Source organism: Rattus norvegicus, chromosome 1 (assembly GCF_036323735.1).
Source record: "Rattus norvegicus strain BN/NHsdMcwi chromosome 1, GRCr8, whole genome shotgun sequence".
Classification (NCBI taxonomy): domain Eukaryota; kingdom Metazoa; phylum Chordata; class Mammalia; order Rodentia; family Muridae; genus Rattus; species Rattus norvegicus.
In genome coordinates, this window is record NC_086019.1 from 125,526,984 (window position 1) to 125,599,072 (window position 72,089).

The 72,089-nt window shown below is 38.3% G+C and overlaps 1 pseudogene; it reads right to left on the reverse strand.

Moving 5' to 3' along the window:
- On the reverse strand, positions 14,064-42,549 carry Vom2r-ps62 (vomeronasal 2 receptor, pseudogene 62; annotated as a pseudogene).

Consider the following 72,089-nt stretch of genomic DNA (forward strand, 5'->3'; position numbering starts at 1 on the left):
TGAGTAATATTCCATTGTGTAGATGTACCACATTTTCTGTATCCATTCCTCTGTTGAAGGGCATCTGGGTTCTTTCCAGCTTCTGGCTATTATAAATAAGGCTGCGATGAACATAGTGGAGCACGTGTCTTATTTATATGTTGGGGCATCTTTTGGGTATATGCCCAAGAGAGGTATAGCTGGATCCTCAGGCAGTTCAATGTCCAATTTTCTGAAGAACCTCCAGACTGATTTCCAGAATGGTTGTACCAGTCTGCAATCCCACCAAAAATGGAGGAGTGTTCCTCTTTCTCCGAATCCTCGCCAGCATCTGCTGTCACCTGAGTTTTTGATCTTAGCCATTCTCACTGGTGTGAGGTGAAATCTCAGGGTTGTTTTGATTTGCATTTCCCTTATGACTAAAGATGTTGAACATTTCTTTAGGTGTTTCTCAGCCATTCGGCATTCCTCAGCTGTGAATTCTTTGTTTAGCTCTGAACCCCATTTTTAGTAGGGTTATTTGTCTCCCTGAGGTCTCACTTCTTGAGTTCTTTGTATATTTTGGATATAAGGCCTCTATCTGTTGTAGGATTGGTAAAGATCTTTTCCCAATCTGTTGGTTGCCATTTTGTCCTAAGCACAGTGTCCTTTGCCTTACAGAAACTTTGCAGTTTTATGAGATCCATTTTTGTCGATTCTTGATCTTAGCGCATAAGCCATTGGTGTTTTGTTCAGGAAAATCTTTCCAGTGCCCATGTGTTCCAGATGCTTCCCTAGTTTTTCTTCTATTAGTCTGAGTGTGTCTGGTTTGATGTGGAGGTCCTTGATCCACTTGGACTTAAGCTTTGTACAGGGTGATAAGCATGGCTCGATCTGCATTCTTCTACATTTTGACCTCCAGTTGAACCAGCACCATTTGCTGAAAATGCTATCTTTTTTCCATTGGATGGTTTTGGCTCCTTTGTCAAAAATCAAGTGACCATAGGTGTGTGGGTTCATTTCTGGGTCTTCAATTCTATTCCATTGGTCTATCTGTCTGTCTCTGTACCAATACCATGCAGTTTTTTAAATCACTATTGCTCTGTAATACTGCTTGAGTTCAGGGATATTGATTCCCCCTGAAGTCCTTTTATTGTTGAGGATAGTTTTAGCTATCCTGGGTTTTTTGTTATTCCAGATGAATTTGCAAATTGTTCTGTCTAACTCTTTGAAGAATTGGATTGGTATTTTGATGGGGATTGCATTGAATCTGTAGATCGCTTTTGGTAAAATGGCCATTTTTACTATATTAATCCTACCAATCCATGAGCATGGGAGATCTTTCCATCTTCTGAGGTCTTCTTCAATTTCTTTCCTCAGTGTCTTGAAGTTCTTATTGTACAGATCTTTTACTTGCTTGGTTAAAGTCACACCGAGGTACTTTATATTATTTGGGTCTATTATGAAGGGTGTCATTTCCCTAATTTCTTTCTCGGCTTGTTTCTCTTTTGTGTAGAGGAAGGCTACTGATTTATTTGAGTTAATTTTATACCCAGCCACTTTGCTGAAGTTGTTTATCAGTTTTAGTAGTTCTCTGGTGGAACTTTTGGGATCACTTAAATATACTATCATATCATCTGCAAATAGTGATATTTTGACTTCTTTTTTTCTGATCTGTATCCCCTTGACCTCCTTTTGTTGTCTGATTGCTCTGGCTAGAAGTTCAAGAACTATATTGAATAAGTAGGGAGAGAGTGGGCAGCCTTGTCTAGTCCCTGATTTTAGTGGGATTGCTTCAAGTTTCTCTCCATTTAGTTTAATGTTAGCAACTGGTTTGCTGTATATGGCTTTTACTATGTTTAGGTATGGGCCTTGAATTCCTATTCTTTCCAGGACTTTTATCATGAAGGGGTGTTGAATTTTGTCAAATGCTTTCTCATCATCTAATGAAATGATCATGTGGTTTTGTTCTTTCAGTTTGTTTATATAATGGATTACATTGATGGTTTTCCGTGTATTAAACCATCCCTGCATGCCTGGGATGAAGCCTACTTGATCATGGTGGATGATTGTTTTGATGTGCTCTTGAATTCGGTTTGCCAGAATTTTATTGAGTATTTTTGCGTCGATATTCATAAGGGAAATTGGTCTGAAGTTCTCTTTCTTTGTTTGGTCTTTGCGTGGTTTAGTTATAAGAGTAATTGTGGCTTCATAGAAGGAATTCGGTAGTGCTCCATCTGTTTCAATTTTGTGGAATAGTTTGGATAATATTGGTATGAGGTCTTCTATGAAGGTCTGATAGAATTCTGCACTAAACCCGTCTGGACCTGGGCTGTTTTTTGTTGGGAGACCTTTAATGACTGCTTCTATTTCCTTAGGAGTTATGGGGTTGTTTAACTGGTTTATCTGTTCCTGATTTAACTGTACCTGGTATCTGTCTAGGAAATTGTCCATTTCCTGCAGATTTTCAAGTTTTGTTGAATATAAGCTTTTATAGTAAGATCTGATGATTTTTTGAATTTCCTCTGAATCTGTAGCTATGTCTCCCTTTTCATTTCTGATTTTGTTAATTTGGACACACTCTCTGTGTCCTCTTGTTAGTCTGGCTAAGGGTTTATCTATCTTGTTGATTTTCTCAAAGAACCAACTTTTGGTTCTGTTGATTCTTTCTATGGTCCTTTTTGTTTCTACTTGGTTGATTTCAGCTCTGAGTTTCATTATTTCCTGCCTTCTACTCCTCCTGGGTGTATTTGCTTCTTTTTGTTCTAGAGCTTTTAGGTGTGCTGTCAAGCTGGTGACATATGCTCTTTCCTGTTTCTTTCTGCAGGCACTCAGCGCCATGAATTTTCCTCTTAGCACAGCTTTCATTGTGTCCCATAAGTTTGGGTATGTCGTACCTTCATTTTCATTAAATTCTAAAAAGTCTTTAATTTCTTTATTTCTTCCTTTACCAGGTTATCATTGAGTAGAGCATTGTTTAAGTTCCACGTATATGTGGGCATTCTTCCCTTATTGTTATTGAAGACCAGTTTTAGGCCGTGGTGGTCCGATAGCACACATGGGATCATTTCTATCTTTCTGTACCTGTTGAGGCCCGTTTTTTGACCAATTATATGGTCAATTTTGGAGAAAGTACCATGAGGAGCTGAGAAGAAGGTATATCCTTTTGCTTTAGGATAGAATGTTCCATAAATATCTGTTAAGTCCATTTGGCTCATGACTTCTCTTAGTCTGTCTACGTCTCTGTTTAATTTCTGTTTCCATGATCTGTCCATTGATGAGAGTGGGGTGTTGAAATCTCCTACTATTATTGTGTGAGGTGCAATGTGTGTTTTGAGCTTTAGCAAGGTTTCTTTTATGTATGTAGGTGCCCTTGTATTTGGGGCATAGATATTTAGGATTGAGAGTTCATCTTGGTGGATTTTTCCTTTGATGAATATGAAGTGTCCTTCCTTATCTTTTTTGATGAGTTTTAGTTGAAAATTTATTTTATCTGATATTAGAATGGCTACTCCAGCTTGCTTCTTCTGATCGTTTGCTTGGAAAGTTGTTTTCCAGCCTTTCACTCTGAGGTAGTGTCTGTCTTTGTCTCTGAGGTGTGTTTCCTGTAGGCAGCAGAATGCAGGGTTTAATTTTATATTTTTAAACCTTAAATTCGTGTAATTTTCCTTTCAGATAACATTTGAAATGTAAATACATAAAATATCCAAGAAAAATAAATAAAAGAAACAGGAAATGTATCATCACCTCTATAGAAGTATTTTTAATCCTAGTGTAAATAGTTTTGCTAACTTTTTCTATGGCACATTAACTCCACTGTTAATATGTGAAAACTCTTAAGTTTTAAATCCTGGTATTATGTGTCATTTTTTATTTCATATTTTACCCACCTTAAATAACTTCTTTAGATGACCACAACACAAACTTCCCCCACCCACCATCTCATCTGGAAAGAACCTGTATTTACCATGAGACATAAGTGGTTGATTACTGACATCAGTCATTAATAGCAAGTTCTTCATATAAAAGAAGAGGCAAAAGCACTTTTACCTTGAAACCTGTTTTGTCAATTTACCTTTCTCAGCATGAAGCCTGGCAGCCCTGGGAACTTCTCAGTATGTTTGCATTTCTTTACCTGAGCTTGTTGGCAAAGTAAACTTGCCTGTTGGTTTAACTTCTCTGCAGGAGTCCTAACAGCTCAAAGAAAAACAGAATTTTACTTATGAAAAGGCTCCCCAGGGAGCTGCTCTTTGAGCTTGCAGAGAAGATCTGGCTGAATTTACTTTGCTTCTGCTAAACTGGCTAGCATCAACTCTATCATAGCAACCATAGAAGAATAAATTAGAGAATGGCTTCCATTATCAATTAAAACAACAAAGATTTACCTCCTACCTGTAAAGCCAACCTTTGCCTCAACCTTGGTAATCTCCATGGGTTTGTTGAAGGTGATCTACTTTCTAGCAAGCCAGCTGTATTAGGACAGTTGGAAACATGACAAAACATGTAAACTCCATGGACAAAATTCCAACCGCTAGACTTTTTCGGCTTTGAATTTCTAGATTAGAAATAATGTTGTCTAGACTATCATAATAGTAGATGAAGCATATTCTAGGTCTATGTATGGAAGTTTTAGGAGAAGCGTTATCCATAGGCAAGCCAAAATCAAAACCCATAGCAAATATCTGTATTCCAGTAAGTAATCTCACAACACTGACCTTTCCAAGACGTTAAGTGGTCTAAAGTACTTGACTTGAGATCTGATCACCAACTAGCATCCCAAGGAATGTCCTATTTTAGAATTATTTTTTGGTGTTGGCTATTTCAGGATTTGACTTTAAACAACAGTCATTCTTGGTTGAACTTTGGTGAATCAAAGTTCTTGTTTTTTTCTTTTAACTTCTTGTATAAATTCTGCCCATAGCATCATGACCTGCTTGTTTTCAGAAGCATGGACCCATATAATTGACAATGCTACAGATAGGAACAGAAAGACTACTGACCCAAATAAAAATCTCCAAAGTAATGAAAATTGGCATTTATTTAAAGGAAGCCTTTCACTTTGTGTACATTTCTGCCTCAAGGCAGGATTTGAGAAGTCAGCATTCAAGTTGAGGAAGACAGAGTTTTATATGCAAAGTAGTGCGTTTCCAGATGGTGTATTTCATAGGTGTATTACAGGAGGAGAACATTAGCATAACAACTTAATCTGAAGTACCACCTCCTGAAGTGAAGACATGTTTGCAAGATGGGAAAAACACCAGGTGCTCATAGCAAGTTATCCATAAAATACATTTAGATGAAAAGATAGGGTTGCAGAGTAGACATTACCTTTTCAAACAGACACAATTGCCATTCCTGGAACAGGTAATACAGAATCATTTGTAGTTAAAGATATAGGTGACACATAGTGCAATTCTTGATAAACACATGTTTAATCCAAAACAGGAATCAACTGAGTTTGTCCTCATGATAAGTTAACTTTTAAGCTTAAGATGGAGACAGACTGGGTCTTCAAGGGCAATGAAAATGATGGCCAGGAAGTCCACAAATGAGGCATCATATATACTTAACTACTGAAATCCCCACTAACTGAGATAATGTTTTATAAGTATTTATTTTATCCCAGTGTTTTACATTTAGAGAGACTTTTCAGATGTTCAAATCCATTAGGAAAGACAAAAGACAGCATCAATTTAAATTTTGATTAAATGAATGTATTATTTTTTATTATTTTATTTATTTGATTCCAGCTGTTGCTCCCTTCTAGCCCCCCCCCCCCCACAGTTCCTCACTCCATTCCTCTTCCCCCTTGCTTCAGACATGGTGCTCCACACAATATGCCTCTCCCTTCACTGGGGCCTCAAGTCTCTCCAGTATTAGGCTCATCTGCTCCCATATATATGTATGTATGTATGTATATATATATATATATATATATATATATATATATATACATATGTTCGGTGACTCAGTCTCTGGGATTTTCCTATGGAGTTTTCTTCCCCTTCAGATCATTCATTCCTTTCCCTAATTACTCCATGATTGATTTCACTGCATTGGTTGGGTGTGAGTATCTGCATCTGTTAAAGTCAGCTTACAGTGTATCTCAGAGGACAGCTATGCTAGGCCCCTGTCTTTAAACATATCATAGCATCAGTAATAATGTCAGGCCTTAATACCTGCCCTGCCTCCATGAGATGTATTCCACATTGGGTTGGTCACTGGACTGCCTTCCCTTCAGTCTCTTCTTCATTTTTGTCTCTGCAGTTCTATTAGACAGAAACAATACTGAGTCAGAAATTTTGACTGTGTGTTGGTAAACCAGTCCCTCCACTTTGGCCTCTGTCTATTTACTAGAGATGGACTCTTCGAGTTCCCTCTCCTACTGTTGGGCATTTTGGGTAAGGTTACTTAAAGGCCATTGGGTCCTGAGTATCTTTCACCTTCCAGGAATCAGGAAATTTCTAAAACCTCCCACCAATTCCAGAAGCTACAAATTTATATTTATTCTCCTGATCCTTTTTCTCTTCTGTCCCCTCCCACCACCACTGATCCTGTTCCTCTTTTCCTTTCCCTTTTTCCACTCCCACCGAGACCCTCTGCCTTTTATGGTTATTTTGTTTGCCTTTATAAGTGGGATTGAAACATCTTCACTTAGGCTTTCCTACTTGTTAAACTTGTTACCGTCTGTGGGTTATATCCTAGATATTGCACATGTTTTGGCTAAAATCCACTTATCAGCAAGTACCTATATCCTTTCGTGTCTGGCTTACCTTACTCAGGACTCTGTTTTCGAGTTTCATTCATTTGTCTTCAAAATTTATGATGTCCTTGTTACTTTTTAAAATTATTTATCAATCATTTTATTTGTTTACATTTCAAATGAAATCCGCCTTCCTGGTTACCCCTTCACACATTCCCCATCCCATCTCCTTTTTCTCTCTCCAGTTTGTCTATGAGAATGCTCCTCCATGCACTCACTACATATATAGCAGAGAATGCCCTTATCTGACCCCAATTTCCTTATTTTTAATAGCTGAACAGTAGTCCATTCAGTAAATGTTCGCATTCCTGTACATATTCTTCACTTCAGGGTCATCTGGGTTGTTTCTAGCTTCTGGCTATTACAAAAAAAGGCTGCTATGAATATAGGGCAGCACTTGTCTTTGTGATATGGTGAAGCATATTTTGGGAATATGGACAGAAGTGGTCTGAAGGGGTTTTCAGGTAGGTATATTTCCAATTCTCTGAGGAACATCCAGATTGATTTACAGATTGGGGGTTATACCAGTTTGCAATCTCGCCAGCAATAAAGGAGTGTTCCTCTTTCTCCACATCCTTGCCAGCATGTGCTGTCACTTGAGATTTTGATCTTAGGCATTCTGATTGGTGTGAGGTGGAGTCTCAGGGTCGTTTTGATTTGCATTTCTCCAATGACTAAGGATCTTGAACATTTCTTTAAGTTCTTCTTGGCTATTTGAGATTCTCTCTTGGCTATATGGAAATTCTCTGTTTAGCTCTGTACTCCTTTTTAATCTTTTTTCTTTGTTGGAGGATAACTTCTTGAATTCTTCATATATTTTGGATAGTAGCCTTCTGTCAGATTGTGGGGTGAGTGAAGATTTCTTCCCAATCTCTAGGTTTCCAATTTATCATATTGACAGTGTGTTTTGCCTTATAAAAGCTTTTCAGTTTCATGAGGTCCCATTTATAAATTTCTGATCTTAAACCATGAGCCACCGGTGTTCTGTTCAGAAAATTTCCCCCTTTGCCAATGTGTTTAAGGCTCTTTCTCACTTTCTCTTCTGTTTGATTTAGTGTATCTGGTTTTATGTTGAGGTCCTTGATCCACTTCGACTTGAGCTTTGTACAAGGTGATAAATATGGACCTATTATCATTTTTCTATATACATACTGCCAGTTGGACTAGCACCATTTATTGAAAATGGTTTCTTTTTTCCATTGTATGTTTTTGGCTTTTTTGTTAAAGATCGAGTGTTCATAGGTTTGTGGGTTTATTTCTGTATCACTTTTCTATTCTATTGATGGAACTCTCTCTCTTGTACCAATATTATATGGTCATTATCGGTATTGCTTTGTAGTACAGTTTTAGGTCAGGGATAGTTATTCTCCCAAACAACTTTGTATTGTTGGGAATTTTTGGTTACCCTGGGTTTATTTTTTTTCCATATGTAATGGAGAATTGCTCTTTCCATGTCTATGAAGAAAATTCCATATCGCCAACATTTGTGTTGGAGTACTGACAGGGATTGCATTAAATCTGTAGATTGCTTTTGGTAAGATGTCTATTTTCACTAAGTTAGTCCTGCCAATCCATGATTATGGGAGATCTTTCCATCTTTGGTGTCTCCTTCCATTTCTTTCTTCAGGAATTTGAAGTTTTATATTACAGATGTTTACTTGCTTGCAAAAAGTTATACCAAGATATTTTATATGATTTGTGCCTGTTGTGAAGGCAGTTGTTTTGCTAATTTCTTTCTCAGTTGGTTTGTCATTTATATAGAAGAGAGCTACTGATTTCTTTGAGTTAATTTTGTAATTTTGTATCCATGCACTTTCTTTAAGGTATTTTTTCAGCTGTAAGTGTTCTCTGGTAGAGTTTTTGTATACTATCATATTAACTGAAAATAGTAATACCTGGACTTCTTTCTTTCAAATTTGATTCCCTTTGAGCTCCTTGTCTATTGCTCTAGCTAGAACTTCAAGTAATATATAGAATAAATAGGGAGAAAGTGGGTACCCTTGTCTTTTTCTTAATTTTAGTGAGGTTACTTCAATTTTTTTCATTGATGTGATGTTGGCTGTTTGTTTGCTGTATATTGCCTTTATTATATTTAGGTATGTGCCTTGAATTCTGAATCTATTCAAGACTTAAAACATAAAGGGGCATTTTCAAAGGCCTTTTCATGATCTAGCAAAATGGTCATATAAATTTTCCCTTTATATATTGAATTATGTTGATAGATTTTCATTAGTATATCATTCACACATTAAAGTAATTTGACTTTATATCCCCTTGATTTCCTTTAGTTCTTTTACTGCTTAATCTAAAAAGTATTTTTTATTTAGTGACACCATTATAGACAATTTTTTAACGAAAATACAAATTTCAGTATCAGGTCTGACTTGTCTGAATATGCAAAGTGTATGGTGACATAAACATTCTTGTTATGCTTTTTGTGGAATATTTAATGTATTTACATTTCAAATGTTATCCCCTTTCTTGTTTTTGCCTCCATAACCTTTCTATGCATCCCATCTCCCCCTTTTTCTATGAGGATGTTACCCATCCCAAACCAACCATACATTCCTGCCTCCCTGCCCTGATATTCCCCTACATTTTGGGTTCCAGTCTGGGTAGGACCAAGTGCTTCTCCTCCCATTGGTGCCCAACAAGGCCATTATCTGCTACATATGCAGCTGGAGCCATGGATCTATCTATGTATTCTCTTTGGGTAACTGGTAGCTCTGGATGGTTGGTGTTGTTTTACTTATGGGCTTGCAATCCCCTTCAACTCCTTCAATCCTTTCTCTAACTCTTCCAATGGGGACCCCATTCTCAGTTCAATGTTTGGATGCAAGCTTTTTTTGCTTTGTCATGAAAGCATAGCATTTCAGGAGACAGCTATATCAGGCTCCTGTCCACATAGATTTCTTGGCTTCAGCAATATTGCCTGAGTTTGTTGGCTGTAGGTATATGGACTAGATTCTAAGGTAGAGAAAGCACTGAATGGCCATTCCTTCAGTTTTTGCTCCAAACTTTGTCTCTATATCTCCTATGAATATTTTTGTTCCCCCTTTTAAGCAGGACTGAAGCATCTGCACTTTGTTTGTCCTTCTTGAGACTCATGTTGTTTGTGTATCATATGTTAGGTAATTCATGCCTTTGGGCTTATGTCCCGTTATCAGTGAGTGCAAACATTTTTTTGCAATTGGGTTAACTCACTCAGAATGATATTTTCTATTTCCATCTCTTTGACAATGAATTTCATGAAGTTATTGTTTTTCATAGCTGAGTAGTATGCCATTTTTCTATTTCCATCTATTTGACAATGAATTTCATGAAGTTATTGTTTTTCATAGCTGAGTAGTATGCCATTGTGTCGATGTACTACATTTTCTGTATCCATTCCTCCATTGAAGGAAATCTGGGTTCTTTCCAGGATAAGTAAAGTTGCTATAAACATAGTGGACCATGTGCCCCTGTTATATGTTGAAGTATAATTTGGGTATATGCCAAGGAGTGGTATAGCAGTGTCCTCATATGGGACTATGTCCAATTTTCTGAGTAATCTCCAGACTGATTTCCAGAGTGATTTCATCGCCTTGCAATCCCACCAACAATGCAGGAGTGTTCCTCAATCTCCACATCCTCACCAGTATCTTTTGTGATAAGTTTTTGATCTTAGACATTCTGACTAGTGTGAGGTGAAATCTCAGGGGTGTTTTGATTTGCAATTCCCTGATGACTAAGGATGTTGAATATTTCTTTAGGTACCTCTCAACCATTTGTTATCCCTCAGATGAGAATTCTTTGTTTTGCTATATATTCCATTTTTAAGTACTATTATTTAACTCTCTGGAGTATAACTTCTTAAGTTCTTTGCACATATTAGATATTAGCCATTTTTCCTATTAGTTTTAGGGTATCTGGTTTTATATGGAGGTACTTATTCCACTTGGGGTCAAGCTTTGTACAGGGTCATATAAATGGATCAATTTGCATTCTTCTACATGCTGACCTCCAGTTGAACTAGCACCATTTGTTGAAAACACTATCTTTTTTCCACTGGATGGTTTTAGCTCCTTTGTCAAAGATCAAGTGACCATAGGTGTGTGGGTTCATTTCTGGGTCTTTAATTCTATTCCACATGCTTATCTCTGTAACAATACCACACAGTTTTTATCACTATTGCTCTGTTATACTGCTTGAGATCAGGGATGGTGCTTCCTCTAGCAGTTCTTTTATTGTTGGCGATACTTTTCACTATCTTTAATTTTTTCCAAATGAATTTGCAAATTGCTCCTTACTCTATGAAGAATTGAGTTCCAAAGCCAGCTGGGGAACATCAGAGTCATGAGGTTCACAGCAATGAGTACAAGTTAGTCCTAGACTCTGAGATAAAGGAAGATAATAGATATTTGAAATTTAACATATATAAATCTCCATATATATGGAGAAAGAAATAGATAATATATATTCTGGGCCCTTAGCCTAGTTTGTTGTTTCATGTAAACACCATTGTACCCTGAAAGCTTCAGTTCTTTCTGTAAAGAAATGCAAATGGCCATTGCACTTTAATGATTGTTACTCTTTTCTCAATAAAAAGTGTGTAGAGACAAGCAAAATTACAGATTCAAGAAAAATTAACAGAGAATCTGCAACAGTTTATGGCTTTAAAATCTTTTGGTTTTATAATTAGTTCATTTTTTATTGTGATTATTTTTGTTGGTGTGAATAAATCTTGTATCTTAAATTAAAAATTCTTAACTGAGAAATACTGAATGGCAGAGAAGCACCTAAAGACATGTTCAATATCCTCAGGTATCAGGGAAATTCTAATCAAAAGAACCCTGAGATTCCACCTCACACCAGTCAGCATGGCTAAGTTCAGTATTCAGGTGACTGAAGATGCTGATGAGGATGTGGAGAAATAGGAACACTCCTCCATTTCTGGTGGGACTGCAAGCTGGTACAACCACTATGGAAATCAGTCTAGCAGTTCCTCAGCTATTAAAAACAATAACTACATGAATTTCTTTGGGAAATGCATGGAAGTAGAAAATATCCTGAGTGAGGTAACAAAAGAGCACACATGGAATTCACTCACAAATAAGTGTATATTAAACATAAAGCTCAGAATACCAAAGATACAATTTACAGACCACATGAAGCTCAAGGTGAAGACCAAAGTGTCTATGAAGTGTCTATGTTTCAGTCCTTCTTAGAAGGGGAAACAAAATATTCACAGGAGAAAATACGGGGACAAAGTGTTGAACAGAGTCTGAAGGAAAGGCCATCTGGAGACTGTGCCACCTGGAGATCCATTCCATAAACAGACAACAAACACAGACACTGTTGGGGATGCCATGAAGTGCTTCCTGAGAGGAACCTGATGTAGCTGTATCCTGAGAGCATGAGCCAGAGCTTGACAAATACAGAGGCAGATGGCTGCAGCTAACCATTGGGCTGAGTATGAGGTCCCCAATGGATGAGTTAGAGAAAGAACTGAAGGAGCTGAAGGGGTTTACACACCCATAGGAAGAATGACAATATCAACCATCAAATCTGCCATACCCAGAAATCCAAGGACTAAATCACCAACCAAAGAGTACACATGGATGGACCAATGTTTCCAGCTGCACATGTAACAGAGAATGTCCTTGTCAGGCATCAATCAATGGAGAGGCCCTTAGTCCTGTGAAGGCTCAATACCCCAATGTAGGGGAATGCCAGGGCAGGGAGGAGGGAGAGATATGTGGGGGAGCACCCTCATAGAAGCAGGGGGATGGAGTATGGAATAGGGGGTTTCCAGAAGAAACTGGGAAATGGGATAACCTTTGAAATATAAATAAATAAAATATCCAATAAAAATAAATGTTATCTAAAAAATACAGGAAAACACAATCAAACACGTGAAGGAATTGAACCAAGTGAACCAAGATCTAAAGGTAGGAGAAGAAACAATAAAGAAAACCCAAATGGCGGCTGCTGTTGAAGTGGAAAATCTAGGAAAGGGGTCAGGATCACAAACAGAATACAAAAAAGCGAAGAGAAAATTTCAGGTATAGAAGATAACTTAGAAGTTATTGACACAATGGTCAAGGAAACTTCAAAAACATAAAATAACCAATCACTTCTTGGCATCAGCAATACTGTCTGGGTTTGATGACTCCCCAGAATGGATCCCCAGGTGGAACAGTCTCTGATTGGTCTTACATTGAGTCTCTGCTCCAAAATTTGTCTCTGTATTTCCTCCTAGGAATATTTTGGTTCTAAGAAGGACTGAAGCATATAGACATTGGTCATCTTTCTTCTTGAGCATCATGTGAACTGTGGATACTAACTTGGGTAATCTGAGCCTTTGGGCTAATATCCACTATCTAGATAGAACTAGAAAATATCATCCTGAGTGAGTTAACCAAAACACAAAAACACCCACACATTGTATGCACTCACTGATAAGTGGATGTCAAGAAGTGCAAGCTTACAGGAGCCTGATACAGCTATCTCCTAAGAGGCTCTGCTAGAGCATGACAAATCCAGAGGTGGATGTTCTCAGCCAACCATAGAACCGAGCATTAGGTTCCCATTGGATGAATTAAAGAAAGAATTGAGGAGCTGAATGGGTTCACAATCTCATAACAAATACAATACCAACCAACCAGAGCTCCCAGCCACAAAACCACCATCCAAAGCTCCAGCTGCATATGTAGTAGTGGATGGCCTTGTTTGGCACCAATGGGAAGAGAATCCCTTGTTCCTGCTGGATCCCCCAATATGTGGTAAAATCAGGGCCAGTTGTTGTGAAGGGTTGGTTGGTAGGGTTGGTGGGCAACACTCTTTTAGAAGTAGGGTGAGGGAGATGGGATAAGGCACTTATGGACAGGAAACCAGGAAAGGAGTGACATTTGAAACGTAAATTAAAAAATCAAACAAATAAAAGAAAAATGCCCCACATAGGCTTAGATGTTTACAAGAAATATAACCCTTTCTGTTCTAGATTAATATAAGAGGTTTGTTAATAATTGATATCTATATCTATCGTCCATGTGGCTTTATTTTTCTGGAATGCAATATTACAAAATCTTTATTGGTAATTGACATCAAATGAAACAATTTATAAATCTAAGAACCAATTTTCAGGTACCAGACAATTAAATAATAAAAAGTAACCAGCATTCAAAATATAAAAATACCTAATTATACAGTGAGACCCAATCAAGTAAGCTCAAGGTTCATATGTTAGAACTATATTATTCAGCTTATCTTCTATATTTTTTCTTGGTAGAGACCATATATTTTGACACAATATTTGGTGAGTATTGATATGGATATGATTGATATACTACATAAGCAGTTACATTTCAATAATGTTTTCAGTCCTTGCAAGTCTTTTCCTGAACTTGTGAAATGAATTTTTCTGTGGTCTTAACAAAGTAATGTAGCACTTTGGGGCAAAGATACAAAGAAGCAGTCCTGCACTTGAGGCCAAGATGCAGAAGATCTCCACAGCAACCATAGCCTTGCCCTTGGAACTGTGGTAGACAGGGAGGATGGTGATCCAGACACTGCAGAATACCAGCATGCTGAATGTCAAGAGCTTTGGCTCATTAGATGTATCAGGCAGATTCTTTGCTAGGAAAGCTACAGTGAAATTTGCTAGAGCAACACAGCCCATGTATCCCAGGACACAGTAGAAGGCAATCACTGAACCTTTGTTGCAACAAATGATGATATGCCCATGTACCATGTGTACATCAGCATCAACAAAGGGAAGTGAAGTTCTCAGCCAAATGCCACAGAGTTATCAGTTGGACTGTGGTGCATATAGGGATGATGTAGTTAGGTGCCCTTGACACAAGCAACCCCCTCAGCCTTCTTCCTGGAACAGTGACCTTGAATGCCAGTACTACAGTACTTGTCTTGGACAAGACAATTGAGGCAGCCATGGTAAACACAATGGCAAATGTGGTTTGCTGCAGGATGCAGCTGGTCACACTTGGCTGACCAATGTAAAGCAAGGAACAGATAAAACAAAATATGAGTGAGATGAATAGGACATAGCTAAGAGTTTGGTTATTGGCCTTGACTACAGGAGTGTCTCGGTGTTTCAAGAAGACACAGAGCACAACAGATGTAAGAACAGAGCCAAGCCAACCAGAGCCATTCCCAAGGGATCCACATAATCAAGAAATGTCACAGCTTTTTTGAGACACTGTGTTTGATCTGTGTTGGCATACTCATCCTCTGGACAGTTTACACATTGATCCACGTCTAGTATAGGAAGGGAAGTATATTAGATTTAAATTTTCATATTAATCATAGGATACACTAAATTAATGGAATATCATTACAAAATTAGATATACATATTGAAATTTAAATGTGCAAGCTGTAAGACGTTATCTCAATGTTCAGTACCTATCATTTTATGTTAGTTTTTTTTAATATTTACCTTGTATACTCAAGCTGTGTATAATACTTTTCAAAAACAAATCATAGTGTCACATAATACTCCTGTCTCCCCAGTAATATATATTGGTTTGATTATTCATTGAAATACACCCCTTTCCTTCATAATTTTGTATATTATTCAGAGAAAGAACGAACTCAGAAGAAGCTGTGTCTTTGTATCTCATGTTCTATTTATCAACAAAAGTTTTGGTCCTACATATGGTCTCAAGTGGCTCCTTAGATATGTAAACTCCAACAGTCCACATCTAGGAAAACAACCTATAGCAAATAGTTTGCTTAATCATGTTCTAAATACTTGTCCTTACAAACACAGCTATGAATATTCCTCACCATTCATTATCGAACCTATATCTATAAAAGACACACATGCCACTAGAGAGAACCATAGTTGTTAAATAAGAGTTCAGAGATTTTTGAGTATAGTCTATGGATACATCAAAAAAATTCTTCACCAAATTTAGAAAACCACAATTGAAGGGTTATAAAGAGAGTAAGAGTTAGATAGTAAGAATTTTATGCAAGGCTGTATTTCCTAGAAAGATTGCACGTAACACCCATACATTCTCATTAAATTGGCTGCTTAAACATGAACTGAATGGCCTTCTGGTCTGTGCCTATACTGGGGCAGATCAGCAAGCATGCCCCTTTCAAAAACACAGTCTACAGTTATCCCAGGAGATCTGCTTCTGTAAGAGCATCAATTAAGATACCTGCCCAAATAATTTCAGTAGTTGGAAAGCTTGAGGAATGCAGTAGATTCAGGACAATCCATTCCATTCACTTGTTATATATCTCCCTTCCAATCTATACCTGAGCTGAGGAAAATCAATGTATCTCCCCATTCCTCTGCCAACACTACACTTTCTGCATGTCACCCAGGAGATCTGCTGTATCTGAAGCAACATATGGATCACCTGCCAAAATAAGTACAGCCCCAAGCTGCTCACAAGACACAGGATCCCTACCTTATGCTGAAGCTTAATCTCCTTTCCAGTGTGTACCTCCATTGTGGCAGACCTTCCTGTCTCCTTACCCCACAGTCTGCAGGTCTCCCAAGAGATCTGCAGCTAGGGCCAAAGATCTACCAGATCAGTTATAACCCAGGGAAATAGGGGGCAAGCTCCAGACAGAGACACCCAGGGAACTAACACAAAAGATAGTCAAAGAGTGAGAGGTAAGCACAAAACAAACAACAGAAGCCAATATACTTTGAAACCAGCAGATCCCAGCTCTCCCACCAGAGCAAGTGCTGGATACCTCAACACACCTGAAAATCAGGTTGCTGACCTAAAATCCTATTTCCTGAGGATAACAGAGACATTTGAGAAAGATATAAGTAACTCAGTGAAAGATATATAGGAAAACACAGGCAAACAGGTTAAGGAATTGAACAAAGTGGGACAAACCTAAAAATGGAAGTACAAACAATATAGAAATCACAAATAGAGGTCAACCCTGAAATAGAAAAGATAGGAAGGGATCAGAAGTTACAGATACAAGCATCACCAACAGAATAAAGGGGATAGAAGAGAGAATCTCAGGTGTAGAAGATACCTTAGAAGATATTGACACAACAGCCAAATGAAATACAAAAGCAAAACTCTTAACCCAAAACATCTAGGAAATCCAGTACTCCATCAAAAGTCCAAACTTAAGAATAATAGATTAGAAACGAGTGATGATTACCATCTTAAAAGGTCATAAAATGAAAAAGGAAAAAAATAGAAGGCCACTTCCCTATCCTAAAGAAAGGATTGGCTATAAAGTACAAGAAACCTACAAAACACTAAATAGATTTGATCAAAAAATACAATTTTCCCATCACATAATAATAAAAACACTAAATGCACAGAACGAAGATTTAATATTAACATCTGTAAGGCAAAACAGACAAGAAACACATAAAGGCAGACCTATCAAAATTACACAATACTTGACACAGAGACTATAAAAGCCTGAAATTCTTGGAAGGGTATCATGTAGACCCAAAGAGAACAAAAATGCCAGTCTAGGCTACTATATTTAGCAAAACTTTTAATCAGCAAAATTGGAGAAACTAAAGCATTCAATGACAAAACCAAGTTTAAACAATATATATGACCTTCTGTTCTCCATCTGCATGCAGAGCTGGGGCTGAGCCACAGCTCTCGACCCAAAACCTGCCAGCAGAGAGCCAGTCTAGCAGGAGTACTCTTTTTCCTTAGCCCACAGCCCACAGGTAGGCTCCCATTTCTTTCCACTGAAAATCCAAAGAGAAACCCATTGGGAGTGTAAAGGGCTCAGGAGCCACAGCGTGGTCTAGGACTGGGCACTTCTGTTCTTCATCTGACCTCAGAGCAGGGGCTTTCCCACAGCCCTTGGACACAAAACCTGCCTGCAAAGTACTGGTCTGCCAGAAGCCCTCTCACTACTATGATGACAGGCTCACTGGCCCACAGGCCCACAGAAGGGACAAGTTCTAGTCAGAAATAACAAGACCAAATAATATCAGAGATAACCAGATGGAGAGAGGCAAGCACAAAACTAAGCAAGAGAAACCTTGATTATTTGGCATCATCAGAGCCCATTTCTCCCACCACAACAAACACTTGATATCCCAACACACTGAAAAAGCAGGATTTGGATTTAAAGTCACATCTCATGATGGTGATAGAGCACTTTAAGAAGAACATGAATAACTCCCTTAAAAATTACAGGACACTGCAGGTAAACAAGTAGAAGTCCTTAAAGAGAAAACACAAAAATCCCTTAAAGAATTACAGGAAAACACAAACAAACAGGTGAAGGAATTGAACAAAAACACCGAAGGATCTAAAATAAAAACAGAAACAAACAAACAAACAAACAAAAAAGAAATCACTTTAGGGATAGAATCCTGGAGATAAAACCTAGTGATAAGAAATCATAGTAGCAAGTATTTTCAATAGAATAAGAGATTGAAGAAGTCATTTCAGGGGCAGAAGATACCATAGAAAATATCAAACCAATAGTCAAAGAACATGCACAACACAAAAAGCTCCTAACTCTAATCATCTAGAAAATCCAGGACAAAATGAGAAGACCAAACCTAAGAATAAAAGGTATAGAAGATAATAAAGATTCCCATATTAAATGGTCACTGAATATTTTCAACAAAATTATAGAAAAATTCCCTAACCTAAAGGAAGAGATGCCCATGATCATACAAGGAGCCTACAGAACTCCAAACAGATTGAACCAGGAAAGAAAATCCTCCTGTCACACAATAATCAAAATACCAAATGCACAATAACAAAAAGAGAATATTAAAAGCAGTAAGGGAAAAAGGTCAAGTAAAATATGAAGTAAGACCTATCAGAAACACACCAGACTTCTCAATAGAGACTATGAAATCCAGAAGTTCCTGGGCTGATGTCATACAGACCCTAAGAGAGCACAAATGCCAGTCTTGGCTACTATATCCAGCAAAACCCTCAATGACCATAGATGGAGAAACCAAGATATTTCATGACAAAAGCAAATATACAGAGTATTTTTCCACAAATACAGACATACAAAAAAAATAATAGATGGAAACCTTCAACACGAGGAGGGAAACCACACATTAGAAAAAGCAAGAAGGTAATCTTCCTGAAATATATACAAAAGAAGATAGCAAAAGTAATTCCACTTCTAACAACAAAAATAACAGGAATCAATCACTATTCTTTAACATCTCGTAACATCAATGGACATGATTCTCCAATAAAAAGACATAGACTAACAGACTGGATATGTAAAGAGGATCCAGCATTTTTCTGCATACAGAAAACAAACCTCAGTGACTAAGACAGAAACTACCTCAGAGTAAAAATCTGGAAGATAATTTTCCATGCAACTGGTCCCAAGAAACATGCTGTAGTAGCCATTCTAATATCGAATAAAATTGAATTTCAGCAAAAAGTTATCAAAAAGATAAGGAAGGTCACTTCATACACATCAACGAAGGAATCAACCAACATGAACTCTAAATGGTGATCATCTATTCTCCAAATGCAAAGGCACCCACATTCATAAAAGAAACTTTATTATAGTTAAAAGCATACATTGCACCACACTCAAGAGTAGGAGACTACAACACACCACTCTCTTCAATGGTCAGATCATCAAAACAGAAACTAAACAGAGACCCAGAGAAACTAATGGAAGTTATGAACAAAATATATTTAACAGACATCTATAGAACATTTCATCCTAAAACAAGATAGCTTGTTCTCAGCACCTTCTCCAAAACTGACCAAACACACCTCAGTTAATGCATGGAGTTTGTCATAATCCCATGCATCCTATCAGATCACCATGGACTAAGACTGGTCTTAAATAACAACAAACAGAACAGAAAACCCACACACACATGGAAGCTGAACAATGCTTTTCTCTGTTACAACTTGGTCAAGGAGGAAATGAAGAAATAAACAACGTTTTAGAACCTAATGAAAATGAATGCAAAATATATCAAAACTTATGGAAGACAATGAAAGCAGTGTTAAGAGGAAAACTTGTAGATCTGAGTGCCTCCAAAAAGAAACTGAAGAAAGCATACACTAGCAACTTGACAGCACACCTAAAAGCTCTAGGGAAAAAGAAGGAAATTAACTCAAGAGGTGTAGTAGGCAGGAAAAATCAAACTCAGAGATGAAATCATCCAAGTAAAACAAAAAAGAGCTATACAAAGAATCAACAAAACCAGGAGATTGTTCTTTGAGAAAATAACAGTTAGATAAATCCTTAGGCAGACTAACCAGAAGGCAGAGAGACAGGGTTCAAATTAAGAAAATCAGAAATGAAAAGGGGACATAACAATAGAAACTGAAGAAATTAAAAATGATTCCACTTCACAAGCAAATACTCAAAAATGGATAATATGCAGAAAATGGACAATTTTCTAGACAGATATCAGGTACCAAAGTTAAATCAGGTTCAGATAAACTATCTAAACATTCCAATAACCCCTAATGAAATAGAAGCAGTCATTAAAAGTTACACAACCAGAGGGATTTAGTGCATAATTCTATCACTCATTCATAGAAGTGCTAATACCAACACTCTTCAAAGTATTCCACAAAATATAACCAAAAGGAACACCACCCAATTAGTTCTTTAAAACTACAATTATGCTCATATCTACACCACACAGGACTCTACAAAGAAAGACAAACTCACACCAATTTCCCTCATAAATTTCAATGCAAAAATACTCAAAAAAATCTGGCAAACCAAATCCAAGAACAATCAAAAGGACTATTCATCATAATCAAGTAGGCTTCATCCCAGGGATGCAAAGGTGGTTCAATATATGGAAGTCTATCAACAAAATCCACTATATAAACAAATTAAAAAATGATCATTGCATTAGATTCTGAGAAATCACTTGACAAAATTCAACACCCCTTCATAAAAAAAGTCTTGGAAAGATCAGGAATTCAAGGCCCATACATAATATAGTAAAAGTAGCCAACATCAAATTAAATGGATAGAAACTTGAAGCAATGCCACTAAACTAAGGAACTGCCCACTCTCTCCCTACCTATTCAATATAGTACTTAAAGTCCTACACAGAAGAAGTAGACAACAAAAAGAGGTCAAAGCAATGAAAACTAGAAAGGAAGATATCAAAATATTACTATTTGCAGTTCGTATGATAGTATACATAAGTTATCCAAAAAATTATACCAGAGAACTTCTACAGCTTATGAACAAATTCTGCAAAGTGGCTGTATATAAAGTTAACTCAAACAAATCAGTAGCCTTCAACACTCAGAGGATAAACAGGTAGAGAAAGAAATTAGTGAAATAATACCCTTCACAATATCCACAAGTAATGTAAAATACTTTGGTGTTAATTCAACCAAGAAAGTGAATGAACTGTATGACAAGAACTTCAAATCTCTGAAGAAAGAAATTGAAGAAGATCTCAGAAGATCCAAATGTCTCCCATACTCATGGACTGGCAGTATTAATATAGTGAATGGTCATCTTGCTGAAAGCAATCTACAGATTCAATTCAATCTCCATCAAAATTCCAACTCTAAAAGGGCAATTTGAATTCATTTGGAATAAGAAAAAAAAACCAGTATAGTTAAAACTATTCTCAATAATGAAAGAATGTCTGGGGGAACCACCATCCCTGACTTCAAGCTGTATTACAGATCTATTGTGATAAAAACTTCATAATACTGGTAAAGAGACAGGCAGATAGATAAAATAGAATAGAATTGAAGTTTCAGAAATGAACCCAATGGTCACTTGAAAATTTTCCTGAACAGAACACCAATGGCTCATTCTCTAAGACAAAGAACTGACAAATGAGACATCATAAAATCACAAAGCTTCTGTAACACAAAGGACACCATCAATAGAACAAAATGGCAATCAACCAATTTGGAAGCCCTTGCCAATACTATATCTGAAAGAGTCCAGAGAATCAAATAATTCAATAAAGATGAAGTAAAGAGCTAAACAAAGAACTGTCAACTGAGTAATAACAAATGGCTGAGAAGCACCTAAAAATGTTCAACATCCTTAGTCATCTGGGAATTGCAAATCAAAAGAATTCTGAGATACCACCTCACACCAGTCAGAATGTCAAAAACTCAGGTGACAACTGATGTTGGCCAAGATGTGGAGAAAGAGGAACACTCCTCCGTTGTTTGTGGGATTGCCAGCTCATCCAACAACTCTGGAAATCAGTCTGGCAGATCCTCAGAAAAGTGGACATAGTACTACCTGTGGCCAGACATACAATTCCAGGGCATATATCCAAAAGATGTTCCAACATACGACAAGGACACATGCTCCACTCTGTTCATAGCATCTTTATTTATAGTAGCCAGAAGCTGGCAAGAACCAAGATGTCCTTCAGTGGAGGAATGGATACAGAAAATGTTGTACAGTTATACAATGGAGTACTACACATCTATTAAAAATAATGACTTCATGAAATTCTTAGGGAAATGGATGGAACTAAAAAATATCATCCTGGGTGAGGTAACACAGTCACAAAAGAATACACATGACTTGTACTCACTGATAAGTGGATATTAGCCCAGAATCTCAGAATGCCCAAGACCATATGAAGCTCAAGAAGAAGGAAGACCAAAGTGTGTACATTTAATCCTTCTTAGAAGGGGAAACAAAACACTAATAGAAAGATATATGGAGACAAAATATGGAACAGATACTGAAGGAAAGGCCATACAGAAATTGCCACATCTGTGGATCCATCCTACATACAGTCACCATACCCAGACCATATTGCAGATACCAAGAAGTGCAAGCTGACAGGATCCTGATACAGCTATCTCCTCAGAGGTTATTCCAGAGCCTGACAAATATAGAGGCAGAAGTTCACATCCAACCATTGGAGAGAGCATGAGGTGCCAAAGGGTGGATTTAGAGTGAGAACTGAGGTAGCTGCTTGGATTTGCAACCCCATAGGAAGAACAACACTATCAACCAAACAGATATCCCAGAGCTCCCAGGGACTAAACCCCCAACAAAAGAATACACATGCAGTGACCAATGACTCCAGCTGCATAAGTAGCAGAAGATGGCCTAATTGGGAATCATTGCACACATTCTGCAATGTCTGGATGCCCCAATGAAGGGAAATATCATTATGGTTGGCAGAAGGGAATGTGTGGGTGTGTGGTGGAACACTCTCATAGAAGCAGGAGGACTTTGGATAGGATAGGGTGTTTCTGGAGGTGAAACTGTGAAAGGGGATTCATTTGGAAGAAAAAAACAGGATAATGAAAACCATCCTCAACAATAAAGGAACTTCTATGGGAAGTATCTTCCCTGACCTCAACTTGTATTACAGAGCATCCATGATAAAAATTAATGCATGGTAATGGTACAGAGATAGGCAGGTAGAACAATAGAATAGAATTGAAGACCCAGAAATGAACTCACATATCTATGGTCACTTGATCTTTGACAAAGGAGCTAAAATCATCCAATGGAAAAAAAGACAGATTGTAACAATTGCTACTGGTTCAACTGGTGGTGAGCATGAAGAAGAACGCAGATTGATCCATTCTTATCACTTGTATAAAGCTTAGTTCCGCGTGGATCAAGGACCTCCACGTAAAACTAGATACACTCAAATTAATAGAAGAAAAAGTGGAGAAGAGCTTCCCACACCTTGCACGGGGAAATTTTCCTGAACAGAACACCAATGGCTTATGCGCTCTGATCAAGAATGAACTACTAGGTCCACATAAAATTGCAAAGCTTCTGTAAGGCAAAGGACACTGTCAATAGGACAAAATGACAACCAACAGATTGGGAAAATTTCTTTATCAATTCTACATCTGATAGAGGGCTAATATCCAGAAGTTAGACTATAGAAAATCAAATAATCATATTTAAAATGGGGTATAGAGCTAAACAAATAATTCTCAACTGAGGAATATTGAATGAGGGAGAAGCAGCTTAAGAAATGTTCAGTGTCCTTAGTCCCCAGAGAACTTCAAATCAAAACATCCCTAAAATCCCACCTCATAACAGTCAGAATGGCTACAATAAAAATCTCAGTTGATAGCAGATGCTGGCCAGGATGTGGAAAAGAATATTCCTCCATTGTTGGTTAGATTGCAAGGTGATATAACAAATGTGGAAATCAGTCTGGCAGTTCCTCAGAAAATGGGACATAGTACTACTTGAGGACACAACTATACCACTGCTTAGCATATACTCAAAATATGCTGTAACACATAAATGGACACATTCTCCAATATGTTCATAGCAGCCTTATTTATAATAGCCAGAACCTAGAATGAACCCAGATGTCCTTCAATGCAGGAATTCAGAGAGAAAATGCGGTACAATTACTCAATGGACACTACTTTGCTATTACAACAATGACTTCATGCAATTCTTAGGGGAATGCATGGGTCAAGAAAATATCATCCCAAGTGTGGTAACCCAATCATAAAGTGGCACACACTGTATGCACTCAGTGAGAAACGGATATTAGCCTAATACCGTTTATTAACGGATATTAGCTCAGAATACCGAAGATACAACTTACAGACCACATGAAGCTAAAGTGGAAGTAAGACCGAAGTATATATTTTTAAGTCCTTCTTAGAAGGGGGACCAAAATACTAATGGGAGGAGATAAAGAGACAAAAAGTGGAGGGAACAGAGACTGAAGAAAAGGCTATGCAGAGATTGTATTATTTGGAGAACAATTCCATATACAGACCAAGTCCAGACACTATTGTGGATGCCAAGAAGTGCATGCTGACAGCATCCTGATATAGTTGTCTGTCCTTAGAGTATCTGCCAGAGTCTGACAAATAGATAGGCAGATGCTCTCAGCTAACCATTGGATTGAGCATGGAGTAACCAATGGTGGAGTTTGAGAAAGGACTGAAGATCCTGAAATGGTTTGTAACCACATAGGAAAAACAAGTATATCAACCAACCAGAAACCCCAAAGCTCCCAGGGACTAAAGCACCAACAAAAGAGTAAACATGGGGTGATCAAAGGCTCCAGCTGCATATATAGCAAAGGATGGGCTTGTCAGGCCTCAGTGTGAGGAAAGGCCCTGGGATTTGTGAAGATTGCATGCCCCAGTATAGTACAAAGCCAGGGGGAGAAGGGAGCAAGTGGGTATAAGAACATCTTCATAGAAGCAGAGTAAGTGTGGACGGGATAGAGTGTTGCAGGAGGGCAAACTTGGAAAGGGGTTAACATTTGAAACGTTAATAAAGAAAAATCCAATAAAAGAATTAGATAGAAAAATGTGATTAAAAATATCCATTAAAAGAAATTCAACTCAACATTCAAAGAAGAGTTAATCCCAATATTCCAAAATTTGTTCCCAGAATAATAACTGAAGTAACGTGTCCCAAGTCATTTTATAAGAACATAGTTACCTTAATACACAAACAGCTTAAGGGTTCAATAGATTAAGAGAATTAGAGAACCAATAACTTTGTTGAATTACTCAACTATATACTTACAAACCGAATCCAAGAACACGTAAAATGATTGTGCATCATGATCAAGAATGCATAATCCCAGAAATTATTAAATGATTCCAATTTAAAAACACAGATTGGAAAAAATCTTCACTAAACCCACATCTGATAGAGGGCTAATATCCAAAATATATAGAGAACTCAAGAAGCTTACCAACTAAATACCAAACACCCCAATCAAAAAATGGGGTATAGTACTAAACTGAGAATTCACAATAGAGGAATTTCAAATGGCTGAGAAGTACGTAAAGAAATGTTCAAAGTCCTTAGTTATCAGAGAAATGCTCTCCAGTGGGGAGAGTGAATTTATTGAATCCACCTCTAGCAGAAAGATAGGACATCGAATGTGGAATAGGGTTGCTATACCACAGCCAAACGCTGACCCATAATTCTTTCATTTCAAAGAAATGCAGGGATGGAAATGGAGAGGAGCCCGAGGAAAACAAGGTCCAGTGACAGGCCCAAAGTGGGATCCTGCTCAAGGAGAAGCCCAAAGACCTCATATCATTACTGAAGCTATGGATTGTTCACAAAAAGAGACTTACCATGGCTGCTCTCAAAAAGACCCAACAAGCAGTTGAAAGATTCAGATGCAGATATGTGCACCAGAAGCTGCTGAGTCCTCTGGTTGAATTAGGGTGGTGGAAGCTACGGAGGAAGGGCAATACTGTAGGAGGACCTGCAGTGTCAAATAATCTTTTAGACACTGGATCACCAACCAGGAAGCATACACCCGACAAGATAAGGCCTCCAATGCAAGTACATCAGAGGACTCCAAGGTATTGGTTTAGTCAGAAAAGATGCACAAATGAAATATGTGGATTAGATCAATCCCCATTAAAATACTAACATGAATTTTTACAGACTGCAAAAATTTGATCACTTTATACAAAGAAAAATAAACACAAGATGGCCAAACATGCTGAACAATTACAGAATTGCTGGAATTAGCACCATTTCTGATTTCAAGTGGAACAACAATGCAATACTAATAAACACCACACGATATTGGCATAAAACAACCACATTAATTCACAGAATAAAATTAAAGATGAGAGATATATTTATACAACTTTGGATATCTAATATTTCATAAATAATCCAGAAATATAGACTGAAAATAATGAAAGCACCTCAAAGAAATGGTGTGGGTCACATTGGATATCTGAAGGTAGAATAATACAAATAAATTTATATTCATCACCCTACACAAAGTGATCAGGCACATCAACATAAAAAAAGACACAATGAACCTCATTATAAGGAAATGTTTAACATCTACAAATGCATTGACACAAGACACAACTTTCTGAACAGAACACCAATAGCAAGGGAATTATATCAACATTTATAGAAATGAGTTGGAATATAACTAAAAATTATTGTTAAGGTCAAGAATGCAATCAATTGAACAATACATAAGCACGAGGATTAAAACATATTTTACCCATTACATGTTCAAGAGAGGAGTAATAGATAATGTATTAAAAAAAAACTCAACAACCTAGATATCAAAACAAAACCAAATAATTGAATTACAAAACAGAGTAAATAATCTGACAGGATTCTAAAGGGAGAAATCTGAAATTCCTGTGAATCATTTTAAAAATTTCAATATCTTTAGCAATAGGAGAAAGACAACCCAAAACTTCTTTAATATTCTAAGTTATTTGTGACACAATTGCTGAGATCAATAAGCCAAATGAACTCATGCAGGCAAGGATGCAGAGTCATGCCTCCATTATTGAACAGAATATAAACTTACAGAGCCACTCTAGAAGTCAACCTGTCATCATGAAACCCAGCTATACTACTGTTGGGCACATAACCAAAATATACTCTATCCTACCACATGGCCACTTGCTCCAATATGTAGTTTTCATAAAAATACTCAGAAACTTCAAGCAACCTAAATGTGCTTCAGCTCAAGAATGGATAATGAAATATGCTATTTTTACACAATTTATTATGATTCTGCTCTTGAAAAGAAAATGACATCATGATATTTGCTGGCAAATAGATGGAACTAGAAAGAATCTTTCTGCGATAACACAGTTAAAAACTACAAATATGGCACATATTCATTTAAAAGTTGTAATTAGCTGTTAAGTAGATGATTAAAAGCTACAATATACAGATGCAAATGCAGAACGTCTAAGAAAAGAAGAGGTTTGGTGGCAATGGAACATGGGTCTTTCTGGGAAGAAGAAATAGAGTAATTCTGATGGAGGCAAATGAAGGAAAAAGGAAGTGATTTGTTGTAGGTTATGGAGAGATTGTGTATTTGTAGCAAAGCAGCAGGAATTAAAGTGTATTTGGGTGGGCAACATTTAAATATAGTGTACTAGAAATCTGGAATCTCTGATGATAACCCTAATAAGGAATTCTCATAATGTAGAATAAACAAACTGCACTTGCCATATTTACTATCCAGGAAAGTGGTGTGGGTAGGTTATATTTGGTTGTGTTTTTGACTGAGGTCGCTTGAAAATCTCCAAACTACTCATATTGACACTAGGACAGAACTTTTCCATCTGAAACCTAAGAGGGAGACTCCATTTCAAATACACAGAGGTCTAGCTGGTGTGAGCTACAAGACTTCACCTATATATTTTAGCCTCTGGGGCATGAGAGATATTGTGTAGGAAAAATACAAACCTAGATGTTGAGCCAGCCATAAAACCCTCCATCCACACTCTGTCCTGCTTTCAAGGAAAAATGGTAGTCCAAAACATGCTGAGGTGACCACCCAATATCTCATTTAACTTGAGGCCTACTGTACAAGAAGGAATCCATTCCTAAACTACTTGGATGGCCAGAATGTAGAAACTGGATAGTCCAGAGAGACCTAACAGATCTCAAATAATATTGGTATTTAAAAATCAAGTAAATGATTTCTAAAAGATATATTGCTATACTGATAGAACAGTATCCTACAAAGGCATCATCAGAAGATAAATGCAACCATTCCTTGGGCAGTAGATTAGATCAGAACCAAGATCTATAGCCAGACATGCATAGAGAGTCTAAAATTTACAATCCCATCAGTTTTCTCCCTGCAGAAGTAAAGGGGAGCAAAGAATGTAGAACACACAGGGGATAGAATATACCAGAAAAGCTTTTTCTACAATTTGAAATAGATAGGACTTACATAGGCTCAGTGAACATGAAGCATCAGGCAAGTGACTTGCATTGGTTTGTATAAGACACTCTGCATATATTTTATGGCTGATAGCTCTGTTGGACTCCTAACAGTGGGAGAATGTATATTTCTGACTTTATTGCCTGCTCTTGAGAGTCTTTTTCTACTGGGTTGTCTAGGAGAATATTGATATATCATAGCAAAATAAAACGATCATACTTCTAAAACACATTGCAACATCATTTAACATCTAGTCATCATTACAAAACTAAGAAACAGTGGAGGAAATATGTAGTAGTGTGGTGATTTGGGTCATATGCTTGATCCAGGGATTGGCACTATAACAATGTGTGGCCTTGTTGGAGAAAGTATATCATTGTGGGGTTGGGCTTTGAGACCCTTCCTTTACAGGTTGCCTAAGAGTCAGTCTTTTTCTGTTTGCCTTCTGAACAGGATATATAGCTCTAAGCTCTTCTTGCACCAGGCCTGTCTGGAAACTGCTATGCTCTTGCCTTGACTGTGATGTACTGAAAATCTCAAATCATAAGCCAGGGAAAACTAAATGTTGTCCCTCATAGGATCTTACTTGGTCATGGTGTGTATTCATAACAATGGAAATCTAATTAAGACATATGGCGTCTATATTTTTAATAAAATTGAAAACTACAAAGAAGAGATAATAAAATAATTTTTAGAATTCAGAGAAATGTCCAGGACAATATACTGTTTTCATTGGTTCTAGAATGGTGAGAAAAAATATAGTTAAAAAAGATGTAATTTATGATTTACAATAACAGTGTTACAGACGGTTCTTACTTTGTAATGAGATATATATTTTCCTTTTCCCAAAGGACTTTTGAAAGCCATGTGAATATTTGAGATATAAGAAATCTTATTATTTTGATAAAACATTTCCTTACTTGTCATATTAGAAATTTGATTTTCTGGGCAGGGATGACAATCAAAGCAGCAGACAGCCTTTCCTTCCTGAGGGGATTTTCTGTGTCCTGGTCTGCAAGGCATACTACATATTGAGGGTAGAGTCTAAGAAAAATCACATATGTAATAGAAATAAAGACACTTTAACATAATGGAAACAGTTCCACTGGTTCACAATCTATAGCCACTAAAAGACTTTTAATTATACTTACCATATTAAAAACTATTATTTTTACATGTAAAACATATGAATGTATATTGATTTATATATTATGAAACACCTAGAAGACAAGTTGAGAATAAGAGAAAGAAAACACTATCAAAAGTGGTAGAAAAATGAGTCAGTAAGTGAGGAAATGTTGAAAATATACCATGGCAAGGCAAAAGTAAACAAGAGTTTAGATAATTGTGGTACAGGTAAAATTTAAAATTAAGACTACATTACCTGACTGAAATCTGTAGCACACTCTATCATTTCATCAGATATATATACACTTGTGGACTATTTAGAGAATGACCAGAAAAACATCCTATTTTCATTTTAAGTCCATATTATTTTTGAAAATCCATGATATAGAAAATATACTCTGTATCCTGTTTTAAATTCTGGTTCATTATAACTAGGTCTCCAGCATGATTTTACAAATTCTACTTTTTTCAGAAAAGTGAATACCTAAAAGACATTTGTCATTTTAGTTTCAACCATGTCTATGTCTTAGGACAGAAATTATAAAGTTTCAAATGCTCCCAATTTTTATTATCTTCTCTTAAGCATTAACTTGGTCAGGAGTTTTTGATACTAAATAACATAAATTTCATTTAGATTTAAAGTTTCACTATGCTTGTTAATTAACATTTTTGATTATATTTAATGCCCTAATATATGAATTTTATGTTTAGAGAGTACTGATACTTCCTCTATATTTTTCTGCCAACAGTGCCAACAGGGAACTGAAATCCTTAATAGGTCAAAATGTGGCAAAGGTACTTGATATTATTTGTGATTAATTCAATAACTTGATTATTAAATTTTCACCACATGAAAGACAAGTCATTTTATTATTCATACTTTAGAATTTTATGAGAAAAAATTTAAGTATTGAGAGAATGAGGTATAAGTATAATTGAAATATTAGGACAAAATTTTATGATTTAGATTGTGAAATGCCACTAGGTTGCCAGTGTTGGCTGTGTTATAATTTATGTCACTAATATTATGTGCCTCATATATAATGACAGAGTACAAAGATATATGCCATTTATGAGAATAGTTACTTATTTACATGGCTTAATACTTTATTCCTCCCTTTAAGAATTCAAACTCTGATAAACATGCCATTACCTTCCAAGAGTCAAATTCTAGTTCATTCCCAGCATTCTTCAACCACGTGTCTACTTGTTGCTGAAGTATCTCATGGAGGGAGTAGCCAACAGCATACACAGCATTGTATAAGTTGTAACATGTATCACTCATGGACGTTCCAAGTGGTGGTCTGAGTAACCATTTAAATACAGTTTTGATTGGACAGTTCTTCAGATTCTTACAGGTTGATGGTGGCAAGGAACACTTAAAATGAGTCCACCATAGCTTAGCAAAGGAAATTTCACTACTGTAGTTTGAAGGGTGCATTGTCTGAATAAATTTTTTAAATCCAGGCATCTCAGTATGCTGGTGTGAAAAAAATGAGAGTGCCAGGTTTGTAATTAAGTAAGAAATCTCCTATAATAGTGATCATATCAAATTGTGACACAATGACCCAAAGTTTCCAAATGTCTTCAGATTTAAATTGTATGAAGATAAACTGTACAGAAGAATCTTTGTCTCCGTACACTATCACAACTTTTGCTGATGACATCATGATTTGGTTATAATATGTCTGTAGCAATTTAAAGTATAACTTTGAAACTCTTGCAATAATAGTTACAAAGGATAAACAGACAAGATTTCTTAGCACTTCTTTTTTCAATTCAGAAAGGAATTGAAATCCATGATCATTACCTATAATGATCACTCCCACCCAGTTCCACCCTAGGCAGACCATTAGAGTCGCCATGGCTAGTGGTAGAGATGTGTCCTTTGGTGATATCCGGTAGAGATGAGGAAATTGTTCATTGGCAGCCAGATGGAGATAAAAATTACCACAATAAAGCTGAAAGACATGGGACAGAAGCAACAGCATGAAGAAGATGGAATGCATAGAGGTAGTTTTAAGGTCCATGTGCTAGAATAAATTTTGGGAGTGTTACAAAGTATGTATTCTTCATCTTATAATTAACAGTATATGCAATTACTTTTGATTCACTAAACAGTTATAGATAAACTGTCTTCTGGCAAATCATCTTGCACTACTGCTGTCTTTATTGCCCTTTGTGATAAAGTTGTGTTTGCAACAGAAAATATCTGAGACTTTTTCCTTGATTGATCAGAATAGACATAAACTCATTCTCTGCTTTTATCCAACTTTGGTATTCAGAAATTCAGACAAAACTGAGAAAGTATTGCATTTAATTAACCCACACAGACTTACATCTGGAGATCTGGAGATATATAAGAAAGGTCCAATTGTGCTACATAATAACCTGATGGGTCCAGTAAGTACAATCAAATATCTTCTCTGATTTGTACAGGAGTAATTAGGAATAAGTTCTGTCCTTTTTAATGACAAACCAGTTTTCTGATCATGGTTCATTTGGTTACATTCAATCTTAACTTGAAGAGAAATGTTGGGTAAAATATAAAGGTTCCTATTGATTTATTCCATGGCAAAATAAACTGAGGAAATCAAGTGGACAGTCTTAGGTGTTACCCTGAAAACAGAAAAGTAATCATCATGCATTTGGCTTCTAATCATGGTAATTTAAATAAGACTGCATAAGACTAAAACAATTGATTCTCTTTTTTTGACCCATTGACATGATGACACAATTTCTTATTATGCTGTACTAGTATTTGAGAAGAGAGTAAGAATGGAAGGATTCTTCTATTTAAGTGGGGTGGGAGGAGGAGAATGGGCTTATTCAGATAAAGAAGTGCTAATGAAAAAAAGTGGACTTCAACATGAACATTCCACACATATGTACAGGTTTTTTTTTTTTTATTAACTTGAGTATTTCTTATATACATTTCGAGTGTTATTCCCTTTCCCGGTTTCCGGGCAAAAATCCCACTCCCCCCTTCCTCCCTCCCCTTCCTTATGGGTATTCCCCTCCCAACCCTCCCCCCATTGCCGCCCTCCCCCCAACAGTCTAGTTCACAGGGGGTTCAGTCTTAGCAGGACCCAGGGCTTCCCCTTCCACTGGTGCTCTTACTAAGATGTTCATTGCTACCTATGAGGTCAGAGTCCAGGGTCAGTCCACGTATAGTCTTTAGGTAGTGGCTTAGTCCCTGGAAGCTCTGGTTGCTTGGCATTGTTGTACATATGGGGTCTCGAGCCCCTTCAAGCTCTTCAAGTTCTTTCTCTGATTCCTTCAACGGGGGTTCTATTCTCAGTTCAGTGGTTTGCTGCTGGCATTTGCCTCTGTATTTGCTGTATTCTGGCTGTGTCTCTCAGGAGCGATCTACATCCGGCTCCTGTCGGTCTGCACTTCTTTGCTTCATCCATCTTGTCTAATTGGGTGGCTGTATATGTTTGGGTCACATGTGGGGCAGGCTCTGAATGGGTGTTACTTCAGTCTCTGTTTTAATCTTTGCCTCTCTCTTCCCTGCCAAGGGTATTCTTGTTCCCCTTTTAACGAAGGCGTGAAACATTCACATTTTGATCATCCGTCTTGAGTTTCATTTGTTCTAGGCATCTAGGGTAATTCAAGCATTTGGGCTAATAGCCACTTATCAATGAATGCATACCATGTATGTCTTTCTGTGATTGGGTTAGCTCACTCAGAATGATATTTTCCAGTTCCAACCATTTGCCTACGAATTTCATAAAGCCGTTGTTTTTGATAGCTGAGTAATATTCCATTGTGTAGATGTACCAAATTTTCTGTATCCATTCCTCTGTTGAAGGGCATCTGGGTTCTTTCTAGCTTCTGGCTATTATAAATAAGGCTGCGATGAACATAGTGGAGCATGTGTCTTTTTTTATATGTTGGGGCATCTTTTGGGTATATGCCCAAAAGAGGTATAGCTGGATCCTCAGGCAGTTCAATGTCCAATTTTCTGAGGAACCTCCAGACTGATTTCCAGAATGGTTGTACCAGTCTGCAATCCCACCAAAAATGGAGGAGTGTTCCTCTTTCTCCACATCCTCGCCAGCATCTGCTGTCACCTGAGTTTTTGATCTTAGCCATTTTCACTGGTGTGAGGTGAAATCTCAGGGTTGTTTTGATTTGCATTTCCCTTATGACTAAAGATGTTGAACATTTCTTTAGGTGTTTCTCAGCCATTCGGCATTCCTCAGCTGTGAATTGTTTGTTTAGCTCTGAACCCCATTTTTTAATAGGGTTATTTGTCTCCCTGCGGTCTCACTTCTTGAGTTCTTTGTATATTTTGGATATAAGACCTCTATCTGTTGTAGGATTGGTAAAGATCTTTTCCCAATCTGTTGTTTGCCGTTTTGTCCTAAGCACAGTGTCCTTTGCCTTACAGAAGCTTTGCAGTTTTATGAGATCCCATTTGTTGATTCTTGATCTTAGAGCATAAGCCATTGGTGTTTTGTTCAGGAAATTTTTTCCAGTGCCCATGTGTTCCAGATGCTTCCCTAGTTTTTCTTCTATTAGTTTGAGTGTGTCTGGTTTGATGTGGAGGTCCTTGATCCACTTGGACTTAAGCTTTGTACAGGGTGATAAGCATGGATCGATCTGCATTCTTCTACATATTGACCTCCAGTTGAACCAGCACCATTTGCTGAAAATGCTATCTTTTTTCCATTGGATGGTTTTGACTCCTTTGTCAAAAATCAAGTGACCATAGGTGTGTGGGTTCATTTCTGGGTCTTCAATTCTATTCCATTGGTCTATCTGTCTGTCTCGGTACCAATACCATCCAGTTTTTATCACTATTGCTCTGTAATACTGCTTGAGTTCAGGGATAGTGATTCCCCCTGAAGTCCTTTTATTGTTGAGGATAGTTTTAGCTATCCTGGGTTTTTTGTTATTCCAGATGAATTTGCAAATTGCTCTGTCTAACTTTTTGAAGAATTGGATTGGTATTTTGATGGGGATTGCATTGAATCTGTAGATCGCTTTTGGTAAAATGGCCACTTTTACTATATTGATCCTGCCGATCCATGAGCATGGGAGATCTTTCCATCTTCTAAGGTCTTCTTCAATTTCTTTCTTCAGTGTCTTGAAGTTCTTATTGTACAGATCTTTTACTTGCTTGGTTAAAGTCACACCGAGGTACTTTATATTATTTGGGTCTATTATGAAGGGTGTCGCTTCCCTAATTTCTTTCTCGGCTTGTTTCTCTTTTGTGTATAGGAAGGCTACTGATTTATTTGAGTTAATTTTATACCCAGCCACTTTGCTGAAGTTGTTTATCAGCTTTAGTAGTTCTCTGGTGGAACTTTTGGGATCACTTAAATATACTATCATATCATCTGCAAATAGTGATATATTGACTTCTTCTTTTCAGATCTGTATCCCCTTGACCTCCTTTTGTTGTCTGATTGCTCTGGCTAGAACTTCAAGAACTATATTGAATAGGTAGAAAGAGAGTGGGCAGCCTTGTCTAGTCCCTGATTTTAGTGGGATTGCTTCAAGTTTCTCTCCATTTAGTTTAATATTAGCAACTGGTTTGCTGTATATGGCTTTTACTATGTTTAGGTATGGGCCTTGAATTCCTATTCTTTCCAGGACTTTTATCATGAAGGGGTGTTGAATCTTGTCAAATGCTTTCTCAGCATCTAATGAAGTGATCATGTGGTTTTGTTCTTTCAGTTTGTTTATATAATGGATCACGTTGATGGTTTTCCGTATGTTAAACCATGCCTGCATGCCTGGGAAGAAGCCTACTTGATTATGGTGGATAATTGTTTTGATGTGCTCTTGGATTCGGTTTGCCAGAATTTTATTGAGTATTTTTGCGTCGATATTCATAAGGGAAATTGGTCTGAAGTTCTCTTTCCTTGTTGTGTCTTTGTGTGGTTTAGGTATAAGAGTAATTGTGGCTTCATAGAAGGAATTCGGTAGTGCTCCATCAGTTTCAATTTTGTGGAATAGTTTGGATAATATTGGTATGAGGTCTTCTATGAAGGTTTGATAGAATTCTGCACTAAACCCGTCTGGACCTGGGCTCTTTTTGATTGGGAGACCTTTAATGACTGCTTCTATTTCCTTAGGAGTTATGGGGTTGTTTAACTGGTTTATCTGTTCCTGATTTAACTTCTTTACCTGGAATCTGTCTAGGAAATTGTCCATTTCCTGCAGATTTTCAAGTTTTGTTGAATATAGGCTTTTATAGTAGGATCTGATGATTTTTTGAATTTCCTCTGAATCTGTAGTTATGTCTCCCTTTTCATTTCTGATTTTATTAATTTGGACACAGAGAGTCCATGCTCTTGTTAGTCTGGCTAAGGGTTTATCTATCTTGTTGATTTTCTCAAAGAACCAACTTTTGGTTCTGTTGATTCTTTCTATGGTCCTTTTTGTTTCTACTTGGTTGATTTCAGCTCTGAGTTTCATTATTTCCTGCCTTCTACTCCTCCTGGGTGTATTTGCTTCTTTTTGTTCTAGAGCTTTTAGGTGTGCTGTCAAGCTGGTGACATATGCTCTTTCCTGTTTCTTTCTGCAGGCACTCAGCGCTATGAATTTTCCTCTTAGCACAGCTTTCATTGTGTCCCATAAGTTTCAGTAGGTTGTACCTTCATTTTCATTAAATTTTTAAAAGTCTTTAATTTCTTTCTTTATTTCTTCCTTGACCAGGTTATCATTGAGTAGAGCATTGTTTAATTTCCACGTATATGTGGTCATTCTTCCCTTATTGTTATTGAAGACCAGTTTTAGGCCGTGGTGGTCCGATAGCACGCATGGGATTATTTCTATCTTTCTGTACCTGTTGAGGCCCGTTTTTTGACCAATTATATGGTCAATTTTGGAGAAAGTACCATGAGGAGCTGAGAAGAAGGTATATCCTTTTGCTTTAGGATAGAATGTTCTATAAATATCTGTTAAGTCCATTTGGCTCATGACTTCTCTTAGTCTGTCTACGTCTCTGTTTAATTTCTGTTTCCATGATCTGTCCATTGATGAGAGTGGGGTGTTGAAATCTCCCACTATTATTGTGTGAGGTGCAATGTGTGTTTTGAGCTTTAGTAAAGTTTCTCTTACATATGTAGGTGCCCTTGTATTTGGGGCATAGATATTTAGGATTGAGAGTTCATCTTGGTGGATTTTTCCTTTGATGAATATGAAGTGTCCTTCCTTATCTTTTTTGCTGACTTTTAGTTGAAAATTGATTTTATTTGATATTAGAATGGCTACTCCAGCTTGCTTCTTCTGACCATTTGCTTGGAAAATTGTTTTCCAGCCTTTCACTCTGAGGTAATGTCTGTCTTTTCTCTGAGGTGTGTTTCCTATGGGCAGCAGAATGCAGGGTCCTCGTTGCGTATCCAGTTTGTTAATCTATGTCTTTTTATTGTGGAGTTGAGGACATTGATGTTGAGAGATATTAAGGAATGTGATTATTGCTTTCTGTCTTATTCATATTTGGATGTGAGGTTATGTTTGTATGCTTTTCTTCTCTTTTTTTTTTGTTGCCAAGACGATTAGTTTCTTGCTTCTTCTAGGATATAGCTTGCCTCCTTATGTTGGGCTTTACCCTGTATTATCCTTTGTAGTGCTGGATTTGTAGAAAGATATTGTGTAAATTTGGTTTTGTCATGGAATATCTTGGTTTCTCCATCTATGTTAATTGAGAGTTTTGCAGGATACAGTAACCTGGGCTGGCATTTGTGTTCTCTTAGGGTCTGTATGACATCTGTCCAGGATCTTCTGGCCTTCATAGTTTCTGGTGAAAAGTCTGGTGTGATTCTGATAGGTCTGCCTTTATATGTTACTTGACCTTTTTCCCTTACTGCTTTTAATATTCTTTCTTTATTTTGTGCGTTTGGTGTTTTGACTATTATGTGACGGGAGGTGTTTCTTTTCTGGTCCAATCTATTTGGAGTTCTGTAGGCTTCTTGTATGCCTATGGGTATCTCTTTTTTTAGGTTAGGGAAGTTTTCTTCTATGATTTTGTTGAAGATATTTACTGGTCCTTTGAGCTGGGAGTCTTCACTCTCTTCTATACCTATTATCCTTAGGTTTGATCTTCTCATTGAGTCCTGGATTTCCTGTATGTTTTGGACCAGTAGCTTTTTCCGCTTTACATTATATTTGACAGTTGTGTCAATGATTTCTATGGAATCTTCTGCTCCTGAGATTCTCTCTTCCATCTCCTGTATTCTGTTGGTGAAGCTTGTATCTACAGCTCCTTGTCTCTTCTTTTGGTTTTCTATATCCAGAGTTGTTTCCATGTGTTCTTTCTTGATTGCTTCTATTTCCATTTTTAATTCCTTCAACTGTTTGTGTTTTCCTGGAATTCTTTCAGGGATTTTTTGACTCCTCTCTATGGGATTCTACTTGTTTAATTATGTTTTCCTGGAATTCTTTCAGGCATTTTTGTGATTCCTCTCTGTAGGCTTCTACTTGTTCTCTAAGGGAGTTCTTCACGTCTTTCTTGAAGTCCTCCAGCATCATGATCAAAGATGATTTTGAAACTAGATCTTGCTTTTCTGGTGTGTTTGGATATTCCATGTTTGTTTTGGTGGGAGAATTGGGCTCCGATGGTGCCATGTAGTCTTTGTTTCTGTTGCTTGGGTTCCTGCGCTTGCCTCTCGCCATCAGATTATCTCTAGTGTTACTTTGTTCTGCTATTTCTGACAGTGGCTAGACTGCCCTAGAAGCCTGTGTGTCAGGAGTGCTGTAGGCCTGTTTTCCTGTTTTCTTTCAGCTTGTTATGGCGACAGAGTGTTCTGCTTTCGGGCGTGTAGTTTTCCCTCTCTACAGGTCTTCAGCTGTTCCTGTGGGCCTGTGTCTTGAGTTCACCAGACAGGTCACTTGCAGCAGAAAAGTTGGTCTTACCTGTGGTCCCGAGGCTCAAGTTTTCTCGAGGGGTGCTGCCCAAGAGCTCTCCGAGGCAGCAGCAATCAGGAAGATCTGTGACGCCTTTTCCGGGAGCTTCAGTGCACCAGGGTTCCAGATGGTTTTTGGTGTTTTCCTCTGGGAGATGTGTATGCAGAGTGCAGTCTCTTCTGGTTTCCCAGGCGTGTCTGCCTCTCTGAGTGTTTAGCTCTCCCTCCCATGGGATTTCGTGCAGAGAACTGTTTATCTGGTCTGTTTCCTTCAGGTTCCGGTGGTGTCTCAGAGGCAGCGGTCCTGCCGCTCCTGGGCCCTCCCCCACGGGAACCCAGAGGCCTTATACAGTTTCCTCTTGGGCCAGGGATGTGGGCAGGGGTGGGCAGTGTTGGTGGTCTCTTCTGCTCTGCAGCCTCAGGAGTGCCCACCTGACCAGGCGGTCGGGTCTCTCTCCCACAGTGTCTGGGAGCAGAGAGCTGCGTAAGTACATGTTTATATGATAGGAAACACCCATATAATTTTCTCTAAGTACTTATCCACAGTCTTGTAAAGACAGCACACTTATAAGTATGTGAGCAACACAAATTAATGTTGAAGGTAAAAGGCCAAAATATAATTGTTTGAGTAAATGATGGGGTTTATAAAAATGGGACATGGGAAGAGGTCAAAATATAACACATTTTAGGAAACTCACAAAGAACTAATAAAAACTCCATCATACTCAATGTGGAAAGACTCAGATAGTGTTTTGGTTTTCAGGACTTGGCTCAAATTAAATAAAGATGTATTGATTGCTTTTATCCCCTGTTAATCATTTGTATTCTTGTTGGAAAGATGTATGGCTGAAACAGTATTTACATCACGGCTTGCATAATCATGGAAAATAAGAATCAAAATTACAATCCCAGTGATGTACTTACCAATAACTTCATCTTCCCCTTTAAAGCAATGTATCAAAACAGTATCATCTCGAAAATCAACAATGTAACATAAAAGTATATTTTGGTATCCTTCTCATGCAATTAATAGGAATGTTGGAAATATATAGAGAGTACATAAATAGAAGGAGATTTTATTTCTGTCTTCTACCAGTCAAATTCAAATTTAGACGATGATAGAAGTCATGAGGAGAATCCATTTTTCTCAGCCCCAGAGAAATTCTGATTATGTAGGCCACCATATGGGATGGAATATTTCAAATTAGGTTTTGTATTTGGCATACTGTATTTGCTTTTTCAACTCAGAAATATTTTCAGATTATGATAAACTTGTTAAATCAACAATCCACTCAATGAATTTTGTCATATGATAGCTATTATTTACACATTAATTTTTACAAACTACTTTATGGATTCAACCAAATGTATATGCAGCACAAGTTTACATTAAATTCTCTAATTTGCTGTGAAATAAATTCCTGTTTCTTTACACTGCTTATGAATACAAATCCTTAGTTCATCACATTTTATCTCCTCCATTTTTGCCATGATTTTTGCCTCAGTATGTTTTTAGACATAATCTGACAAAATGAAATTACATCATATTGTACCTTATACTTCATATTTCTGTTATCTTAAAATGCTACTCAAAGAGAGCTAAAAAAATTTGTAGAGCAAGTATTTAGAATCTCTGTTTGAGTTGTGTTTGGTTTTGTTTAGTCTCCATCACCATAGTAATTTTTTGAGTCATAATTTACCCTTTTCATCTAATATTATCACTCTTTTATAGTAAACAAAACACAATGTACGTAGCTCAATCATCCAATGTTTTGCTTCTAAAACCATACTTGACTTATCCAATGCGATAACATGTTCATAATAATGATAGAAATATCCAAATATTGGTGATAAATGACATTTAAAAGCCATACAACAATCTCTCTTGTCTAGAGATACATACACATTTTGCAAATATCTTGGTTATGTAATGTATAAGTCTATATAGAAACTGATATGTAATAATTCTATTGTATAATGAATATAGATATTTATGAAGAAAATTAAGGAAGTGATAATTACCACCTAAAAACTTTATAAAACTGAGGAATGCATTTATTTTTGAGTCCAGTTGCTACATAATCAAGTTAACAATTTGTTGTGTAAAGGGGAAGCACAGGATTCTAGATAAGAAGTGCTAGCATGGATATTTACTTTATTACTCACAATAAGAAGAATTTAAAGCATTTCTCTAGACCTCTGTTATGTACTATTAAAGTGCATATTCCAAAAATTCATACAGATTCAGTTGTCACAGTGTTGGACATAAAACTTATCACACTCTTAAAAGAGGAGAACACACCAGTGAGGCATATTGATTTATAGGTAGGGAAATTTAAAAAGAGTAAAAATGAATTACAGGCACTATGTCTTTGACATCTAGGACAAGGCTTACTTGTAATTATGTCTAGGTTATCACAAGACTATGGGAGACAAAACACAGGTATTTCTCAAGATTTTCTTGTTCTAATTACTCAACTCCCTCTAGATTCTTTCTCATCTATATCTGATCATTTGGACTCTGGCTGATCTTCTCCTATTTTCCTATTAAAGAATTATGTACTTTATCATATCAATGCATAGTTCTACTGCAGTTTCCTATTCTTTCTGCGAATTTTCTTTAATCTATTTCAAAGTAACAAACTTTCTCCTGTGCTTTTATTTCATTCAAAGACTTTTTTTAAAACTGAACAAACCATTATCTAAAAGGCTAAACTTTACTTTGCTGATCCTCATTGCTTAAAATGTTCCTCTTGAAATGTGTTTTAATGTGACCCCATAGGAAGAACAACAGTCTCAACCAACCAGACACCCCAGAGTTCCCAGGAACTAGACCACCACCGTAAGAGTACACATGGAATAATCCATGGCTCTAGCTGCATATGTAGAAGAGGTTGTGCCTTGTCAGCCATCAGTTGGAGGAAAGGCCCTTTTTCTTGTGAAGGCTTGATGCCTTACTCAAGGGGAATGTCAGGGCAGGGAGGCTGGAGGAATTGGGTGGGTCGGGGGAGAAGTGTTTGGTGGTATGGAATGGGGGTTTACTGAAGGAAAACTGGGAAAGGGGTTAGCATTTGAATTGTGAATAAAGAAAATATCCAATAAAAAAACACATAAATACTAATAACTACTACCAGGGCATCGATAGAAAAACATGTTTTCTTAATCACTTTCCTAGCATATTAAAGATAAATAATCAGTTTCTTCAGTTGAAATCACAAATACATCTAAAATAAATATCCATCGATAATGGTCTTTACTGGAAAGAAATAAATTCAAATGTGTATAGTGGATACATCTCAATAATACACAAACACATTTTATATAATTAGGGAAAGAAGAGAAAGTTTTTAAATGGGGAATGAATATAATAGATGACAGATATGCCATAAAGACTAGAATGGCCCTCATTTCTTTTAACAGAGTAACACATTATCTGCGGGGTTATGTACATGATTCATAATAGCATTTTCAGTTCTGGATTCAGCTACATGAATCATACACCATCAATTTTGAAATATGACATACATTATTTTAACAAATCTTGGTATCTTCTCAATACATATAACTAAAATCAGGGCAGATATATCAGTGTTCTATGTGCAGGAATTATGCATTCATACTGATGGAATAAGCACTAGCTGACCAATAAAATTATACTTTACTGTAGTCTCTATTAAATAAGCCAAAACAATCTTTGTTACTATTTATCTCAGTAACATCACATAATACAATAAAAAGGAAATTGTCATATTAAGAGAATCTTTCTAGGCATAAGAAAAATAATGTGGGCCATTCATTCATTATCATTTCATCACATGGGAAATGTGACTCAAAATGACAAACCACAAGCTACCCTATAAATCTGTCAGAATTAGGAAAATAAGCAGCAGTAAAACATATAGTAAATTTTGGTTATGTCCTAGAGTAGGACAACCAGAGACAAACAAAATCATGGCTACTCTTCAGCATCCTTAGAATGCTTTATCTCCCATGATAAACTAAAATAAAAATGAAAGATGCATTTACTGTTGTCTAGATTCCCACTGAAATAATCATTCTTCACATAACCATTCTTTGTATAAATGGAAAAGAACAATCTGCATCTTTATCACCTAGATTATTTTCCATGTCTTTTATTCTCCAAAAGCACCTGGGATCACTCAAATGGGAAAATATAGTGGAAAGTTTCAGAACCAAGAAGAAAAAGAACAAAGAGAGCACCTGTGTCATGTCACCCAGAAAGATGCATGAATAAAATGCACCATGGTATGTCAGACAGCAAAATCTGATGTATAAATTTTGAATGAACACATCCAGGTGTCAATTACTGCTGTAGTTACTCCTAAGGAAGGCATGTATTTCAGTCAGCACTTTACTGTTCAGCTCACTGTTTGCCTCTAGAGGATGCTTAATCACTGTGTGGCCTGGGGCTCTGCATCTGACAACTGATGTTCAGGTTACAAAGAAGGTGTAATAAATTTGGTCCTTCTTCTCTATGTCCCTTATGGTTGATCCACATAAGTTAAAATGAAGTCACTATACATGATTCCTCTTGGCACGTTTTATAACAAGCCTAGTTTAGCAAAACAGTTTTCTCATTAACTGTTTGAAATAGTTGACTGATTACATCAAACATTTCATGTGAACTTTACAAGAAATTATGGTAATAACTCCAACTGAATGCAGTTGATCTTAAAAATAAACAAATGAATAATATCAAGCAATACCTGTATGTGTCTCCAACACTTATACTTAATAATTTTATAAAGTTGCTTTCAGTATGTTTCTCATTTGTGCATTTAAAATTTATATTGCATTAGTTTGGGACAAGGTCATGGAAGTAGATCTAATTTGAAGTTAAACTTATTCTAAGCTTAATTTGCAAAGCTCACTACATAGGAACTCCAAAAAAATAAATTTTCTATTGCACTGTTCTTTAAAAGGTCAGGTTACTGGTTGCTGCCGCTGTAGAGAGCCCGTGGGCAGCACCCCACGAGCGAACCTGAGCCTAAGGGACCACAGGTAAGACCAAGTTTTCTGCTGCAAGAAAGCTGCCTGGTGAGCTTGGGACACAGGGAAGCAGAATTCCTCTAGGACCGGGCACGTTCTGTGTTTACCGGAAGTCCCACACCCACGGATCCTGGCCCACAGCAGCTCTCTGCTCCCAGACCCGGTGAGAGAGAGACCCAACCGCCTGGTCAGGTGGGCACTCCTGAGGCTGCAGAGCGGAAGAGACCACCAACACTGCTCACCCCTGCCCACATCCCTGGCCCAAGAGGAAACTGTATAAGGCCTCTGGGCTCCCGTGGGGGAGGGCCCAGGAGCGGCAGGACCACTGCCTGAGACACCGCCAGAACCTGAAAGAAACAGACCAGATAAACAGTTCTCTGCACCCAAATCCCGTGGGAGGGAGAGCTAAACCTTCAGAGAGGCAGACAAGCCTGGGAAACCAGAAGAGACTGCTCCCTGCACACACATCTCGGACGCCAGAGGAAAAAGCCAAAGACCATCTGGAACCCTGGTGCACTGAAGCTCCCGGAAGGGGCGGCACAGGTCTTCCTGGTTGATGCCGCTGCAGAGAGCCCGTGGGCAGCACCCCACGAGCGAACTTGAGCCTCAAGACCACAGGTAAGACCAAATTTTCTGCTGCAAGAAAGCTGCCTGGTGAACTCAAGACACAGGCCCACAGGAACAGCTGAAGACCTGTAGAGAGGAAAAACTACACGCCCGAAAGCAGAACACTCTGTCCTCATAACTGACTGAAAGAGAGGAAAACAGGTCTACAGCACTCCTGACACACAGGCTTATAGGACAGTCTAGCCACTGTCAGAAATAGCAGAACAAAGTAACACTAGAGATAATCTGATGGCGAGAGGCAAGCGCAGGAACACAAGCAACAGAAACCAAGACTACATGGCACCATCGGAGCCCAATTCTCCCATCAAAACAAACATGGAATATCCAAACACACCAGAAAAGCAAGATCTAGTTTCAAAATCATTTTTGATCACGATGCTGGAGGACTTCAAGAAAGACGTGAAGAACTCCCTTAGAGAACAAGTAGAAGCCTACAGAGAGGAATCACAAAAATGCCTGAAAGAATTCCAGGAAAACATAAATAAACAAGCAGAAGCCCATAGAGAGGAGACACAAAAATCCCTGAAAGAATTCCAGGAAAACACAATCAAACAGTTGAAGAAATTGAGGATGGAAATAGAAGCAATCAAGAAAGAACACAGGGAAACAGCCCTGGATATAGAAAACCAAAAGAAGAGACAAGGAGCTGTAGATACAAGCTTCACCAACAGAATACAAGAGATGGAAGAGAGAATCTCAGGAGCAGAAGATTCCATAGAGATCATTGACTCAACTGTCAAATATAATGTAAAGTGGAAAAAGCTACTGGTCCAAAACATACAGGAAATCCAGGACTCAATGAGAAGATCAAACCTAAGGATAATAGGTATAGAAGAGAGTGAAGACTACCAGCTCAAAGGACCAGTAAATATCTTCAACAAAATCATAGAAGAAAACTTCCCTAACCTAAAAAAAGAGATACCCATAGACATACAAGAAGCCTACAGAACTCCAAATAGATTGGACCAGAAAAGAAACACCTCCCGTCACATAATAGTCAAAACACCAAACGCACAAAATAAAGAAAGAATATTAAAAGCAGTAAGGGAAAAAGGTCAAGTAACATATAAAGGCAGACCTATCAGAATCACACCAGACTTCTCGCCAGAAACTATGAAGGCCAGAAGATCCTGGACAGATGTCATACAGACCCTAAGAGAACACAAATGCCAGCCCAGGTTACTGTATCCTGCAAAACTCTCAATTAACATAGATGGAGAAACCAAGATATTCCATGACAAAACCAAATTTACACAATATCTTTCTACAAATACAGCACTACAAAGGATAATAAATGGTAAAGCCCAACATAAGGAGGCAAGCTATACCCTAGAAGAAGCAAGAAACTAATCGTCTTGGCAACAAAACAAAGAGAATGAATGCACACAAACATAACCTTACATCCAAATATGAATATAACGGGAAGCAATAATCACTATTCCTTAATATCTCTCAATATCAATGGCCTCAACTCCCCAATAAAAAGACATAGATTAACAAACTGGATACGCAACGAGGACCCTGCATTCTGCTGCGTACAGGAAACACACCTCAGAGACAAAGACAGACACTACCTCAGAGTGAAAGGCTGGAAAACAACTTTCCAAGCAAATGGTCAGAAGAAGCAAGCTGGAGTAGCCATTCTAATATCAAATAAAATCAATTTCCAACTAAAAGTCATCAAAAAAGATAAGGAAGGACACTTCAAACTCATCAAAGGAAAAATCCACCAAGATGAACTCTCAATCCTAAATATCTATGCCCCAAATACAAGGGCACCTACATACGTAAAAGAAACCTTACTAAAGCTCAAAACACACATTGCACCTCACACAATAATAGTGGGAGATTTCAACACCCCACTCTCATCAATGGACAGATCATGGAAACAGAAATTAAACAGTGATGTCGACAGACTAAGAGAAGTCATGAGCCAAATGGACTTAACAGATATTTATAGAACATTCTATCCTAAAGCAAAAGGATATACCTTCTTCTCAGCTCCTCATGGTACTTTCTCCAAAATTGACCATATAATTGGTCAAAAAACGGGCCTCAACAGGTACAGAAAGATAGAAATAATCCCATGCATGCTATCGGACCACCACGGCCTAAAACTGGTCTTCAATAACAATAAGGGAAGAATGCCCACATATACGTGGAAATTGAACAATGCTCTACTCAATGATAACCTGGTCAAGGAAGAAATAAAGAAAGAAATCAAAAACTTTTTAGAATTTAATGAAAATGAAGGTACAACATACCCAAACTTATGGGACACAATGAAAGCTCTGCTAAGAGGAAAATTCATAGCGCTGAGTGCCCGCAGAAAGAAAAAGGAAAGAGCATATGTCAGCAGCTTGACAGCACACCTAAAAGCTCTAGAACAAAAAGAAGCAAATACACCCAGGAGGAGTAGAAGGCAGGAAATAATCAAACTCAGAGCTGATATCAACCAAGTAGAAACAAAAAGGACCATAGAAAGAATCAACAGAACCAAAAGTTGGTTCTTTGAGAAAATCAACAAGATAGATAAACCCTTAGCCAGACTAACGAGAGGACCCAGAGAGTGCGTCCAAATTAATAAAATCAGAAATGAAAAGGGAGACATAACTACAGATTCAGAGGAAATTCAAAAAATCATCAGATCTTACTATAAAAACCTATATTCAACAAAACTTGAAAATCTTCAGGAAATGGACAATTTCCTAGACAGATACCAGGTAAAGAAGTTAAATCAGGAACAGATAAACCAGTTAAACAACCCCATAACTCCTAAGGAAATAGAAGCAGACATTAAAGGTCTCCCAACCAAAAAGAGCCCAGGTCCAGACGGGTTTAGTGCAGAATTCTATCAAACCTTCATAGAAGACCTCATACCAATATTATCGAAATTATTCCACAAAATTGAAACAGATGGAGCAGTACCGAATTCCTTCTACGAAGCCACAATTACTCTTATACCTAAACCACACAAAGACACAACAAAGAAAGAGAACTTCAGACCAATTTCCCTTATGAATATCGACGCAAAAGTACTCAATAAAATCCTGGCAAACCGAATTCAAGAGCACATCAAAACAATCATCTACCATGATCAAGTAGGCTTCATCCCAGGCATGCAGGGATGGTTTAATATACGGAAAACCATCAACGTGATCCATTATATAAGCAAACTGAAAGAACAGCACCACATGATCATTTCATTAGATGCTGAGAAAGCATTTGACAAAATTCAACACCCCTTCATGATAAAAGTCCTGGAAAGAATAGGAATTCAAGGCCCATACCTAAACATAGTAAAAGCCATATACAGCAAACCAGTTGCTAACATTAAACTAAATGGAGAGAAACTTGAAGCAATCCCACTAAAATCAGGGACTAGACAAGGCTGCCCACTCTCTCCCTACTTATTCAATATAGTTCTTGAAGTTCTAGCCAGAGCAATCAGACAACAAAAGGAGATCAAGGGGATACAGATCGGAAAAGAAGAGGTCAAAATATCACTATTTGCAGATGACATGATAGTATATTTAAGTGATCCCAAAAGTTCCACCAGAGAACTACTAAAGCTGATAAACAACTTCAGCAAAGTGGCTGGGTATAAAATTAACTCAAATAAATCAGTAGCCTTCCTCTACACAAAAGAGAAACAAGCCGAGAAAGAAATTAGGGAAACGACACCCTTCATGATAGACCCAAATAATATAAAGTACCTCGGTGTGACTTTAACCAAGCAAGTAAAAGATCTGTACAATAAGAACTTCAAGACACTGAGGAAAGAAATTGAAGAAGACCTCAGAAGATGGAAAGATCTCCCATGCTCATGGATTGGCAGGATTTATATAGTAAAATGGCCATTTTACCAAAAGCAATCTACAGATTCAATGCAATCCCCATCAAAATACCAATCCAATTCTTCAAAGAGTTAGACAGAACAATTTGCAAATTCATCTGGAATAACAAAAAACCCAGGATAGCTAAAGCTATCCTCAACAATAAAAGAACGTCAGGGGGAATCACTATCCCTGAACTCAAGCAGTATTACAGAGCAATAGTGATAAAAACTGGATGGTATTGGTACAGAGACAGACAGATAGACCAATGGAATAGAATTGAAGACCCAGAAATGAACCCACACACCTATGGTCACTTGATTTTTGACAAAGGAGCCAAAACCATCCATTGGAAAAAAGATAGCATTTTCAGCAAATGGTGCTGGTTCAACTGGAGGGCAACATGTAGAAGAATGCAGATCGATCCATCCTTATCACCCTGTACAAAGCTTAAGTCCAAGTGGATCAAGGACCTCCACATCAAACCAGACACACTCAAACTAATAGAAGAAAAACTAGGGAAGCATATGGAACACATGGGCACTGGAAAAAATTTCCTGAACAAAACACCAATGGCTTACGCTCTAAGATCAAGAATCGACAAATGGGATCTCATAAAACTGCAAAGCTTCTGTAAGGCAAAGGACACTGTGGTTAGGACAAAACGGCAACCAACAGATTGGGAAAAGATCTTTACTAATGCTACAACAGATAGAGGCCTTATATCCAAAATATACAAAGAACTCAAGAAGTTAGACCGCAGGGAAACAAATAACCCTATTAAAAAATGGGGTTCAGAGCTAAACAAAGAATTCACAGCTGAGGAATGCCGAATGGCTGAGAAACACCTAAAGAAATGTTCAACATCTTTAGTCATAAGGGAAATGCAAATCAAAACAACCCTGAGAAATGCAAATCAAAACAACCCTGAGATTTCACCTCACACCAGTGAGAATGTTTAAGATCAAAAACTCTGGTGACAGCAGATGCTGGCGAGGATGTGGAGAAAGAGGAACACTCCTCCATTGTTGGTGGGATTGCAGACTGGTACAACCATTCTGGAAATCAGTCTGGAGGTTCCTCAGAAAATTGGACATTGAACTGCCTGAGGATCCAGCTATACTTCTCTTGGGCATATACCCAAAAGATTCCTCAACATACAAAAGAGACACGTGCTCCACTATGTTCATCGCAACCTTATTTATAATAGCCAGAAACTGGAAAGAACCCAGATGCCCTTCAACAGAGGAATGGATTCAGAAAATGTGGTACATCTACACAATGGAATATTACTCAGCTATCAAAAACAACGACTTTATGAAATTCGTAGGCAAATGGTTGGAACTGGAAAATATCATCCTGAGTGAGGTAACCCATTCACAGAAAGACATACATGGTATTCACTCATTGATAAGTGGCTATTAGCCCAAATGCTTGAATTACCCTAGATCCCTAGAACAAACGAAACTCAAGACGGATGATCAAAATGTGAATGCTTCACTCCTTCTTTAAATGAGGAAAAAGAATACCCTTGGCAGGGAAGGGAGAGGCAAAGATTAAAACAGAGACTGAAGGAACACCCATTCAGAGCCTGCCCCACATGTGGCCCATATATATACAGCCACCCAATTAGAGAAGATGGACGAAGCAAAGAAGTGCAGGTCTACAGGAACCGGATGTAGATCGCTCCTGAGAGACACAGCCAGAATACAGCAAATACAGAGGCGAATGCCAGCAGCAAACCACTGAACTGAGAATAGGCCCCCGTTGAAGGAATCAGAGAAAGAACTGGAAGAGCTTGAAGGGGCTCGAGACCCCAAAAATATAACAATGTCAAGCAACCAGAGCTTCCAGGGACTAAGCCACTACCTAAAGACTATACATGGACTGACCCTGGACTCTGACCCCATAGGTAGCAATGAATATCCTAGTAAGAGCACCAGTGGAAGGGGAAGCCCTGGGTCCTGCTAAGACTGAACCCCCAGTGAACTAGACTATGGGGGGAGGGCGGCAATGGGGGGAGGGTTGGGAGGGGAACACCCATAAGGAAAGGGAGGGGGAGGGGGATGTTTGCCCGGAAACCGGGAAAGGGAATAACACTTGAAATGTATATAAGAAATACTCAAGTTAATTAAAAAAAAAAAAAAAGGTCAGGTTAACCAACAACCTTGGTGTTCAGAATATTAGTTGTAAGTGACCTCAAGGCGTACCAACCTTTATTGTGATGATGAATAAGGAATTTATTCTATTATAATATAAAAGTAATTTTCATAATTGATTTGTTATTACAATGCACAGTCTTAGAATATCTTCAGTTTGAAATATCAACTAACATAAATTCTAAACAGTCTTTGTTAATTTTTTTCCTGGCAATTTCCTGTATGGAACATTTTATGATGGAAATATGTAAATAATACCTAGCATTATTATCAATGAATGAAAGAAAAAAACCTCATTATAGAAGATAGAAAAAAACCCTTAGTCTATGTTACTGGGAATGTAAGTAAGTGATCACGTTTGTTACTGGTATCATTTGGTAGAATGCATTTTCAAATATGTGTGTTTTGTAGACATTTAGTTGCTTTAGATTTTTCCCTAAGCAGGTGTATTACATTTCATTTTAATAATGAAGTAAAAATTACTGTCATATTATAAAACACTTAGTATTTTTCTTTTTTGTGTATTGATAGTCTTTATTTTTACAAGATGTTTTGATCATTATCACTGTATTTACCAATTCTTTCCATTCTTTATTACACTATCCACCCAACTGTGGGCCTTTATATTATATGCATTTCAAGAATACTTTTTTTGGAAATTTTTTTTGGGTTCAAGATATTTCAAATCTTTTCAATGTTGTGTCAATGTATCAGTGCATGGTTTCTCATTTTTACACAGTTTTGTTTTTCTTTCCCAGGAGTTAAAATGTGCATCCACCAATGCCAATGGTGGAATTCTGTATGCCTATCCCTTCTTCATATTTTAATATAGTCTTTCTTTGACTTGCAAGGTTTTATGTTTGCTACCCCGGTCCCTGCAAGTTCATACCTGCCCTGTTGTGTCTAAAAGATAGTTTCCTTCCAGTCATCATCCACTTTTAGCACTTATATTAAATATGCTCAGATTACTGCACTACTTCTTGGACACTGAGGGACGTGTATTGAATATTGTATCTTTAGACCCAACTATTAGCCTTAGATCTCTCTCATCTTGAGCCCAAGCATTTCTCTGGTTTATTGATTATATAAAAATAAATCAAGCTACCAGATTCATTTCCCCAATTAAAAAACATAGACTAACAAAGTGTATAAGTAAACAGGACCCAGCATTGTGCTGCATACTGGAAATGTACCTCAGGGACAAAGACAGATACTACCTAGGAGAAAAAGGCTGGAAAATTTTATAGGCAAATAGTCCCAAGAAAAAAGCTGGAGTAGCCATTCTAATATGGAATAAAATCAACTTTCAATGAAAAGTTACCGCTCATCAAACGGAAAATTTACCAAGATGAACTCTCAATTCTGAACATCTATACTCCAAATGCAAGGGCAACCGCATTCATAAAAGAAAAGTTATTAATGACCAAACAGACATTGCACCACACACAATAAAAGTTGGAGACTTCAACACTCCATTCTTATTAATAGACAGATAATGGAAACAGAAACTAAACAGAGACAGTGAAACTAAAAGAAGTTATGAACCAAATGAATTTAACAAATATCTATAGAACATTTCATCCCAAAACAAAAGAACATATCCTCTTCTCAGTACTTCATGGTAACCTTTCCAAAATTAACCATAGTTGTCACAAACCAGGCCTCAAAAGATACAAGAATATTGACATAACCACAGACTAAGGTTGGTCTTAAATAACCACAAAAACAACAGAAAGCACACATATACATGGAAACTGAGCAACTCTTGACTCAATTAGAACTTGACCAAGGAAGAAGTAAAGAAAATAAAGACGTTTTTAGAATTTAATGCAAATGAACGCACAACATATCCAAATTTATTGGACACAATGAAAGCAGTGCTAAGAGGAAAACTCATAGCTCTGAATGTCTCCCAAAAGAAACTGGAGAGAGAATACACTAGCAACTTGAAAGGACACCAAAAAGTTCAGGAACAAAAGGAAACAAATACACCCAAGAGGACTAGAATGCAGGAAATAATCAAATTCTGGGATGAAGTCAACCAAGTAGAAACAAGTAGAACTATACAAAGAATCAACAAAACTAGGAGCTGGTTCTTTGATATAATGAACATTATAGGTAAGTACTTATCAAGACTAACAAGAGGACACAGAGAGAGTGTCCAAATTAAAAAAATTAGAAATGGAAAGAGAGACAAAACAACAGAAATTGAAGAATTCAAATAAATTATCAGATCCTACCACAAAAGCTTATCCTCAATAAAACTGGAAAATCTGGACGAAATGGATGATTTTCTAGACAGATATCAGGTACCAAAGTTAAATCAGGATCATGGTTTATCTGAACAATCTAACCATCCCATAACCCCTAAAGATATGGAAGTTGTTTTTAAAATTCTCCCAGCCAAAATTATCTGCAGACCAGATGTGTTTAGTGCAGATTTCTCAGACCTTCAAGGAAAACCTAATACTAATACTTTTTGAATTATTGCACAAAATAAAAACAGAAGAAACACTGCTCAATTCTATCTATGAAGCCACAATTATGCTCATAACTAAATCACAGAAAGACCCAACAAATCAAGAGAATTTCAGACCAATTTCTCTAATGAATATTGACACAAAAGTAATCAATAAAATTCTCACAGACAGAATCCAAGAACACATCAAAAGGATCATCCATCATGATCAAGTGGGATTCATCCTAGGTATGCAGGGATGGTTCAATATATGGTAATGTATCAATGTAATCTACTATATAAAATGCCAATGAAAAAAGCCATATGATCCATTACTTATATGCTGAGAAAGCATTTGACAAAATTCAATACCTCTTCATGATAAAAGTGTTTGAAAGATCAGGAATTTAAAGTTCATACCTAAACATAGTAAAAGGATTATGAAGCACATCAGTAGCCAATATCAAACTAAATAGAAACTTGTAGCAATCTCACTAAAACCAGGGACTAGAGAAGGCTGCCCACTCTCTCCGTTCTTATTCAATATAGTATTTGAAGTCCCAACCAGAGCAATCAGACAACAAAAGGAGGTCATAGGGATACATTTTGGAGAGGAAGAAGTCAAAATATCACTATTTTCAGATGATATGATAGTATACTTAAGTGACCCCAAAATTCCAGAATGGTAATACTAAGCCTGATAAACAACTTCAACAAGGTGGCTAGGTATAAAATTAACTCAAACAAATCAGTAGCCTTCCTCTCCTCAAACGATAAACAGGCTGAGAAAGAAATTAGGGAAAAAGCACCTTTCACAATAGTCATAAATAACATAAAATACTTGGAGTGACTGTCACCCATTAAGTATAAGATTTTTATGACATATACTTCAAGTCTCTGAAGAAAGAAATCAAAGAACATCTCAGAAAATGGAAAGAATCCCCATGTTCAGGGATTGGCAGGTTTAATATTCAAAAAAATCACCGTCTCCATGAAAGTAATCTACAGATTCAATGCAATCCCCATCAAACTTCCAAACAAAATTCTTCTTGGAGTAAGAAACCAATTTGCAAATACATTTAGAAAAACAAAAGAACCAGGATAGCAAAAACTATCCTTAGCAATAAAAGAACTTTTGGGGGGAATCATCTTCCCTGACCTCAAGCAGTTTTACAGAGCAACAGTGATAAACACTGTATGGTATTTGTAAAGAGAAAGGCAGGTAGATAAATGGAATAGAATTGAAGATCCTTATACTTTTTGGTCACTTTTCATTGAAAGTTGATTTTATTCCTTACTAGAATGGCCACTCCAGCATTTTTTCTTGGGACTATTTGCCTATAAAATTTTCTAGTCTTTTTCTCTTAGGTAGTATCTGTCTTTGTCACTGAAGTGTGTTTCCTGTATGAAGCACAATGCTGGGTCTTGTTTACCTGTGGCCAATAGATCTTTGACAAAGGTGTTAAAATCATCCAGTGAAAAAAGATAGCATTTTCAACAAATGGTGCTGGTTCAATTGGAGGTGGAAAAATACAAATCAAACCATTCTTATGACACTGTACAAAGCCTAAAGCCTAAGTCCAATTGGATCAAGAACCACCACATAAAATCAGATAGAAGAAGGAATAGAAGAAATAAGTGAGGAAGACCCTTGAACACATGTGCCCTGGGGAAATTTTCCTGAACAGAACACCAATGGTCTATGCTCAAAGCTCAAGAATTGACATATTAGACCTTATAAAATTGCAAAGTTTCTGTAAGGCAAAGGACATTGTCATTAGGACAAAATGACAACCAAAAATTGGGAAAATATCTTTACCAATGATACATGCAGTAGGGGGCTAATATCCAATATATACATAGAACTCAAGAAGTTAGTCTCCACCGAATTAAATAACCATATTAAAATTGTGTCCAGAGCTATACAAGGAATTCTCTGCTGAGGAATAAATATTGAGTGGCTGAGATATACATCAGGGAAATGCAACTCAAAACAACCCTGAGATTTCACCTCACACCAGTCATAATGGCTCAGATCAAAAACTCAGATGACAACAGATGCTGATAAGGATGTGGAGAATAGGAACACTTCTCCATTGTTAGTGGAATGGAAAGTTGTACAACCAGACTGGAGATTCCTCAGAAAATTGGTCATTGTACCAACTGAGGACCCAGCTATACTACTCCTGGGCATATACCCAAATGATGCTCCAACAAACAACAAAGACACATGCTCTACTATATTCATATCAGCCTTATTTGTAATAGCCAGAAGCTAGAAAGAATCCAGAATTCTTTCTTTTTTAAATTTTTCATTAGATATATTTCTTTTCTTACATTTCAAACTTTATTCCCCTTCCAAGTTTTCTGTCCATAAGCCTCCATTCCCACCCCTCCCCTCCCCCATATGAGTATTCCACTCATACATCTCCTTTACTGCCCCCCATAATCCCCTGCACTGGGGGGTCCAACCATAGCAGGACCGAGGGCTTCCACTTTCACTGGTGCCCCAACAAGGCTATTCTTTGCTACATATGGAGTTGGACTCCTGGGTTAGTCCATGTATATTCTTTCAGTAGGTTAAGTCCCTTTAAGCACTGGTTGGTTGGCATTGCTGTTTTCAGGGGGTTGCGAGCTCCTTCAACTCATTCAATACTTCCTCTAATTCCCCTCAAAGGGGTCCTGTTCTCAATTCAGTGGTTTGCTGTTAGCATTGACCTCTGTATTGGATGTTCTCTGGATGTGTCTCTATTTCTGGTACCTTTCAGGATGCATTTTTTAGCTTCATCAATCTTATCTAGTTTTGGTGGCTGTTTATATATATGGGCCACATGTGGGCAGGCTCTGAATGGCCGTTCCTTGAGTTGCTGCTCTAAACTTTGCTTCCATATCCCCTCCTATGAATATTTTTTCACCTTTTAAGAAGGAGTGGGAGCATCCACATTTTGGTCATCCTTCTTCTTGAGCTTCCTGTGGTCTGTGGATTACATCTTAGGTAATTCGAGTTTATTGGCTAATATCCAATTATCAATGAGTGCATACCAAGTGTGTTTATCTGTGATTGAGTTACCTCACTCAGGATGATATTTTCAGGTTCAATCCATTTGCTTATGAATTTTATGAAGTCATTGTTTTTGATAGCTGAGTAGTACTCCATTCTCTAGATGTACCACATTTTTTTAATCCATTCCTCGTAAAGCCAGCTATACCACGCCTGGGAATATACCGAAAAGATGATCCAACATATAACAAGGACTCATGTTCCAATATGTCCATAGAAGTCTTATTTATAATAGTTACAAGCTGGAAAGAACCTAGATGGCCTTCAGTGGAGGAATGGATACAGAACATGTGGTACATTTACATAATGGGTATTACTTAGTGATTAAAATCCAATACCTTCCTGAACTTCTTAGAAAATGGATGGAACTAGAGAATATAATCTTGTGTGAGGTAACCCAATTTGAAAAGAACATACATGGTATGCACTCAATGATACATGGATATTCACCCAAAAGCTCAGAATGTTCAAGATACAATTCAGAGACCACAGGAAGTTCAAGATGAAGAAAGACCAAAATGTGGATGCTTCAGTCCTTCTTAGAAGTTGAAACAAAATATTCATAGGGTGAAATATGGAGACAAAGTATGAAGGAGAGTCTGAAGAAAAGGCCCTCTAGAAATGTCCCTACCTGGAGATTCGTCCCATATAAAGTCACCAAACCCAGATGCAATTGAGGATGCAAAGAAGTGAATGGTAACAGGAGATAGATAAAGCTGCCAGAGACTGATAAATACAGAGGCAGATGTTTAAAGGCAACCACTGGCTTGAGAATGTAGTTCCCCTTGCAAGAATTAGAGAAAGATGCTGAAGGGGTTTAAAATCCCATAGGATGAACAATAATAATTACCAACCAGAATCTATCAGGGACTAAACAACCAAGGAGTACATATGGATCAACCTCTGGTTCCAGCATAGGATTGGCCTTGTTGAGCATCAGTGGAAGGAAATGCTTTTGATCTTGTGAAAGTTAAATGCAGCAGTGCATGTGAAAACCATGGTGGGGAGTCTGGATGTAGTGGGTGGGAGGGTCGATAGCACTCAGAGAAGCAGGAAGAGGAAAATGCAATAGTGAGGTTTGGGAGAAAAAACTGGGAAATGGGATAAAATTTGGAATGGAAATTATAAAAAATATCTATTAAAATGCAATACAGGAAAACACTGTCAAATAGGTAAAGGAATTGAACAAAGAAGTCTAAGACCTTCAAATGCAAGAAGAAGCAATAAAGAATCACAAATTCTTTTGAGGGCAAACCTTGAAATGGAAAGCCTAGGACATCAGTCAAGAATTATGGATGTAAGGATAACCAACAGAATACAAGAGATAGAAGAAAGTATCTCAGGTATAGACAATACCTTAGAAGATATCAACACAAACAACAAAGAAAATACAAAACACAATAAACTCCGGAAAAACCAGGACATGATGAACAGACAAATAAAATAGATAATAGGAACTATCCAGATAAGAATAATGGGAATACAGACAAACAAAGTTTCCCAGGTCAAAAATTTACACAATATCTTTCTACAAATCCAGCCCTACAAAGGATAATAAATGGCAAAGCCCAATATAAGGAGGCAAGATACACCCTAGAAAAAGCAAGAAACTAATTATCTTGGCATCAAAACAAAGAGAAGAAAATCACACAAACAATCTCACATCCAAATACGAATATTAGAGGAAGCAACAATCAATATTCCTTAATATCTCTCAACATCAATGGTCTCAACTCCCCAATAAAAAGACATATATTAACAAACTGGATACGCAATGAGGACCCTGCATTCTGCTGACTACAGGAAACACACCTCAGAGACAAAGACAGACACTACCTCAGAGTGAAAGGCTGGAAAACAACTTTCCAAGCAAATGGTCTGAAGAAGCAAGCTGGAGTAGCCATTCTAATATTGAATAAAACAGATTTTTCAACTAAAAGTCATCAAAAAAGATAAGGAAGGACACTTCATATTCATCAAAGGAAAAATCCACCAAGATGAATTCTCAATCCTAAATATCTATGCTCCAAATATAAGGGCACCTACATACGTAAAAGAAACCTTACTAAAGCTCAAAGCACACATTGCACCTCACACAATAGTAGTAGGAGATTTCATCATCCCACTCTCATCAATGGACAAATCATGGAAACAGAAATTAAACAGAGACATAGACAGACTAAGAGAAGTCATGAACCAAATGTACTTAACAGATATTTATAGGACATTCTATCCTAAAACAAAGGATATGCCTTCTTCTCACCATGTCATGGTACTTTCTCCAAAACTGACCATATACTGAGTCATAAAACAGGCCTCAACAGATACAGAAAGATAGAAATAATCCCATGCGTCCTATCAGACCACCATGGGATAAAGCTGGTCTTCAACAGCAATAAGGAAAGAAAGCCCACATATACAAGGAAGTTGAACAATGTTCTACTCAATGATATCCTAGTCAAGGAAGAAATAAAGAAAGAATTAAAGACTTCTTAGAATTTAATGAAAATGAAGGTACAACATACCCAAAGTTATGGGACACAATGAAAGCTGTGCTAAGAGGAAAACTCATAGCTCTGAGTGCCTGCAGAAAGAAACAGTAGAGAGCATATGTCAGCAGCTTGATAGCACACCTAAAAGCTCTAGAACAAAAAGAAGCAAATACACCCAGGAGGAGTAGAAGGCAGGAAATAATCAAACTCAGAGCTGAAATCAACCAAGGAGAAACAAAAAGGACCATACAAAGAATCAATAGACCAAACGTTGATTCTTTGAGAAAATCAGCAAGATAGATAAACCCTTAGCCAGACTAATGAGAGGACATGGAGAATGTGTCCAAATTACCAAAATCAGAAATGAAAAGAGAGACATAACTACAGAATCAGAGGAAATTCAAAAAATCATCAGGTCCTACTACAAAAGGCTATATTCAACAAAACTTGAAAAATCTGGAGGAAATGGACAATTTCCTAGACAGATACCAGGTACCGAAATTAAATCAGGAACAGATAAACCATTTAAACAACCCCATAACTCCTAAAGAAATAAAAGCAGTCATTAAAGGTCTCCCAACCAAAAAGAGCCAAGGTCCAGATGGTTTTAGCACAGAATTCTATCAGACCTTCATAGAAGACCTCTTACCAATACTGTCCAAACTGTTCCACAAAATTGAAACAGATGGAGCGCTACTAAATTCCTACTATGAAGCCACAATTACTCTTATACCTAAACAACACAATGACCCAACAAAGAAAGAGAACTTCTGCCGCGCCCAACCTCGACCAGCAAGGAAGACACGACCACAGGAGATCTTCTTCAAGCAGTTTTACTCAGGAACCTTGATACAATCTTCTGACCTCTATCTCTTCTGACTCTCTCTCCCCGGAGGAACGCCCTGCATCACACTTAAATAGCTAGCACTGGCCAGTCCTAGCAAGCCACGTGGGTCATGTAGATAGGCTGTCACTATGCAGAAGCTAGCAGGCCAGGCAGACATAGCCAAATAAGGACTTGTTTACTGCAGGGAGTGCTCACCATTGGGAGGGCAGAAGGCAGAAACCAGCACCATCTTTGAGGCACGGCACGTCACAGCTCTCTACAGTTCCCCCTTTATGTTTAATTAATCAAGCAGGCAAAGGCACCGCTGAGCGTGGCGACCCCCCTGTCTTAGGATCATCCCTTCATTAAACCCATCATAGGACACCTCGTCACCCACAAGGTTCCATGCCTTAGGTAGAAGGGAAGTTGCCTGTCGCTGGGCAAGGTCACTCACATATACTCAGGGGCGAGGTGCAACTAGGTCTTCTGAATGACCGTAAGCCAGGCTTGAGGGGACTGTCCTGCTTCAGTGGCTGTAAATGTCTGTACCACCATAGCCGTGTGCCGCCTCTGAACAAACCTCATTCTACAGAGATACCACAGGCTCACTAGGGAGACCAGCAGCAAGAATCCAGCTAGGGCTCACATACCCACCCACTCTCTAAGATGATTCAGAGCAACAGCAATCCAAGATGACAATCTCGTAGCCAGTCTAGCATCTGCACATGTGGAGTTCACGGTCACAATGGCTACATGTAGCTGATCCATTAAGAAATCGAATTCTCCAGTCCAATTACCTAAAAAATAACTTGACAACTGTTTAGACAAATTAGAGGAGTGGGCTTAAAGGTCATGACGTATCGGCATGAGTCTCGGGAACACCGATAGTATCCCCCACCGGGGCTCTGTTTTGACCAGCATTTGGGTCACACCAAGAAGTGTCAGCAACAGCAGGATCTTCATTCTTGTTGCACCTCCTGGTCAATCTTTCAGGGACCCACAACAGATCTTGCCAGTCCTGAGGAAACACACAAACAGACCCTCTTGCCCATACCAACACAGGGTCTGGCCAATGCCATAAGCCAGTGAGCACATCTTTCCACTTCACATAACCTTTCAATGTGCCCGCCCAACACAGATGTTGGTCAGTGGCAGAAAGGGCATCATCATTCAAAATAAAAAAAATAAGAGTAAAAAGGGCTAAGGATATCTGTTCCTTAGGAGTTCTGCCATGGCCTATTCCCCCTTTTTGTTTAATTAAGCATTCCTTCAAGGTATGATGTGCTCACTCAACAATACCTTGACCTTGGGGATTATAAGGCAGACCATGGCTCAACTGCACATCCATCTGTTTACAAAAGGATTTGAAAGATTGGTCAGTGTATGCTGGGCCATTATCAGTTTTTAAGTGTTGAGGCTTTCCCCAAGCAGCCCAGGCTTCTAGGCAGTGTCCAATAACATTGTGTCCCTTTCCCCACTCATAGGGGTAGCATGAACGACACCTGAGCAGGTATCCACAGAAACATGAATGTATTTTAGAGTCCCAAATCCAGATATGTGAGTTACATCCATTTGCCAAATCTTTAGAGGCAGTAAGCCCCTGGGATTTATCCCCACACTAGGGGGATGATGGAAAGTGATACACTGTTGACATCTTAAAACTATCTGTTGAGCATCTGCTCAAGACAGATGAATCTTCTGCTGTAAGGTCTTGGTAGGCACATGAAATTGTTGATGAAACTGTTGGGCTTGATCCAATGATGAGCTTAAGAAGATAAACTCCGTTCAGGTACATCTATCCACAAGATCATTTTCCTCACTTAGAAGACCAGGGAAACCTGTATGAGCTCTAATATGTTGGACAAAAAACTTGTGACCTCTTTTCCAGATCAATTCCTGAAGTTCCCTCAGCACCTGGCATACAGTGCTGCTAATTTTAATAGGGCCAGCCACTTCTAATATCTTAACTGTATTAGCAACATATGAGGAATCAGAGAGCAAATTAAAGGCAAAAGAACAATTTTTAAACACTTCCAGCACAATTTTGAGTTCAATTACTTGTGGAGAGCTGGGTTGATATTGACACAAAATTGGCTCTTGATGGTCAACCACATAGGCTCCACAGCCATTTTTGTATCCATCTGTAAAAATGTTTGGGGCCCTCTCTATGGGAACACTGGAGGTAACCTTAGGAAAAATCACGGGATGTTCCTTAAAGAAGGATAACAAAGGGTGTTTTGGATAATGACTTCCTATCTCTCCATGGAATCCACAGCATAATATAGCCCAATCATCCACAGTGTCACATAAGATCTTCATCTGCTGACCTGTATAGGGCACTATGATCGAGGTTGGGGAAACACCAAAATATTGTATGCACTGTTGGATCCCATTCAGGGCTAATCATGCAACTGCTATAGGATAATACTCTACTGATCTAGCTGGAGAAGCTCTGGGATAAACCCAAAGCAGAGGGCCATCTTGCCACAACAATCCTGTGGGCTGCATGTAGGTGGCTAGAATGCATAGCACAATGTCTGCACCCTCCTTCCATTGATGTAACATTGCGCCTTGTAATCCTTTTTCAACCTTCTTTAAAGCTTCCCTTGCTTCATCAGTCAATTGTCTAGGAGAATCCAAGGCCAAATTCCCAGCCAAAATATTATACAATGGTTTTAATTCATAATTTGGTAATTTTAAATAACATCTGACCCAATTACTATCTCCCAATAATTTTTGAAAATCATTAAGAGTCTTAAGGTTATCTTTCCTCAATTCAACCTTTTGGGGGATAATGATATAAGGGCTTACTTTTGTTCCTAAATAATTTACAAGATTGCCCTTTTGTACTTTTTCAGGGGCAATAATCAATCCTTTACCTTCTAGCAATTTAACTAAATCTCCATATGCTAAATCTAAAATCTCTTCATTCTTTGCAGTTAAAATTATATCATCCATAAAATGGATGCATCTCAGCGCAGGAAACTTCTGTCTTAATGGGGCGATGGCGTTGCCCACAAAAAGTTGACACATAGTAGGGCTATTGGCCATGCCCTGTGGTAAAACCACCCATTCATATCTTTGATCAGGTTCTTTATGATTGCATGATGGAACAGTAAAAGCAAATCTTTCACCATCCCTTGGACAAAGAGGTATGGAGAAAAAGCAATCTTTTATATCAATCACTACAACAGGTCAACAGGCTGGTAGAGAGGATAAAAGAGGAAGCCCACGTTGCACTGGGCCCATGATTTGCATCTGTTGATTAATAAGTTGTAAATCATGCAACAGTCTCCATTTCCCTGACTTCTTTTTAATCACAAATATTGGGGTATTCCAAGGTGACACTGATGGTCTTATATGTTTCATAGCCAGCTGTTCATTTACCAGGGCTTTAGCTGCGGCAAGCTTCTCAGAGGAAAGTGGCCACTGAGGAACCCACACCGACTTCTCTGTTTTCCAGGTAATGGGAATACCTTCCTCAGCGGCCCCTAGGAAAAACCCAGGTCCTGATTCCCTTCTCTCTGTTGGGCAGTTATAGGGCTAGTCCTACCCTGTAGGTATTTCCCTACTCCTTTACCAGGAAAATAGCCCATGTTTTCATAATCTTTTGTGAAGTCTCGGAATATTCATTGATCAATTTGAAACCCATGTCTTTCAACAGATCCCTTCCCCAAAGGGAAATGGGCAAATCCAACACATAGGGTTGCATAACTCGTGAATGCCCTTCCTGATCTCTCCAACTCAATTGTCTTGCACTCATATCAGGAGCTCGTGCATAACCAAGACCTTGTAATGTTTGAGATGAGGCCTGTACTGGCCATCCAGAGGGCCAATCTTTCTTAGCTATTATACTTCTATCCGCCCTTGTATCCAACAGTCCTAGGATCCTTTTACCATCTATCCTTAGCTCCGTTACTGGGCGTTGGTCTAAACCCAAAGCTAAAAATGTAAGGTGGAGCCTGTGGATCCGAAACCCTTCTCTCCCCTCTCTCTAGACTGGGAGGCAAATCTTTCATGAAGGCTAGGCAAAAGTAACAACTGAGCTATTCTATCTCCAGGGGAAATAGCAGTAATTCCTTTCGGTGATTCTACCATGATCTTGACTACCCCAGTATAATCTGGGTCAATAACTCCTGGATGGACATGTAGTCCTCTTAAAGCTGTAGATGATCTCCCTATAAGTAACCCTACTGTGCCATGCTCAAGGGGTCCTTTAAAATCAGTTTCTATCAACTGGACCCCCATCCAAGGAGTTAGTACAAGTCTGGTGGTGGAGCGGAGGTCCAGTCCTGTGGAGCCCTTAGTGGCTCTCCTTGGCCCCTCGGATGGCAAAGGGACAGCCATCCCTCCTGACTCTGTTCCACATCCTGATTCTTGACTGCCCCATATATTTGTGGGCCCTGGGGTCGTGGGCCCCGCTGTCTGTTTTTTGGACATGCTCCACCAAAGCCGAGGCTGCCCATTGATGTCTTTTTCCGAGCAGCACTCATTAGCCCAGTGGTTCCCCTTTTTGCACTTGGGGCACAGCCCTGGTTGCCTTTGGCATTGGCCACTTCCTGTACTAATTAGACTTCCCCTTTCTGGACATTGCTTGGCATTTCCTTGTGCACTGTTCATAGGCCAACTGTTTAATCAAGGGCATAGCAGTATCTGGGTCTTCAAAGACTTTCCCCGCTGCTTCTACTAATAGGGCTACAAAGTCAGAGAATGGCTCCATAGGTCCTTGAAGGATCTTGGTGAGGTTTCCACTCACTTCTCCCTTATTAGGTAAGGATTTCCATGCCTTTGTTGCAACTTCATTAATCTGCTGGTAAACCTGTCCTGGATACCCTGTCTGAGCATTGGCAAAGCGTCCCTGACCCAGCAGCATATCCCTATCCCAGGCAGCCTGGCAGCCCCCCGCTGCCAAGTTATCGGCAGCCTGTTCATTGGCAAACTCAGTAAGAAAAGCTTTCCAATCTAGATACTTCCCTGGGCTGAGGCATGCTCGCGCCAGATTGGTCCAATCATTAGGAGTCATGAAAATCTGTGTAAAGCCTCAACCTGAGCTATGGTAAATGAGGCTGTAATGCCATATGTCCTGACTAATTCCACCAGAGACTTGATCACCTTAAAGTCTAAAGACTCATGATACCTTTGTTGATTAGCATCCACATAAACAGGATAGGCCAGATGTAGTTCTGTGCGGACTGCCTTCCACACTTCTGGGCAGAATGTACTACCCGAAACTCTATTTCCTCCCTCTACAACATTACAGGGAGGAGGAGCCGAGGGGAATCACCCAGAAGGTTCCTCCACCATTTTAGGCTTTTTCCTTTTCTTCTTCTGTCTATTCCTTAGAGACTGTTTCTGCATTTGATCTATCAACTCTTGTAACTCTTCTGAATCTGTTTCATCTGTTTCCTCCCCTGTATCTGTCTTTTCTGAGTCTGTCTCCTTTGCGCTTCCCTGCTTTTCTGACCTCTTCTCTTGAAGCATATCTAGGGCAGCTTGCCCCTTCTCTATAGCTGCCTGACAACATTTCTGATCCTCAAGGCAGCTACACACTAAGTGTCATACTGTACGGACCCCAGGTCTTAGAGTCCCCTGTTCCTGGGCAAAATCAAGGTCTTTCCCTAACTTGTCCCAGCTCGCCACCATGAGATTACCAGAGGCTGCGAACCAGGGTGCAATGGCATCACATTCACTCAAAAATCTCTCTATGGTGATTCTTTTTATTTTTAGTTTCTTTTGCTCAAACAGCTCTTGAAGAGCCAGAAAAATCGGACAAGACTGTGCGGTCCCCATGACAAAAACTTTCTATGTTGCTACGCTAAATTCACCACGCGTCTTGCTACTTTCGGTTCACTGCTACTGCGAACTTTACTTTCGGTTTGCTGCTACTGCGAACTTTACTTTTGGTTCGCTGTTACCGCGAACTTTACTTGCTCACTACCCTGAGACTTTATAGCTGCTTATTTCCTGCGGTCCTTATTGTCCCACCTTACCTTGGGAACTTTCCAGCGCTGCCCTGACTGCAAGAAGTTCTGATCTCAGAGACAGTTGAATCCCTTTATGGTGAATTCAAGGATTCCCCATATGGGCCACCACTTGCCGTGCCCAACCTCGACCAGCAAGGAAGACACGACCATAGGAGATCTTCTTCAAGCAGTTTTACTCAGGAACCTTGATACAATCTTCTGACCTCTATCTCTTCTGACTCTCTCACCCCGGGGGAAACGCCCTGCACCACACTTAAATAGCTAGCACTGGCCTGTCCTAGCAAGCCACGTGGGTCATGTAGATAGGCTGTCACGATGCAGAAGCTAGCAGGCCAGGCAGACATAGCCAAATAAGGACCTGTTTACTGCAAGGAGTGCTCACCATTGGGAGGGTGCAAGGCATAAACCAGCGCCATCTTTGAGGCGCAGCACGTTGCAGCTCTCTACAAACTTCAGACCAATTTCCCTTATGAATATTGACACAAAAATACGCAATAAAATTCTGGTAAACCAAATCCAAGAGCACATCAAAACAGTCATCCACCATGATCAAGTAGGCTTCATCCCAGGTATGCAGGGATGGTTTGCTATATGGAAAACCATCAACATAATCCATTATATAAACAAACTGAAAGAACAAAACCACATGATAATTTCATTAGATGCTGAGAAAGCATTTGACAAAATTCAACACCCCTTCTTGATAAAAGTCCTGGGAAGAATAGGATTTCAAGGCCCATACCTAAACATAGTAAAAGCCATATAGAGCATACCAGTAGCTAACATTAAACTAAATGGAGAGAAAATTGAAGAAATCCCACTAAAATCAGGGACTAGACAAGGCTGCCCACTCTCTCCCTACTTTCTCAATATAGTTCTTGAAGTTCTAGCCAGAGCAATCAGACAACAAAAGGAGATAAAGGGGATACAGATTGGAAAAGAAGAAGTCAAAATGTCACTATTTGCAGATGATATGATAGTATATTTAAGTGATCCCAAAAGTTTGACCAGAGAACTACTAAACCTGATAAACACCTTAAGCAAATTGGCTGGTTATAAAATTAACTCAAATAAGTCAGTAGACTTCTTCTACACAAAAGAGAAACAAGCTGAGAAAGAAATTAGGGAAATGACACCCTTGATAATAGACCCAAATAATATAAAATACCTCAGTGTGACTTTAACCAAGCAAGTAAAAGATAAGAACTTCAAGCCTCTAAAGAAAAAAATTGAAGAAGACCTCAGAAGATGGAAAGATCTCCCAAGCTCATTCATGGATTGGCAGGATTAACATAGCAAAAATGGTCATTTTACAAAAAGCAATCTACCTATTCAATGCAATCCCCATCAAAATACCAATCCATTTCTTCATAGAGTTAGACAGAACAATTTGCAAATTCATCTGGAATAAGAAAAAAACCCAGGATAGCTAAAACTATCCTCAACAATAAAAGGACTTCTGGGGGAATCACTATCCCTGAACTCAAGCAGTATTACAAAGCAATAGTGATAAAAACTGCATGGTATTGGTACAGAGACAGATAGACCAATGGAATAGAATTGAAGACCCAGAAATGAACCCACACACCTATGGTCACTTGATTTTTGACAAAGGAGCCAAAACCATCAAATGGAAAAAAGGTAGCATTTTCAGCAAATGGTGCTGGTTCAACTGGAGGTCAGGATGCAGAAGAATGCAGATAGATCCATGCTTATCACCCTGTACAAAACTTAAGTCCAAGTGGATCAAGGACCTCCACATCAAACCAGATACACTCAAACTAATAGAAGAAATAATTGGGAAGCATCTCGAACACATGGGCACTGGAGAAAATTTCCTGAACAAAACACCAATGGCTTATGCTCTAAGATCAAGAATCGACAAATGGGATCTCATAAAACTGCAAAGCTTCTGTAAGGCAAAGGACACTGTTGTTAGGACAAAACGGCAACCAACAGATTGGGAAAAGACCTTTACCAATCCTACAACAGATAGACGGCTTATATCCAAAATATACAATGAACTCAAGACGTTAGACCGAAGGGAGACAAATAACCCTATTCATAGGCAAATGGTTGGAACTGGAAAATATCATCCTAAGTGAGGTAACCCAATCACAGAAAAACACACATGGTATGCACTCATTGATAAGTGGATATTAGCCCAAATGCTTAATTACCCTAGATGCACAGAACACATGAAACTCAAGAAGGATGATCAAAATGTGAATGCTTCTCTCCTTCTTTAAAAGGGGAACAAGAATACCCTTGGCAGGGAATAGAGAGGCAAAGATTAAAACAGACACAGAAGAAACACCCATTCAGAGCCTGCCCCACATGTGGCCCATACATATACAGCCACCCAATTAGACAAGATGGATGAAGCAAAGAAGTGCAGGCCGACAGGAGCCAGATGTAGATCTCTTCTGAGAGACACAGCCAGAATAAAGCAAATACAGAGGCGAATGCCAGAAGCAAACCACTGAACTGAGAACAGGACCCCCGTTGAAGGAATCAGAGAAAGGACTGGAAGAGGTTGAAGGGGCTTGAGACCCCATATGAACAACAATGACAAGCAACCAGAGCTTCCAGGGACTAAGCCACTACCCAAAGTCTATGCATGGACTGACCCTGGACTCTGACCTCATAGGTAGCAATGAATAGCCTAGTAAGATCACCAGTGGAAGGGGAAGCCCTTGGTCCTGCTAAAACTGAACCCCCAGTGAACATGATTTTTGGGGTCAGGGTGGAATGGTGGGAGGATGGGGAGGGGAACACCCACAAAAAAGGGGAGGGGGAAGGCTTTGGGGGATGTTGGCCCGGAAACCAGGAAAGTGAATAACATTCGAAATGTAAATAAGAAATATTCAAGTTAATAAAAAAATGGGGTTCAGAGCTACACAAAGAATTCACAGCTGAGGAATGCCGAATGGCTGAGAAACACCTAAAGAAATGTTCAACATCTTTAGTCATAAGGGAAATGCAAATCAAAACAACCCTGAGATTTCACTTCACACCAATGAGAATGGCTAAGATCAAAAACTCAGGTGACAGCAATGCTGGAGAGGATGTGGAGATAGAGGAACACTCCTCCATTGTTGGTGGGATTGCAGACTGGCATAACCATTCTGGAAATCAGTCTGGAGGTTCCTCAGAAAATTGGACATTGAACTACCTGAGGACCTAGCTATACCACTCTTGGGCATATACCCAAAAGATGCCCCAACATATAACAAAGACACATGCTCCACTATGTTCATAGCAGCCTTATTTATAATAGCCAGAAGCTGGAAAGAACCCAGATGCTCTTCAACAGAGGAATGGATACAGAAAATGTGGTACATCTACACAGTGGAATATTACTCAGCTATCAAAAACAATGATTTTATGAAATTCATAGGCAAATGGTTGGAACTGGAAAATATCATCCTGAGTGAGGTAACCCAATCACAGAAAAACACATATGGTATCGACTCAATGATAAGTGGCTATTAGCCCAAATGCTTGAATTACCCTAGATGCACAGAACACATGAAACTCAAGAAGAATGACCAAAATATAAATGCTTCACTCCTTCTTTAAAAGGGGAACAAGAATTCCCTTGGCAGGGAATAGGGAGTCAAAGTTTAGAACAGAGGCAGAAGGAACACCCATTCAGAGCTTGCCCCACATGTGGTCCATGCATATACAGCCACCCAATTAAATAAGATGGATGAAGCAAAGAAGTGCAGGCCAACAGGAAACGGATGTAGATCTCTCCTGAGAGACACAGCCAGAATACAACAAATACATAGGTGAATGCCAGCAGCAAACCACTGAACTGAGAATGGGACCCTCATTGAAGGAATTTTAGAAAGGACTGAAAGAGCTTGAAGGGGCTTGAGACCCCATATGAACAACAATGCCAACCAACCAGAGCTTCCAGGGACTAAGCCACTACCCAAAGACTATACATAGACTGACCCTGGAGTCCAACTGCGTATGTAGCAATGAATAACCTAGTTAGAGCACCAGTGGAAGGGGAAGACCTTGGTCCTGCCAAGACTGAACCCCCAGTGATCGTGATTGTTGTGGGGAGGGCGGTAATGAGGGGAGCATTGGGAGGGGAACATCCATAGAGGAGGGGACTGGGAGGGGTTAGGGGGATATTGGCCTGGAAATCAGGAACGTGAATAACAACCGAAATGTAAATAGGAAATACTCAAGGTAATAAAGATGAAAAAAAAAGATTCCCAGGTCAAAGGATGTAAAAAGCTATGGACTTGAATGTACAATAAGCCTAAATAAGACCAAATAGATTGGTCTATGAGAGAAAACCTTCTTGTCACATAGTAATCTAAACACTAAATGCACAAAGAAAGAACATTAATAGAAATAATGGAAAAAGGCCAAGTCACATAAAAAGCAGACCTATCAGCATTACAACAGGTTTCTCATCAGAGATAAAAAACCAGAAAAGCCTCTTCGGATATCAGGCAGCCAATAAGAGAACACAAATGATAACCCCCACTATTATACTCAGCAAAATTCTCAATCAACTTAGATAGAGAAACAAAATATTCCAGGAGAAAAGAAATTTAAACATCTATCTACCAATTCAGGCATACAGAAGATTCTAGAAGAAAAATTCCAACACATGGAGGATACATACAAAGAAATAACAAGATATTAATATCCTCACTACAAAGCCAAAAGGAGGGAATCACAGGCACATAATGCCACCTACAAACAACAAATGATAACAGCAACTAGCAATAATTTATATATTTTCATCCCAAAAGACATATACAAACAGATCAGATATAGAAACAGGGTCCAGCATTTTGCTGTGTCCATGAAATACACATCAATAACAGAAAAAAACTACATCAAAGTAAGAGGCTGGAAAAGCTATGAAGCAAATTGTCCCAAAAAACAAGCTGGAGTTTCTAACATAATATGAACTAAAATAGACTTTTTCAAAAGTTATCAAGAGAGATGGGGAAGGACAGTTCATTTTCATCTAGAAAAAATCCACCAAGAGAAAGTCTCAATTCTGAACATCCATTCCACCAATGCAAAGGTGCCTACATTCATAAAAGAAACTTAATGAAATACACATTGAACCCCACATAATAATAGTTGGAGAGTTCAACAGCCCACTCTCACTAATGTACAGGTCACTGAAACAGAAGGTAAACAGAGACACAATGAAACTAATAGAGGTTATGAACCAAAGGCTTTAACAAATATCTACTGAACATTTCACCTTAAAACAAAAGAATACACCTTCTCAGCACCTCATTTTGCCTTTTCCAAAATTGACCATATAATCACAAAACAAGAATCAACCAATACATTAAGATTAATTAATTCCATGCATACTATCAGATCACCAGGAGCTAAAGATAATCTTCAGTAACAATAAAAGGAACAGAAAGCCCACATACCCATGGAAAATGAACAAATTTCTATTCAATGATAACTTGGTCAGGGAAGAAATAAAGTAATTAAAGACTCCTTGGAATTAACATGTTTGTGTAGACTATTTCAACCTAACACAAAAGAATATACCTTAAAAATTAAAAGTCATCAAATCCTACTACAAGAGGATGTACTCAACAAAATTGGAAAATCTAGATGAAATGTATGGTTTTCTAGACAGATACTAGTTATCAAGGTTATTTAAGAAACAGATAAATGATCTAAACAGTGCCAAAACCACCACAGAAAAAGAAGCAGTAATTAACCTTCCCCCAAAAAGGCCCAGGATTAGATGTGCTTAGTACAGAATTCTCTCAGACTCTCAAAAAAGATTTAATATCAATATTACTCAAAGTATTCCACAAAATTATAACAGAAGGAACTCTACTTTAATTCACTCTATGATGCCATAGTTATCCTCATACTTAAGCCACACAAAGACCCAACAAAGAAAAAGAACTTCAGAACAATTTCACTTATGAGTATTGATGCAAAAATACTCAATAAAATTTTCAGAAACTGAATCCAAGAGCACCTCAAAGCAATCATTTATCATATTCAAGTAGGTTTCAACTCAGGGATGCAAGGATAGTTCAATATATGGAAATCCATTAATGTAATCCACTATACAAACACACTCAAAGAAGAAGTACACACGATCATCTCATTTTACAGAGTTTGACAAAAAAATACCCTCATGTTAAAACTGAAAAGATATGGAATTCAAGGTCCATACCTAAACATAATAACATAATAAAAGCAACATAGAGCCAACTAATAGCTAATACCAAAGTAAATGGAGTTAAACTTGTAGCAATCCTAATAAAATCAGGAATGATACAGGGCTGCCTGCTCTCTCCTACCTATTCAACGTAGCACAAGAGTTTCTAGCCAGAACAATCAGGCTCTGTCAGCATGTACTTCTTGGCGTCAGAAATACTGTCTGGGTTTGGTGGATATATGGCTATAGGTTGCTGATCCATGAGAATGGGAGTTCTTTCCTCCTTCTGAGGTCTTAGTTTCTTTGTCCGGAGACATGAATTTCTGTCCTACAGATATTTCCCTTGTTGGGTAGAGTCACACCAAGATATTTTATATTATTTTGACTTTTTTGAAGGGTGTTGCTTCCATAATTTTTCTCTCAGCCTATAAATCCTTTTGAGTAGAGGAAGGCTGCTGATAGGTTTGAGTTAATTTTATATCCAGACACATTGCTGAAGAGTTGTTTCTGTTTGAAAGAACTGCAGAGACAAAAATGGAGAAGAGTCAAGATTCAGTGACAGGCCCAAAATGGGATTCAGCTCAAGGGGATGCTCCAAGGCCTGACTCTATTACTGATGCTATGCTGTGCTTATAGACAGGGGCCTATCATGATTGCCTTCCAAGAGGCCCAACAAGCAGGTGAAAGGGTCAGATGACAGAATGGACAGTAGTTGGGGACTCCTGTGATAGAGTTAGGAAAAGGCTCGGAGAGACTAAGGAGGTGCGTGATCCAATAGAAAAACCAGCAGCCTTGAATAACCTTGACCCCTGAGATCTCTCAGAAACTGAGCCACCAACTAGGCAACTGATATACCAGCTGATAGGAGTTTCTGAACACATATATAGCATTGTAGCAATATTTAGGCCATTTTGATGGAGACTGCATGTCAATTGAAGTTCCCTATACCCAAACTCTGTTTTGTTAACAAAAGTTAAAGAGAATACTTCCGCATGTGGGAACATAAAAATATATGGGCAATGTCTTGGTTGATCTCAATGTATTTGTCTCTGAACAGGGATGTGCACAATGTAGGGTCTGCTTTTCTACACAACTCTACTCTATGGGGATAATAAAGAAAAGCAGTGGAAACA